This window comes from Rana temporaria, chromosome 10 (genome assembly GCF_905171775.1).
Source record: "Rana temporaria chromosome 10, aRanTem1.1, whole genome shotgun sequence".
Taxonomy (NCBI): Eukaryota; Metazoa; Chordata; class Amphibia; order Anura; family Ranidae; genus Rana; species Rana temporaria.
Window position 1 is genome coordinate 58,550,344 of NC_053498.1, and position 72,089 is coordinate 58,622,432.

Below are 72,089 nucleotides of genomic sequence, written 5' to 3' on the forward strand. Positions count from 1 at the left end.
CAAAAGGCTTGCCATCTGGTAAGCTGATATATGTTTCTGGTGGTGGGATAACACAGATTGTATGCATGTCACCAGGTGCATTGAAAATCTGACAAGCTAATGTTCCTACATGCAAATCGGCCTCTGATCATTTTACTGATACTATTTGCTGGATGATTGGTTGAAATCCATTACCACTCTCATTATCTATGGACTGTCCAATGTTACATAGTTATTTGTTTTGATATTGGGCGCGGCTTTTTTATATTGTTATATTTTTTCTGTTATCGCACGCTAGCCGCTGCCTGAGGACTGTGTTGTGGCAGCGCGGTTTTGTTGTTTTACAATTGTAGCAACATCAGCCAGCTGAATGTGTCGGCTGAGCCACCAAAGTCAGAGGCTTTAAACTGAGAACTAGGGGTCCTGTCTGATGGTGCACACTCGAGAATAAAAAAAAAAGGATCTATTAAAGTGCTGAGCACCCCCATTCTGCGGATGATGCATAGCAGAACTTCATTATAATTATGCACAGCATCAACCAGCTGAACGTGTTGGCTGAGCCACCAAAGTCAGAGGCTTTAAGCTGCGAACTAGTGGTCCCATCTGATGGTGCATACTCAAGCATAAAAGAAAATGGACAAAGATGGCAAGGAAAAAGGTGAGGGAACCATTTTCAGTATACAATGTTTTTGTTATCTCCATCTTGGCCAGTCCCAAGTCCGTGCTGAATAAGGAGAAGGGTCAATTCCCTTCCCCCTTCCTTTCCTCCCCTTCCAGCCTTGTAGCAACATGAGCCAGCTGAACAGAGCAGGTAAGTATAATGTGTTTTTTTTTTCTTCTTTTTTTTTTTTTCTATTCATACTTACCTTGGTAGATACAGCTTCAGACCAATGCTGCAGCTGTCCCCCTGCCATCTCTGCATTGAGAACCGAGACACCAAACATCGCCGATGGCTCAGTTTTCACAGATCCCCGAAAGGAGAGCTGCTGACTGTCAGTCAGCGTCGCTCCTCCACGCTCACTAGAGCACTGAGCTGTGGAGGGACAGGTAGAGGCCGTCTCAGCGGCTCGCTGAGACTGCCATCAATCAAGGCAGCTGGTGAATATAGACTTGGGAAGTCGGGATGACACGGTGCCTCGACTGATAAAAGTGACTTCAGACTGCTCTATCCGCTGAAAACGGGTCACAGGAGTGCAAACAAAATTGGTGTGACCCATAGGAGAAGTCCAGCCTAAAATACTCAGGCTGGACTTTTTCCTTTTTAAAGGGAATCTTTACTCAACTAATACACATCACTTACTCTGTTTACCGGTTTTCTACTTTATTTTTTAATCCACCACCTTCCTCCCAGATGACTACAGGAGTAGGTACACACAGTGGCCAATAGGCAGAGCTGGTATGGGTGATCAGGGGCTGGCTACCCGAAGAAGACACCAGGCTCTCTCTTGATGTCAAAGAAGTTTGCAAGGCAGGACAGGAGCGGCTGTACCTGAGCAGTGGATTGCAGCAGAACTCAGCTTAACCAGTAAAAAAAAGGAGCACAAAAAAAACCCCACAGAACCGCTGCTCCCCAGGCAAGCCAACATGAGCCCTTGTTCACACGACTTCGGGGGCAACTTGAAAGACATCTGTGTGGGTTCATACACAGATATCTATTGAACTGCACTTGCTCCGTCCTGAGCGCCAAAACAGAGTTTACTACCATTTTGTCTTGCGTTGCCGAGGCACCTTCATGTAGGAGAAGGGCGGATAGTTATGTGAAGGGGACGGATTTTTAAATTACGGGCAGTGCTGGGTCCAGAATTTTTTATTGATTGCCAAACATAGCTGCAAAGGAAATCTTTATCTACTATTCTTTCTGGACACTTGCGGGCCGTGTTTAGTCAATTGAAGTGCGGCTTTTTCTATTTTAGATAAAGATTTCTTTTACACACTTATTTGCCCATCGATAAAACTTCCACCCCCCCTACTGCTCATCATTTTAAAATCCGAGCCATCATGTTACTATCGGCCCCTCTCCTACATGAACATGCCTCGGCAATGCGAGACAACAGCTGTTCGTCAACTCTGCTCCATGTGGGGCATGCGCACTTCCACCCGGGCACTATTCGATAGGAAGGCACTTCTCAACAGAACACCGACAATAGGCTCTGCATGGACATGCAAGTTGACCTGTCAAATCAAACTGATGTGAACAGGGGCTCAATGCCCTGTTCATATGGGAGATGATGTAGTAGTGTGTCACACCTTTGCCGCTTCAGTCCCCATCAGCAAATAGCCATATGTACCAAATGTTTCATACAATCATTGTGCTTAATTGCTCCTCTTGATTCAAGGCTACAAATCAGATAAAAAACAATGCCCAAAGACAGTTTCAGATGGCAAAAAGACATGTTTAAATGCTGTGTCCCTTTTCTTCAACGTCCTGCTTTGGGTCACAACAGAAAGTAAGGAGATCCTCTCAGGCAGCTGTCAAATCAAGTGTTCACCTACTACAAGCATTTCCACTCTGTCTGTTCCAGTGATGGCTGAAAACTCTGGAGATTTTTCTCATGGGGTTCTATCTCTTGTCAAAGTTTATTTTTATATAAACATTAGATGCAATTTACTGAACTCTGATGTTGTAGACACAAAAGTTCAAAACACATTCCCCACTATACACTGGGTTCCAAGCACTGGTGTGTCTGGGGAGGGAACACTAATGACAGCAGCTGGCTGTGGACCATAGTGAGGAGTTGGGGACACCTGAAAGTGTTAGGGTCTTTTCACATGGACAGACTACAGCAGCAGATCCGCCTCAGCGGAGAATCTGTCCACTGATCTCCGCTGAGCAGGCAGATGACAGGTCTGTGTCTGCTCCACTTATGCAGAGCAGACACAGACTGCTCTCCTCTATGGGCGGTTGGATATCAACAGACCGTCTGTTCATTTACATCTGACTGTCTTCCGACGGATGGGAAACGAATCTCCCATCTATCTGTTTTTAGCAGATAGGATTGGATGTTGGCAGGTGTCAAAGGACACAGGTCTGACACCCGCAGCTTCAAAGTGGGAAATGGATGGTCTGATCGGGTCCACCCAAAAAAAAAGCCCTGACAGGCAGACCCTATTGGTCCGCCCATGTGAAATGGGCCTTGGATGTTGAAGACCCCCACCCCGGGGAGAGCTCTGCCCATCCAATCGAAGGAAGAAGCTCCTCCAGGACAGTGCAGAAAACCCTGTAGAACACAGGTTATTCCCCACTGAACTATAACTCCCGGCATGCCTAGAGAGTAAACAAGAATGTACAGCCCTCCCCTATTGAACTACAATTCCCTGTTGACGGAAGAATAGGACTGGGGGCGGGACCAACTCAGGCAATGGGTAGGGCCTCGAGCTGAAAGGAGTAAACAAGTGACGTCACCGAGGGGCAGATCGGTAATAAGGCGTGCTGAACTCGGAGAGCAAGCAGTAAGCAAAGAGCTGACCACAGAAGTGGTTCAGTGTGACTGCACTCCGTGAAATGTAACAGTGTGAGATTAATGTTTACACCAACCCGTACGGCTTGTAGGATTCAGAGGAGGGAGCGGACAGCCCCCATATCATCATATTATCATTATATCAGGCGGGAAATACAGTATATTTATAATTCTGTACAGCGAAAGGTAGGAGATATGATTTCAGCAGCGGGGCCAGTGTTCTGCCGAATAGGTTACCCCCCCCCCCCCCCCGGCGGATAAGAACCCTGTGTACTGCGCAGGTGCGGCGCTTGCGCAGTACGAACTTCAACTGAGCCTCCGAAAATTGCCGAAGGTGTAGAGCTTTAGGCAGTCCTTTTCTGTCTAATGGGCTAAAACCGTCAACTTTGGGACTAAAAGACACATGCTCCAATGAGCTTTAGGCAGTTCTCTTCTGTGCAAAGGGTTAAAAAGATATTGTAGACAGACCACTTTGGGACTACATTACATGAGAGTACAGTGTTTGCTGTACATCTCTTCTCTGCTGTCCCGTCTGTGTGCGTAGTCTTGGCTGTAAAGTGTGGGAAGAGGGTTACCCCTTTACAGAGGATATACAGCAGGACCTGTTCACCCAGAGTACAGTGAATTGTCTGGAGACGATGAGAGCAAATTGGGCAATAGCAGCACCCTGAATAATCAGGCTCCATACTGGGGGTTTTCCGGCCATAGTGCAAGTCCTGATGGATGCAAGCAGCCCATACTGCGGCATGAGGTAGTGAACAGTAAAATCTACCAGCCTGTCAAGTTTGGAGAAAGCAACCCCAAGGGCTCCGGCCACCCAAATAGAACCGACCAGCACTTGAAAGCTCCCTTGCGGGAAACGTAGCGGTAATTTGCAATACCGCTAGCGGAACTCCTGGTGCAACCTTGACGGTATAGATTTGGGATATTTGCCATTCAATATCTCTGAAACCATAAATCTTAGGAACTCCAAACTTGGTAGGGTGGGTCTCCCAACCCCTCTTAATGTGTCTCTCAATTTTGGTGTTGTCACTCTTTATGGTTCAGTAGCAGTGTTTTTTTCAAACATGTTGGGTGAGCCACCATTGTCAGAGGCTTTAAGCTGTTATCTAGCGTCCTGCCTGATGGTGCCCACTCGAGCATAAAAGAAAACGGGCAAAGAAGGCGAGAGAACCATTTTCGGGTATACAATGTTTTTGGTAACTCCAATGTGGCCGGTCCCAAATCCGTGCTGAGAAAGGAGGAGAGTCCTTAACTTTTTAGTGGATAGATAGAAGGACCTGTTCGCCCTGAGTATGGTGAATTGTCTGGAGACGAGAAGAAAAAGGACACATGCTCAAAGAATGAGCTTTAGGCAGTTCTTTTCTGTCTAAAGGGCTAAAACAGTCAACTTTGGGACTAAAAGACATGCTCAAATGAGCTTTAGGCAGTTCTCTTCTGTGCAAAGGGCTAAAAAGATATTGTAGACCGTCCACTTTGGGACTACATTACATGAGAGCACAGTGTTTGCTGTACGTTTCTTCTCTGCTGTCCCGTCTGTGTGCGTAGTGTCGGCTGTAAAGTGTGGGAAGAGGGTGTACCCCTTTACAGAGGATAGACAGCAGGACCTGTTTGCCCAGAGTATGGTGAATTGTCTGGAGACAAGAAGAGAGCAAATTGGGCAATAGCGGGACCCTGAATAGTCGGGCTCCATGCTGGGGGTTTTCATGGCCCTATCGCATGTCCCGATGAGTGCAAGCGGACTATACTGTGGCATGAGGTAGTGAACAGGAAAATCTACCAGCGTGCCAAGTTTGGAGATACCGGCCCCAAGGGCTCCGGAGATACGGCCACCCTTAGAGAACCGACCGTCACTTGAAAGCTCCCTTTCGGGAAATGTAGCAGTAATTTGTAATACCGCTAGCGGGACTTTGGTGCAACCTTGTCGGTATAGATTTTGGATTTTTGCTGGTCAATATCTCTGAAACCATAAATCTTAGGAACTCCAAACTTGGTAGGGTGGGTCTCTCAACCCCCTCCATGTGTCTTAGTTTGGTGTTGTCACTCTTTATGGTTCGGTAGCAGTGTTTTTGTTTTTAAACTAGCCACTAGCCAGTCAAGAGGCTTTAGGCTGCGAACTAGTGGTCCCGTCTGATGGTGCACGCTCGAGCATAGAAGAAAATGGTCTAGTAAAGTGCTTCGGGGTGGCATGGACAAAGATGGGCAAAAGAGATGGAGAGGGAATCGTTTTCAGTGTACAGTGTTTTTGGTAACTACCGTGACCAGTCCCAAATGCAGAGTGAGGCAGGAGGAAGGCTTAGAGCTGGGTCCTCTTTGTAGCAACATCAGTCAGCTGAGCCACCAAAGTCAGAGGCTTTAACACGTCTGATGGTGCACGCTCAAGTAAAAAAGGAAGAAAAGGATCTATTAAAGTGCTGAGCAACCCCATTCTGCAGAGGATGGATAGCAGCATGTCATTATAATTGTGCATAGCATCAACCAGCTGAGTGTGTTGGTTGGGCCACCAATGTCGGAGGGGTTGTAAAGGTTCGTTTTTTATTTTCTAAAAAGGTTCCTTTAAGCTAGTGCATTGTTGGTTCAGTTACCTTTTCCTTCAATTTCCCTTTTAAATGTTTTTTTCTTTGTCTGAATTTCTCACTTCCTGTTTCTCCTCAGTAAACTTCACACCATCATCTGAGCGGTGTTTAGTCAGCCAGAACAGCTTACTGAGGAACAGGAAGTGAGAAATTCAGACAAAGAAAACAAAGGAACAAAACATTTAGAGGGGAAACTGAAGGAAAAGGTAAGTGAACCAACAATGCACTAGCTTAACCACTTGACCACTGGGCACTTAAACCTCCTTAATAACCAGACACATTTTCAGCTTTTGGTGCTCTCACAATTTGAATGACAATTACTCAGTCATACAATATTGTACCCAAATTACATTTTCGTCCTTTTTTTCACACAAATAGAGCTTTCTTTTGGTGGTATTTAATCACCGTTGTGTTTTTTATTTTTTGCGCTATAAGAGAAAAAAGACTGAAAATTCTTTAAAAAAAAAAATGAATTTTTCTTTGTTTCTGTTATAAAATTTAGCAAATTTAGTATTTTTTCTTCATACAGTTTGGCCAAAATGTATACTGCTACATTTCTTTTGTAAAAATAAGTACAAATCGGTGCATATTTTTTGGTCTTTGTGAAAGTTATAGAGTTGCCAATATCTGAAAATTGATCACACCTGAAGTACTGACGGCCTATCTCATTTCTTGAGACCCTAACATGCCAGAAAAGTACAAATACCCCCCAAATTACCCCTTTTTGGAAAGAAGACATTCCAAGGTATTTAGAAAGAGGCATTGTGAGTTTTTTGAAGTTGTATTTTTTTCCCACAGTACTTTGCAATTTTAAGTTTTGTTTTTTTTTCACAACATTTTCATATTAGCAGGTTTTTTATCACACACAGCATATGCATACCACAAATTACACCCCAAAACACATTATGCTATTCCTCCTGAGTATGGCGATACCACATGTGTGAGACTTTTACACTACGTGGCCACATACAGAGGCCCAACATGCAGGGAGCACCTTCAGGCGTTCTGGAACACCCAAGCCAATTCTGACATTTCTCTCCTACATTTAAAAATCATCATTTATTTGCTAGAAAATTACATAGAACCCCAAAACATATTATATATGTTTTTTTTAGCAAAGACCTTAGAGAATACAATGGCGGTCGATGCAACTTTTTATCTCGCACTGTATTTGCACAGCAATTTTTAAAACGTGTTTTTAAAAAAAAAACAGTTTTGTGCTTAAAAAAAAACAAATCAGTAAAGTTAGCCCAATGTTTTTGCATAATGTGAAAGATGAAGTTACGCCGAGTAAATAGATACCCAACATGTCACCCTTCAAAATTGCACACGCTCGTGGAATGGCGCCAAACTTCGCTACTTAAAAATCCCCATAGACGACACTTTAAATATTTTTACTGGTTATATGTTTTTAGTTACAGAGGAGGTCTAGGGCCAAAATTATTGCTTTCGCTCTAACGTTCGCAGCGATACCTCACATGTGTGGCTTGAACACTGTTTTCATATGTGGGCGGTTCACTTTACTTTACTTTATTTTAGTTTGACACGTTTTTCAGCAAAAAAAAAAATGTTGATCACTTTTATTCCTATTACAAGAAATGTAAACATCCCTTGTAATAGGAATATGGCATGACAGGTCCTCTTTACAGTGAGATATGGGGTCAATAAGACCCCACATCTCACCTCTAGGCTGGGAAGCCTAAAAAAAAAAATTCTGGCTTCGATCGTAGCGTTGAGTCGGTAGAAGCAAGAGGGGGGGGGGGGCGTATTGCAGGGATTGCACAGTATGGGGCAGAGTATTGCAGGGTATTGGGCAGGGATGGCTGGATCTGTGACTGCATTTGTCACAGATCCAGCCCACAGCACTGCTTCTGTATCCGCTCTCTCCCCTCTCCTCTCACACGGTACCGTTCGGTACAGAGAGGGGGGGGAACCGGCATCATCGCATGACGCCGCTTTGTTTACAAGTGATCGCTCCGTCATTGGACGGAGCAATCACGTGGTAAACCAGCTGCTATCAGCGGCGATTTACCGTGATGCACCGGGTCCTCTAGACCCGGCGGTCACGGACACTCCCGTGTGCACGCCCCAGGGCGCGCACGGGAGTGCGACTCTGGGAGGACTTTAATTAACGGCCTCCGGGGAATTAAGCAACCGCCCTGTAGATGTACTTTGTCTATAGGGCGGTTGTCAAGTGGTTAAAGGAACCTATTTAGAAAATAAAAAAACAAACCTTTACAACCCTTTTAAGCTGAGAATTAGTGGTCCTGTTTGATGGTGCACGCTCGAGCATAAAAGATTCTCTTATGCGCAAATTTTTTCGTCGACTTCAATTTTCTTAATCCTCTATTTGATCTCTGCATGAATTTCATCTGTTCACTAATTTCCTCCAGTCTTTGGTATCCAACCTTTCCTTCATCTCCTCTACCTGTCCCAGAACCTGCCCAATATTTGACCGTGCTGCGGCAATGTCTGCTTTCAACGACATCTCCATTTTTGTGAGCATTTCAGTCAGTATTTCTTTAATTTGTGGGGTCCCCGCCTGGACTTTCATCTCAATCTTTTTCCATTAATGGCTCACCCCCTCCTTTCTTTTTCTGCTCCTCGCATTGGATTTTGAAACCTCCCGGGCAAATATTCCCCATACTTCTTGGTCGAGTGATAAGGTCGTTTAGTCTGCCTGCCTTGTTTTCCTCTTCGAGCGTTCTTTGTCTGGTGGTACCTGATCGCGATGAGATCCCTTGTCCATTCTCTGCCATGCTAGTCTCTGCTAACATGTAGCGCTGGATACCACCAGGACTGGGCCCCTTTCCCTGCTTTGTTTGCCCTACCCTCATTTTTGTCGATTAGTCACCAAATAAGAACACAGGCAATTTCTCAGATTTTAATATCAGCAATACTTAAGTAAAGAAGGGAAGATTCATATGAATATAAAATTCTTCAGCAAACCTTCCTACTTATCCAAGAGATGGGTAGGGTTTGACACCCCTACTTCTGGGTACTTTAGAACTCTTCCAGGAGCTCCCAATCACCACCTCTTCAGTGGGGGGCAAACAATATCTTACCAACAACCTTTTCACGGCAAAGCACAAAATAGGTAGCTCAATAATAGTTTACCAGCTCCTGATTACTCGTGAAGACCCCTAATCCCTTGTGTCAACATACAAGGAGAGTGTTTATACCTGTATTTATGCTTCTCCTTGATAGAGATAACAATAGAAAATAAAAAGTTTGTTCAATAATATTGGAGGTTAACGGTATCAAACGCATGTTGGATCTGTCAGATGAACTCAAACCCCTTTCAGCTTTCTACTCTGTATTCACCAGACTAGACACCTCTAAGGTTTCCTGGCTGTTTTCGGTGTGGCAGGCGAACATACCTACGCTCGACAACGATAATTGGGAAGAGGGTATCCAGCAATACCTCCCCCTCATGATTTCTGCCAGAGATGGATTCACCCAACTTTATACACTGGGCATACTACTCCCCGCAGCGGTTAACCAGAATCTACCCTGACAGGAGTTCAGTCTTCCCTAAATGCACCTCGGAGGTGGGCTACTCCTTTCATGTTGTCTGGTCCTGCCAGCAACTACAAGTTTTTTGGAGAGGGGTGGTTAACGATATCAACTCCATAAGTAAATTACGAGTTCCATGTAATCCGATACCATTACTACTGGGTATTGTTGACACACTAGAGGCCCCCCAATACAAAAAACTGTTTGTATTCTACGCAGCTTTTTATGCCAGGAAAGCGATCCTCCTAAAATGTACCTAGCCCTCCCCTCTGACGGTGCGTCAATGGAGAACCTTGGTAAATACAGCCTTGCCCCTGTATAAACTTATATGGGACGCAACTGCCCAATTTTTTTTTTTATAGTATATAGGCGTATGTGGATTTGTGAGAGGCAGCTTACTCTGGAGTAGGGCTCAGAGTCGGGATTTGAGTAACATGGGATTTGGTAAAAGTGATCTCTAATTGTGTGTATTTATTTATTTATTTATTTTTGTCAAGTGCTATGGACATGAAACTGTTACTACGTCAGTAACAACTCATGCAATCCATACATACAAAGAAACCAAAATAAATACGTTCAGAAATTAAATTATGTGTAATAAAATGGAATGTAACAGGAAAAAGGTGTTGAACACACTAACTAAAATGTAATTAATACTTGGTACTAAATCCTGTTGGTAATGATGGCTTCAAGATGCCTCCTGTATGGAGAAACTAGTCGCATACATTGCTCAGGTGTGATTTTGACCCATTCTTCAAATCTTGATCTTTAGTTCTATCCATAGATTTTTCTATTGGATTCAAGTCCGATGATTGGCTGGGCCATACTAGCAGATTTATTTTCTTTCTTTAAAGTCAATTAAGGGTTTGTGTTATTGTCTTGCTGAAATGTCCACCCTTGTTTCATCTCTATTATCCTGGTAGATGGCAGCAGATTTTTATCAAGAATGTCTTGGTGTATCTGACTAGACTATATTCTCCCAGTATTTCCCAGGCTTGTCTAAATGTTGTGCAGCAAACTTTAAACAAGCTTTTTCTTCTGCAATGAAGTCTTGCGTGGCGAGCATGCATACAGACCATGGCGGTTGAGTCCATTTCTTGTACCTGCTAATTCCAGGTCTTTCTGAAGCTCTGCACAAGTGGTCCTTGGGACAACTCTTCTGATAATTCTTTTCACTCCTCTGTTAGAAATCTTGCTAAGAGCACCTGGTCATTTAGTGGAATTATGTTCTTTCCACTTTCGGATTATGGCCCTAACAGTGCTCATTGGAACATACAGAAGTTTAGAAATCCTTCTGTAACCAAGTCATCAGTATGTTTTGCAACAATTAGATTTCTAAGGTCTTAAGAGAGCTCTTTGCTTTTACCCATCATAAGATGTTCTTGTGTGACACCTCGGTAATCAACACCTTTTTTAAAGCATCTACAAACTATGGAATAGATTTAGGGACTTTTTACTGATACTTGTATATATTTTTTTTACTAATAATGGCGGCGATCAGCGATTTTTAGCGGGACTGCGGTGGACAAATCTGACATTCAGTGACACTTTTTGGGGACCAGTAACACCAATAGTGATCAGTGCTAAAAAAAAAAAAATTGCACTGTTACTGTATAAATGACACTGGCAGGGAAGCGTTTAACATCAGGGGCAATCAAAGGGTTAAATGTGTTCCCTATGTGTGCTTTCTAACTGTAGGGGGGATTGCTTTCTGAAACAAGATCTCAATTTTACTTTCTGACAGACCAGCGGTCTGCCTTGTTTACATAGGCAGACCTTCAATTCTGCCTCTCTACGAAAAATCACTGGGTTCCCATCAGATGTGGCGCCTTTAACATCAGTTGATTGGCTCCCTTGGTGCATGCGCGTCCCAGACCCGAAGAAGAGAATCGCATACAGGTAAGTGATTTTGCGCTAAAAGGCACCCTGCCACAGTATATGTAAGTGGGGTGGTCCTTAAGTGGTTAAACAAGCTGAAGTTAGAAGCCGATTGGTTACTATGCACAGCTGCACCAGATTCTGTGTGCACCAATTTTATTAAACCCCCCCCCCCCTTATAATGTTTTAAGTGCAATTTTCTGTAAAATTGTATTTTTTTGTGTGTGTGCAAAACGAAAAAAAAAAAAGGCTTTGACAGCAAAAGGTTTAAGCTTACCAGTGAATGGGTTTGCATACACAAGATTCTTCACCTATTTTCAGAGAAAAAGTATTTTCTTAACAAAAAGACGGAGACAAGGGTACCACTGATATTTTTTTATATCTTCTCTCCATACACACATAACAATGAGGAGGAACGATCCAATTCATTATGCTATATGTAGAAGCAAAAGCTCTGAAGATGCAAAATCTACAACTGAGTCCTAAACCTGTACAGATCCGAGAGGCGCAGAGAGCGTTTAATACACTACAAGATATCCTATCTGCAGCTTTTATTGGCCCTTAATCTTCCATCAAACACACTTTTTATTGTTGAGTCATGGCTACATATTGCTCAATGCTTTGGGAACTAAGCCACTTAGTAACCCATAATGCCCAGCTTCCCAGATGACGATCTGAATTTTCAGGACAGATTATTTTCAGTAACTTCTGCTTTGGTCCCTGACCACAACACACTTTATCAATAAAGGATTCATACAAGCAATACAATTATATTCACGTACATTTCCAAGACTGCTTATGCACTGCGCAATAAGAGGACAGTTACAGAACAAAACTTAGATAATAAAATAAACTAGGGATATGTTTAATTTGGTACAGGCTGCACTTGCAATGACATGATTGAATTGCAGACATTCCTACTTTCACAAGTGACGTTATTAATGCTAGATTTTCTTTATTAAATCATTCCACTTCTAGTTTTGTGTATTAGCACCCCTTTCACACCAGGATTGTCTGCCATACAACCTTTACCTATGTAGATCGTTGCAGGCAATTGAAAAGGTCTAATTGTCATAAAAGGAAAACCTTTTGAACTTAAATAGGGAGTTGGCTGATTCAGGAGGTGAATCCTAAACATCAGCTTATTTGTAAACACTACACAAAGGCTTCACAATGGCTCCACAGCCAAATTTTGAAGGGAGTTTCTCTCTTCCCTAGATTAGCCATGATATATACAGCTTATATCACTCTATGATTTTTGGTATCCCACCACTGCCAACGTCAAAAATCCATATCCCAATCCTGCAACTCTGACTCCACGGGAGAGGCTTCAATGATGTTAGGTGATCAATAATACAGGAGACAAAAAAGGGGGTTTGCAGAGGTTGGATTTGAGCAGGTGTATATACATTGAGCATGTAGATGTACAGCTGAGGCAATTGTAGTTAGCGAGGGGGAGGGGGGGCAGCCAATGATGTAACACTGACAACAGGATGAGTGACGTGATGATCAGGCCAGAGTGACTTCTTTTTCCTCGGGGGTTTCCTCCAGCAGTTGCATAATCAGTTCATGAAGTGGCCTGCAGATCTTAGCATAGCCAATAGCCGTGAGGTGGAGGAAGTCGAACATGTCGTTTCTAGAGATAGTGCCATCTGAGTGAACAAAGCCAAAATCAAAGTCCAGCAGCTGCACTCCAGGAAGACGTGGGAGCCATGAGCGCAAGAGCTGGTTGACGCGTGAATTCTTCTCTCGCAGTGGATTTGGCTTCTCTCCACGTGGCAGTAATCCCTGTAAGGTAAAAACAAAGAGTCAGGCACATAATGTATTTTGAAAATGTAAAACTGTTGCATGACAAGATTGTTTCTTTCAGATCAGTTTTAGGTCCATTTGTAGACATTTCGAGCCCTTACATATTTATTTACTATTCCATGCCTACACAGTGCATTGAAAAAGTATTCACACCACTTGAAATGTTTCCATATTTTGTCATGTTAAAACCAAAAATGTAAATATATTTTATTGGGATTTTATGTGATAGACCAACACAAAAGTAGCACATAATTGTGAAGTGAAAGGAAAATTATTCTGTCCAGCACACAGGCTTGAAATTTGGTATCGATGGCAGATGAGGTAATTTCACCCTGGCCCGTTCAGAAAAGTATTTACTCGGCCATAACTTACATGTTGGAAGATTCAGAGATGGTTGTTTTCTCACAGAACTATTTAATACAGAGTTGTGGCAGGTAAAAAGCAATAGTTTTGACAGTGTTCAAGAAGCAGTGTGGTTACAAAGGAGATATTTCACAAAATGGCTCCTAGCAAGGGAAGGGTAGGAGGGGTTACAGGACAAGCAGGAAGGGAACGGTCTTGAAGAGGAAAAAATATTTAAAAGCGGCAACTATGAATACATAAAACTGGGTCCAGTCATGGGACATGACAAAAAAGATAAATGGTTTTCCAATTCTTTTACAAATAAATATGTGAAAAGTGTGGCGTGCATTTGTATTCAGCCCCCCCCCCCCCCGAGTCAATACTTTGTAGAACCACCTTTCACTGCAATTACAGCTGCAAGTCTTTTTGGGGATGTCTCTACCAGCTTTGCACTTTGCACATCTAGGATGTGAAATTTTTGCCCATTCTTCTTTGCAAAATAGCTCAAGCTCTGTCAGATTGGATGGAGAGTGTCTGTAAACTGCAATTTTCAAGTCTTGCCACAGATTCTGAATTGGATTTAGGTTTGGACTTTGACTGGGTCATTCTAACACATGAATATGCTTTCATCTAAACCATTCCATTGTAGCTCTGACTGTATGTTTAGGGTCGTTGTCCTGCTGGAAGGGGAACCTCTGCCTCCAGTCTCATGTCTTTTGCAGACTCTAACAGGTTTTCTTCTAAGATTTCCCTGTATTTGGCTCCATCAATCTTCCCATCAACTCTGACCAGCTTCTCTGTCCCCGCTGAAGAAAAGCATCCCCACTACCTGATGCTGCCACCACAGTGTTTCACGGTGACCAAAACGTCTCTAGGGTGATGTGAAGTGTAAGTTTTCAGCAACACATAGCGTTTTGCTTTTAGGCCAAAAAATAGGATTTTTAAAACAGCTTACCTGTAAAAGCAATAAGATTCCCATAAGAAGCGGGGGACCTCTGTGTCCCGTGGTGTACTCCAAGAAAAGGATTTTATAGGGTAATCTGTTTTAAAAATCCTGTTTTCTTTATCGTACACCAGGGATTGATCCGCAGTACTCCCTGAATGAAAGCCTGCACTAGGGAATGAGATGCCAGCGGTCTTTGAAAGAAGACTGATAGAGATTATATTTGACCCTTAATGGTACTAAGGGCTAATTTCATATCCACTCCTAGCTTCCAAAAGGCAAGAATCCTATTTATATCATCTTTGAGGATTCCATTTGTTGGAATCACACCATGAAACATATGCTTTCCAGACTGTAGTAAATAAGTCTGGAAGCTGGCTTTCTGGCATTAATAATTGTGGAAAGCACTGGACCTGCGATCCCTCTCTTCTTCAAAATGTGGGTCTTGGCAGCCAAACCGTCAAATTTTAGCATTTGTAAGGAAGGATAGAACACTGGACCTTGCGACCAAGTCGTGACGAAGTGGAAGCTTCTAATGCCGCGTACACACGATCGGTCCATCCGATGAGAACGGACTGATGGACCGTTTTCATCGGTTAACCGATGAAGCTGACCGATGGTCCGTCACGCCTACACACCATCGGTTAAATCAGGGCTTAAAATTTCAAGTCCTGAGCTACTAGCCAGGCCTCAAGAGTTACTCGCCACCAGTTGCCCCACCTAATTCATACACTGCCCTGCGCCTAATTGCACCCGTAAACACGCCCTCGTAGATTATCTCATGGAATGACAATGTTTCATGCTAAATCAAGTTACAAAATTAAATATTACCAACAACAACTTTAACAAAATGGGACAGGGCACTGGGGGCAGACCAGAGGGACAGGGCACTGGGGGCAGACCAGAGGGACAGGGCACTAGAACTGGGTCTCTTCCCCATTCTCTTGCTGTCTCCTCTGCAACTCCCATCCATCCTCTCTCTCTCCCATTCATCTCATCATCAGGAGCCTGTGTGTGCGGCTCCACGCTTGCATGTCCCCACTTCCCCCTTTTATTCAGGCTGGCAGAGAGGAGAGGAGCTGCAGCAAAGCGGGAGGGAGTACAATCCAGCGCTGAGATCCACACAACTGCACAGCCATTGACACCATAGCACAGCGCACACTGATAGCGCACAGCACACATTGAGACCAGTCTGTTCACAGTGCTCAGGCTAAACTGTTGGACACTTAAATAGAGAACAAGGAGAAGAAAACTGCACAAACTAGAAGGCTGCCGCTCTCATGTCAGGGCAACTTTCAGTAATTTTTGCAATCCGCCACCTCTCTCATTACTTTCTGCTCTCCAGCTACATTGGTCGGGGCCCGGGGGAGGGGGGCAGGCTCAGAGAGGTCATACTGTTAGGTCCCATGGCTTAATGAGAATTGTAAGGAGAGCACCTGTGTACTGCTCTGCCTGTGCGCGGCTCATCAGACTACTTTTCACGAGCATGAAACTTTCCTCTTCGGCCGCCAATCTCATCGGGACTCTAAGTGTAGGCACAGATTGGAGGGAGATTGGTCATGCAGCCCTGTCATCACTCGCCCCCAGCTTAAATCCACTCGCCAAATGCTAGTAGGCGAGTGGAAATCTTGAGGGCTGGGTTAAATAACCGATTGTGTCAGAACGCATACAACGTACGACGGCACTATAAAGGGGAAGGTCAAATCCAATGGCGCCACCCTTGGGACTGCTTTTGCTGATTCCGTGTTACCGCTTGTTAGTAAAAGTTTGGTTAGAGCCGATTCGCGCTTTTCAGTCTACGTGCTTTGCCGATTGTTTTCTCGGGTTCAGTTTGTGCTTGTGGGTTTGTATCTGTCTTTCAGTGCTTGCAGTCAGGTCGTATCTGTTTTGCAGTGCGTTCCTGTCCGCTCGATTTCTGTTTTTCAGTTCGTTCTTTACAGGCCTTGCTGTACTTGGTTGCTTTCTGTTTTAAGTGTTCTGCCATCATACAAGTGATGCAGAAGGTCTATATTAAGGTAAGTTGTCTCCTTTCACATCACAATCTATGTCTTTAATGTATGCTAATGTCTTGTATGTTTTGCATCATTCCCTAATTACCATGATTGTAATATGCTGTGAATGTCCCCTTTGTCCCCATGCATGTTGTAACCTTTGAATGATCAATTTTTGGCCTACATGCATATTTGCCTTCACTAAAATGCTATCCTAGGCCCAAACACACCTAGCCTAGTCTGTTTCCAACTTGTTTTTTGTCTGCTCCATTGTAGTTCTGCCCGCCCCCCCCCTTAAAATGTTTAATGGTCCATCAGAGGGGTGAGGAGTCTGATAAGTGGGCCTATTTTAATTTTGGCATGAAATTATCACTCCACTAATAAATGTTATACTGATGTTGGACAAGGATGTTTTTTGTATTGTGATTGCAATGTTTATGTGCCAAAGTACTAATTTTTATTTTTGTTTGACTCCACAGTTTCCTTCCACGCCACAGGAATGGCAGACTGTGGTTTCCCAATTGGCCCAGCGGTGGGACTTCCCTAACTGCGGAGGGGCAATAGATGGAAAACACGTCCGCATCGTGCCGCCACCCCCTTTTGGGGTCATACTATTTCAACTACAAAGGTTTTCATAGTATTGTGTTGATGGCGGTGGTGTCGGCACAGTACAAGTTTTTGTATGTGGACGTGGGGGAAGAACGGCCGGATGTCCGACGGCGGAGTATTTGCGCAGACGGAGTTTGCTTAACGTCTCCAGACTGGTGGCCTGGCCCTGCCACGGGATGAAGACAATGTGGAGGGACTCCCTTGCGTGTTTTTTGTCACGGATGAAGCTTTCGGGCCTGTACCACACCTCATGAGGCCGTTTCCCCAGAGGACCCTCACCCCGGAGAGGAGGGTTTTTAATTTCCGGCTGCCCAGAGCTAAGGATAATGGCCAGCCGATTCCGCCTGTTCCAGACAGCATTACACATGGCGGAATATAAACTGAACACTGTCATTTTTACCTGCTGCATTTTTCATAATTATTTGCGCAGGCATTCAGACACCTACCTTTCAAACATTGGGCCTGAGGCCAGACAATCATCAGAGAACCTTACTGGCCATACTGGATTGGCCCCCCGAACTGCTCGAGAGTCCTGTGATATATACGTGGAGTACTTCACGGGTAGGGGGGCCATTGCTATGCCAGACCATATTACTTTTCCAAAAAAAAAAAAAAAGACAGAGGCGCATGTCCCAGCTGAAGGAAGAGTATCTGCAGGTCATTAGGGAGGCAGCTTCCATCATGAGGGCCCCCCTTAACCCTGTTGAAGGCTACAGCACCTACCTTGCTGACCAGCTGCAAAAAATGGATGAGCGACAATGGGCCCTGGCAGAGGATATTTTTGTATCTGTGATTGAGGAGAAGAAGGGGCCTGCTGACTGAGAACACACAACTCAGTGACCCGGCCCAGTCTCCTCCTCCTTCTGCCACATTCTCACCACCTGTAAGGGGCCGTGGAAGGAAGGCTGCAAGGAAGACAAGAAACACACTGGCCCGGATTCAGATAGCAGTTACGACGGCGTATCTCCGGGTACGCCGTCGTAACTCTGAGTTGCGGAATCGTATCTATGCGACTGATTCATAGAATCGGTTACGCATAGATTTCCCTAAGATCCGACCGGCGTAAGTGTCTTAGGCTGCATATTTAAGCTGGTCGCTAGGTGGCGCTTCCGTAGATTTACGCGAGGAATATGCAAATTAGGTAGATACGCCGATTCAGAAACGTACGTCCGCCGCATTTTTTTTACGTCGTTTACGTTAGGCTTTTTCCGGCGTAAAGTTACCCCTGCTATATGAGGCGTATCCTATGTTAAGTATGGATGTCGTTCCCGCGTCAAATTTTACGTCGTTTGTGTAAGTCGTTCGTGAATAGGGCTGTACGTAAGTTACGTTCACGTCTAAAGCATTGCCGATTTGCGGCGTAATTTCGAGCATGCGCACTGGGATGCATGCGCCGTTCGTAGAAAACGTCAAATGCGTGGGGTCACAATTACTTTAAATAAAACACGCCCACATCATCCACATTTGAATTAGGCGGGCTTACGCCGGACCACATACGTTACGCCGCCATAACTTAGAGCGCAAGTTCTTTCTGAATACGGAACTTGTGCACTAATTTACGGTGGCGTAACGTATCTGAGATACGTTACGCCCGCCAAGAGATACACCATTGTATCTGAATCCGGGCCACTGACTTCAAGCTGACCTGCCAGAAAAGGGAGGTTGTTGTAGTACTACAGCTTGGGGTCATGTATGACATCTGCTGCTGCTGCTTCTGATTTCTGGGGCTTGGGGACAACATTGTGACCCCAATTAGAGGGACTCCACATGTTATTGATTTTGTTGTTTATCATGGTGGAATGTGCCTTTTGGGCTCCAAAGTCTGCATAGATTTGTCTGAGTGCTCAATTGTTGCCCTTCATGTTTAATTTTTTGATCCAGAATAAATGGAGATTTGATTTAAGGTAAATACTTGTCTATTGTGTTTTTCGGGTGAATAGCCATAAAACATTTCATAAATACAATGTGTAATTAACAAAGGACACAACCTCCTTGGGGGGGATACATTTTTTTGTGATAACTTGATAAAAAAAAAAAAACGAAATAAAGGATGTGGAGTGCAAAAAATGTATTTGGAGATCTGGCTTTTTTTTTTTTTTTTTTTTAAAGGGATTATTCATGAGATCACAGGCAAAAACTAAAGAAGTCAGTATGGGAGAATTCTGTCTAAATACCATCAGTAAAACAACGTCTTTATTCTAGCAATAGAACGAAGAAAAAAATGCGCTGCAATAAACGAGGCACTCATTTTAAAAATGTAGAATGTGCCATCTCCATAACGAACGCTAGTTTTATCAGAACGAGCGCTCCCTTCCCCTAATTTTGTCTGAGCATGCGTGGATTTTTAACCGATGGTCCTGCCTACCAACGATCGTTTTTGTCCTTTTGGATAGGAATCCATCGGTTAAATTGAAAACAAGTTGGCTTTTTTTTAACCGATGGTTAAATAACCAATGGAGCCCACACACGATCGGTTTTGACCAATGAAAACGGTCCATCAGACCATTCTCATTGGTTTAACCAATCGTGTGTACGCGGCATTAGGTGATCTTTATTATCTCGGCTTACCAAGGTCTTCTGGGCCAATTTGGGGCGACTAAGATTACAGGAATTCTTTCCTTGATCCTGCAAAGTAGCCTTTGTAAGAGAACGATCAGAGGAAACGCATAGATCAATGAGATTGGGGCGGGACCACCAGAGCATCCGATTTATAGGCCAGAGGATCTCTTGTCCTGGACACAAAATTGTCCAACTTCCTGTTGAATCTGGAAGCTAACAGATCTATATCCGGGGTCCCCCATCTCTGGCATATGGCCTGAAAAATCTCGGAGTGGAGAGACCACTCTCCTGGTGACAGCTGCTGGAGACTCAGATAGTCGGCTTGCCAGTTTTCTACCCCTGGGATGAGAATTGCAGAGAGACAAGGAATATGTTCTTCTGCCCAAGTCAAAATCCGATTTCACCTCCTAAGCACCCTGACTGCAGGTGCCTCCTTGGTGAGTGATGTAAGCTACTGCAGTAGCATTGTCGGATTGAATCCAAACTGGGTGGCCCTGTAACCTGCTTGTCCAGGTCTTGAGGGCTAAGTATACTGCCTGAATTTCCAGTATGTTGATGGGCAGGCTCCTTTCTGTCTTGGCCCAGGTTCCCTGGGCTGAACCTTTTTCCAATACTGCACCCCAGCCTATTATGCTGGCATCCGTAGACACTACCTTCCAAGTGACTGGGGGAAAGGATATTCCTTTCTGCAAGTTTTTGGTGTTTAACCACCAACTGAAGCTTTGGCGCACCTGTGGAGACAGGCGCATGGGTAAATCCAGCGCTTGGATCTTTTTGTTCCAGGCAGTTAGAATACTGCCCTGAAGTAGTCTTGAGTGAAATTGGGCATAAGGAACGGCCTCGAAGGAGGCTACCATCTTCCCCAATAGCCTCATGCAAAGGCGAATAGATGGTCTCATGTTTGCCTTGACCTTGTGGATCAGGTCCTTTTGTAACTTGATCTTTGGCTCTGGTAGGAGTACCCAGCTTTGGGCTGTGTCTATGATCATGCCCAAGTACTCTACCCTTCTTTGGGCTTGTAGAGAGGATTTTTGTAAGTTTACAATCCATCCTAAATGCTCCAGGTATTTTATAGTGGTGATCACAGTGTGATCTAACTTTGCCACGGACTGATCTATAACCAGTAGATCGTCTAGATAAGCTGTTATCGCTATGCCTTGTGCTCTGAGATTTGCCAACATAGGGGCTAGTACCTTTGTAAATACCCAAGGTGCGGTAGCCACACCAAAGGGTAGAGCCACAAACTGGAAGCGGTGATGTTCTACCGCAAATCTTAAAAATCTTTGGTGAGCGGGATTTATAGGCACATGCAAGTATGCGTCTTTGATGTCTATTGATGCAATGAATTCTCCGCCTTGTAGGGTGGCGACCACTGATCGAATAGTTTCCATTCGGAAATGGCGAATGTTCAGAAATTGATTTAGAGCTCTTGGATCTGTAACATGGGTGTTAGCTCTCGTGGTAGATGCATTTTTCCAGTGATTCAAGCCAGTCAGGAACTATATTTAAGGGCATGATAGCCCATTTTTATTAAAAGGAAACAAAATAAAAGTCCAAACAAAGGTTTCCCATGCAGGGGGTTCTTCTCCATCAAAGACACAGAACAGAAAATGCTAGCCCACCTAGCTCTCTGTAGCAGTACTTCTGCACTTTATCCTGGTCACCCAGACCAGCGGACTCCTCAAAGTAGACAGCTTCCCTTTAGCGTCTACAGCTCTGCCTCTTGCAGTCACCAACGTTTTGGCTGCCTCTTGCAGTCACCAACGTTTTGGCTGCCTCTTGCAGTCACCAACGTTCTGGCTGCCTCGTGCAGTCACCAACGTTCTGGCTGCCTCTTGCAGTCACCAACGTTCTGGCTGCCTCGTGCTGTCACCAACGTGCTGGCTGCCTCGTGCAGTCACCAACGTGCTGGCTGCCTCGTGCAGTCACCAACGTGCTGGCTGCCTCGTGCAGTCACCAACGTGCTGGCTGCCTCTTGCAGTCACCAACGTTCTGGCTGCCTCGTGCAGTCACCAACGTGCTGGCTGCCTCGTGCAGTCACCAACGTGCTGGCTGCCTCGTGCAGTCACCAACGTGCTGGCTGCCTCGTGCAGTCACCAACGTGCTGGCTGCCTCGTGCAGTCACCAACGTTCTGGCTGCCTCGTGCAGTCACCAACGTGCTGGCTGCCTCGTGCAGTCACCAACGTGCTGGCTGCCTCGTGCAGTCACCAACGTGCTGGCTGCCTCGTGCAGTCACCAACGTGCTGGCTGCCTCGTGCAGTCACCAACGTGCTGGCTGCCTCGTGCAGTCACCAACGTGCTGGCTGACTCCTGCAGCCTCTCTGACTTCTGGAGACCTCCTGTCTCTTAGTGTGGAGCTGTCTCCAACTGGGAGCCATGAGATCTTCCCACACTCTCATTATAAGAGCTGTGCTCACCTGTGCACACACCCTGCTGATCATCCACAAAATCTGGATACAGGGTTGGAGATCCTGTCCCACCCCAGACACTGTGGAATCTTTAAACTACAGAGCCCCATGTCAAAATACCAAAACCTGGAGAAAGCTGCAAAAGCAGTCTTCTCCAGTCCACATCTACGCTCTGTAGTCTTGCACCTCGCAAAATGTGCATACCCTGTGTCCAGCAAACTGTCCATTTTACCTTGACAGTAGCTCCTACTGTCACAGATCCAGAATGGGTCTGATGTCACCATTCGGCTTTGGGATTACAAAGAGGTTTGAATAAAACCCTGAACCTTGCTACTTTAAGGGTACTTCTGGGTATCACCCCTTGGGATAGAAAGTGATCCAATCCTTTGAATAAGGATGCTCTTTTTAAAAGGATCCTTGAAAAGCCTTAAGCTTCGGAACTAAGAAAATGGGATCTTTTGAAATTCCAGCTTGTACCCTAGGGATACTGTGGATACTACCCATCTGTCCTGGATTTCTGTCTGTCATGCCGCTAAAAACTGATGAAGCCGCCCCCCCACTAGGCAGAGTGGGGGCGCCTCTTCATGCAGAGGCTTTGGGGTTTTGTTAGCCCTTGAACCCCACTGCTTCTTGTTCTATTGGGCCTGGTTTTCTTTAGCTTTTGTGGCTGGCTGAAAATGCCGTCACCACTGGCTAGAGGTAGATTTACCAGGAGTCGGGGAGAGAGAACGTTTAAAAAAAGGTCTCTTGTTTTTCTTCTTCTCTGGTAATAGAGTGTTTTTTCCACTCAATATCTTTTGGATATATTTCTCCAAATCTTCCCCAAAGAGGTGTTCGCCATGCAAGGGGAAACTAGCCAAAAGCTTTTTGCATGGTGCCTCTGCAGACCAATGCCTTAGCCAACAAATGATGCGCATATGCACCAGTTGGAGTGTGAGACGCGATGTTTGCAGAATCAAATCTCTCATAGCGTCAACTGTAAAACATAAGAAGTTTCCCAGAGTTTGACTTGTTCTGGAGGCAGCTCCTTCAGCCATTGTTTTACCTGGTCCTTGAGGACCTGACACATGCCTACTGCTGCTACAGCAGGTTGGGGCGACTGACCCAGCCAGAAGGAAGGAAGACTTCAATAAAGATTTAGTTTCTTTTCCGAAGGGTCTTTAAACACCTGTACGTTATCCACTGGACAAGTCAGGTTCTTATTTACACAAGAAATGGCTGCATCTACCGAAGGCAGGCTCCACTTCTTGGGAAAACTCTTCCTCCATAGGGTAAAGAATATCAAACTCCTTTGGAGATGAGAAACGCTTGTCTGGGTGTAACCATTCTGCATAAATTAGCTTCTTTAATAAAAAATTTACTGGAAAAAAGCATGCACCCTGCAGGGATTTTAATGAGTCCAGGGAGGAGACAGGTGATTCAGTTAACTCCGAAGAGGGCAACTTGAATGTAGTACGCACTTGGGAAGCAGAAAAGAGTTCCTCTGAAATCCCTGATCCGTCCGACTCCTCAAACCTGTCCTCTGAAGGTGTTATCTCATCCTCATCCTTCTACTCTTCAGATCTTTCAGAAAAAGGGTCTAACACCATTGAAGGAGATCTGCTTCGCTTTTTGTCCTTTTGCGAGGACTTTGCGATTAGCTTAGCAATCTTTCCCTCCAGTTTTTCCCATGTCTGCGATAAAGGTGTACTCAGTGACATATGCAGGCCCAGGCGCCACTGGAGAAATAGCTACTCCCGATAGTGGCAATGGTTCCTCCTGTATTGATTAATCAAGATTTACAGGGGAGGAAGGTACCGAGCAGGCGTGGCTAGAGTCGCCTGTCTCAGGCGGCGGTGTTTTCTTGTCCTTTTTAGTCCCTGAACTCCTTCTAAGGGAAGTCATATTAACAAGCAACAAGCCGAGGTACCAATAAGCATATACTACTGTGCTCAGTTTAGCAATCTACATAAAGTATGCAAGTTAAACACACAGTTTCATGCAATAGAGTGGGTGTCTTTCTTGGTAGTGCCCTACCAACCACATAGAGCTTACATGCCCCTTCTGCTGCTGGGTCCCAAGGGAAGAGCTGGCGGCCTCCATGATCCTTTAAAGGCTCCTGTTTGAGCGCCATCTTTCGAATCCACGTGCCCGAGCCAATGCACGCTCAGATCCTCCCCCTCCCGTCGATAAAGCGCGCCGCCGTGCACGTGTCTAGGGCATTATGGCGGCTGTGAGGGATCGGGGAGAGCCTCTCCCTGCTTATACCATCCTGCTTCCTTGTCCCCTTTTTGGGATCTCAGCAGTCTCTAGGAGGAGAGAGGCTTTTGGCCGTGCTAATGCAGAGCTCTGCAGCCGAAGGAATGTGCCTTGTCTTGTGGATCTGACATTCTTGCAGAGTGAGGTGAGTAAACTTGGCTCTTTACTCCCTCTAGTGGCCAAAAAAGAGAAGACACCCGACTCAGTTTTGAAAAGGATCCTTAAGCTTGTTCTTAGGATTCCTTTTCTCTTACCTTATCCCCGCCACAGTTTTTTTTCTGCTGCAAAAAATTCAGACAGCACCAATCTTCACCCATCTTGGCGGGTTTTGTGTGCCAACCTTCAGGGATATGGGCTCCTATTTAATGGATACCTCTCACCTGGGCCTTGTAAAAGACTCTGACCAGGACTTTTAGCTGCTGTAGCGAAAGTGCTGGACCCCAGAGCCCAGTCCTCCGAAGAGAGACATTACAGGCGACGCCTCGTCCATGAGGCCCGGATCCCATCCAGATTCAGCGTAATTCTCATCGTTTTGGATGGATCCCCAAAGCATAGCTCCTTCACCCCCAGAGAGTCTTCTTAGCAGAGCTATCCTTAGCACATCCTCGCTCGTCCAACACCTTCTAGACCAGGGATCCTCAAACTACGGCCCTCCAGATGTTGTAAAACTACACATCCCATGAGGCATTGTAACACACTGACATTCACAGACATGACTAGGCATGATGGGAATTGTAGTTCATGAACAACTGGAGGGCCATAGTTTGAAGACCCATGTTCTAGACACTAGCAAAAAAACTGAGGTGCTTCCCTGATGTGAGGGGTTATAGGGAGGGGAACTGTATTCAATTGGTTGTGCCAGTGTCCAATCACTGCTGGTGACCCTTAACCCATTATGTAAAGATAAAGGCTCGGTGTCCCGTGGTGTACGATAAAGAAAGTAAAATTTTGGTCTCGTCTGACCAGAGCACATTAATGTTTGCGGTGTCCCCCACATGGCTTCTCGCAAACTGGACTTCTTTTGTGTTTCTTTCAACAATGGCTTTCTTCTTGCCACTCTTCCATAAAGGCCAGATTTGTGGAGTGCATGACTAAAAGATTCTCCCACCTGAGCTGTGGATCTCTGCATCTCCTCCAGAGTTACCATGGGCCTCTTGGCTTCTTCTGATTAATGTGCTCCTTGCCTGGCCTGTCAGTTTAGATAGATGGCCAGGTCTTGGTAGGTTTTCAGTTGTGCCATACTCTTTCCATTTTCGGATGATGGATTGAACGGTGCTCTGTGAGATGTTTAAAGCTTGGGATATTTTTTTTTATTTTTTTTTATAACCTAACCCTGCTTTAAAGGGGTTGTAAAGGAAAAAATATTTTTTCATAATAAGCACCATTTACCTGCAGTCATTCCTCTTTTTTTCACTTCCTCATTGTTCGTTTTTGCTCAGAAGTTGCTCTATTTCTTCTCTGTTCTGTTCACTTCCTGCTTGTCTGATTTTACTGACCACCGTGAAGGTAAGCTTTACTGCGGTGGTCAGTGACGTGCTCGCCCCTCCTTGGAACTACATCTGTGCGGCAGGACGCTCTCTACGTGTTAGAGACTTTAAGGAGGTATAAATTACTGGGCGTGCCGCAGTTCATACTGGGAAATTTAGTTCTTACATCAGGGGTGTCAAACTGGCGGCCCTCCAGCTGTTCCGAAACTACAAGTCCCATCATGCCTCTGCCTGTGAGAGTCATGCTTGTAACTGTTAGCCTTGCAATGCCTCATGGGACTTGCAGTTTTGCAACAGCTGGAGGGCCGCCAGTTTGACACCACTGTCTTACATGAACGAGCGATGCAAACCAGAAAGTGAATGAGAGAACAGAAACTAGAACGCCAGAGGTGATATGGAATTTAATAGGTATTTACTCGTTTTTTAACAGAATCATTACACTATTCTGTCTGTCTACCTTGCAGACATTAATTTTAGGCAAAAAAATGTTTTCCTTTACAACTCCTTCCATTTATTCCACAACTTTATTCCTGACCTGTCTGGTGTGTTCCTTGGCCTTCATGATGCGGTTTGTTCACTAAGGTTCTCTAAAAAAACTCTGAGGGCTTCACAGATGAGCTGTATTTATACAGAGATTAAATTACACACAGAGGGATTCTACTATTTAGGTGACTTCTGAAGGCAATTGTTTCCACTAGATTTTAGTTAGGGATATCAAGGGGGGGCCGAATACAAATGCACGCCACACTTTTCAGATATTTATTAGTAGAAAATGTGGGAAATCATTTATCACTTTCCTTCCACTTCGTGTTAGTCTATCACATAAAATCCCAATAAAATACATGTATGTTTTTGGTTGTTGCATGACAAAATGTGGAAAATTGCAAGGGGTATGAATACTTTTTCAAAGCCCTGTATGTTCCAAGGCTCAAGGAACATACAGGGGCTGTAAGCCATAATCATCACAATTATGACAAATCACGGCCTGAATTATCTTGCTTTGCATGTAATGAGTCCATCTCATATATTAGTTTCACCTTTTAAGTTGCATTAGTGAAATAAATGAACTTTTGCATATTCAAATTTTTCGAGTTTCACCTGTATACTGTAAGGCCTTGTACACACGATCAGTCTAAACCGATGAGAACGGACTGAAGGACCGTTCGTTAACCGATGAAGCTGACTGGTGGTCTTATGTGCCTACACACCATCAGTTAAAAAAACGATCGAGTCCAACGCGGTGACGTAAAACACAATGACGTGCTGAAAAAAAACGAAGTTCAATGCTTCCAAGAATGCGTCGACTTGATTCTGAGCATGCGCGGGTTTTGAACCTATGCTTTTACGTACTAACCATCGGTTTTGACCTATCGGTTAGGCGTCCATCAGTTCAATTTTAAAGCAAGTTCTAAATTTCTGGACCGAAGGATAACTGACTGATGGGGCCCACACACGGTCGGTTTGGACCGATGAAACTGAACTTCAGTCCGTTCTCATCGGTTTAGACTAATCGTGTGTACAGGGCCTAAGTATTGTTTGCAGCTGATGAGAAAAAGAGATGGAAGCACAACAGTTCAAGTGCTCAGAAGACTACAACACTGTAGAATTTGCACAAATTCAACAACCAATGTACCTAAAATCCAACTAATGCCACAAATCAATATTCAATCAGATTGACATTTGTACTTGTCTCCATTTTCAGTGTACTCTAAAGCCATACAATTTTTATTTAGATTTACCAAAACTATATAAAATGAGGTCAAACCATACCACTTTCAAATTGTATGCACTCAGGCATACCTTTGGGACTACATAGTTGAAGGTAAATCAAAAGGAAATTGAATTAGAAAATTGTATAATGTATGGCCAGCTTTACTAAACCCACAACAGTAAAAAAAAAGTCTGTATATGCAGTAAAGCATACTCGTTATACTTACTGTGGAACCTAAGGGATTCCACAATCCTCTGCATTGTGTAAAAATGCTGTTTGATCCTGTCTTCTGACCCTCCCCTTCTTTTAAAGTCCCCAATCGATCTGCTGATAGCACAGAGCCCTAGGAGGCACTCAGTTTGTTGTATATTGCTAGAGAGGTTTTTTTTTCTTTGGGAGGATACCTGTGATCAAGCACAGGGCCAATCAACTCTGTCCAGACAGAGGGTCAGGAGTCATGCAGCCTCGAGGACAGAGTAGAGTGAAAATTGCTCCTACAAGCTTTAACCAAATACTGATAGAAGTACTAAGACTGCTATATACTGCTGATGAGAATGGGTATTTAGTAGTTTATATTTACTAAAATAATTGCTTTTCCAAGTTCTGTGTACTGAACAGGTATAGCGAATGCAAGGTCCTGGATTTCGTAACACATTAAGACCTCTTTTTTTTTACATGGGTGGCAAGGAGAGAAAAGTAAAAAAAGAAATGCAAGGTTGGGTTTTACTGCTCCCTGGCTTGTCTAGGTGCAAGTAAACATGACCACCTGCCATGTTACTACAGACTACCATGGTTGCACTGCCAGTACTCCATTATACCACAGTTTGCTTCAGCAGGCAGTATTGCATCCAAAGACACACACAGAGAAGGAGAGCGCACAGCTACCCTAGTGTAATAACATTTTTAATGTTTAATCAAAGTAGAAATATTGCACCCACAAAAGGGAGGAAGATTCTCGCATTAACACCACCAATAATGCCTCCTCTCCCAGCCTGTGTAGCTGGATGTACTCCAGAAACTGATGGTCGATGTTAGGTGTATCTCAAAGCCTCCAAGCCTGGCTACAGCATCCCACAGGGCAGTGCGGAGAGCCGCGCATGCGTCCGGACTAGCCGGCGCTGTGTGACGTCACTCACAGCCATGGATGAAGGGGTGTAATGAGGAGACGGACTATCCACTCGCATTACACCCCCTTCATCCACTGCCGCGAGTGACATCACGCAGCGCCAGCTGGTGCGGGCACATGCGCAGCTCCCCGCACTGCCAAGTGGGACGCTGTAGCCAGGCTTGGAAATATACCTTACATCGCCCATCGGTTTCAGGAGTACATCCAGCTACAAAGGCTAGGAGAGGAGGCATTATTGGTGGTGTTAATGCGAGAATCTTCCTCCCTTTGTGATTTCAATATTTCTACTTTGATTAATCATTAAAAACATTATTACACTAGGGTAGCTGTGCGCTCTCCTTCTCTTTGTATGTTTCAGAATTTGTCCGCCATCCAGTGGATTTCAGAGAGAACTGCAACACCTAGATCAAGAGAAGCTCTACACAGACTGTCATACAATTAGAAGGTGGTGGTTTTGCTCTTATTGGTTTTGTATGTTAGTATTGCATCCAAGTGCTACCTATTCAATTAAATTGGGCAATTTTTAACCACTTGCACTACATGCAGTTGTGGTGAGGTGCTGTGGGCTTTCAAGGGTTAAAACAGACATCTAAGACGTGATAAATTGCATCTCAGCTGCCTGTCAAATGCCTCTGGAAAATGATCCCCAACGGATCTCTTTACAGAGGGATGGCAATGACAGCTGCAAGTGGAAAAAACCTTAAGAGCCCTTACACACTGTGACAGGAAGTCAGGTAAATCTGTGGGTGTTGTCACAAACGGGACATACATTTCTGCCTTGCTCAGACAATACACTAATCGTTATTAGGTGTCGGCTGCGAGAAATAGCCAGGAAAAGTTCGAGGGCATTGGAAGACTTCAGCTGTTCAGAATGAGGCAATTAAGGCCTCTATAAGTAGTCCAAAGGATTACCACTGAATTGCTGCATCATTCCTAAGGCTTTGTGAGTAGGAGAGCAGCGTACTGAAAGTCTTGTCAGGAGGAGTGATTTTTCTGTGTGATAAAAATCAAAAGATTATTGTTTTGTGCTGTACGACCAGCACTGTCTGCCCAGCGCTGGCTAGGGTTTATTTTATGTTTGATTTTGTTTATGCTGTTTGGATGCTTGCAATTGTTTTCCAGCAAGATGCCAGACTGCCAGTCTGTATAAATTCAGTGTGTGGTGAACCCATCCAATGGGTCACACACCCCGCTACCGAGCTAACCCCTTACAACACCTAATGCAGTTTCATGCAAATGGCCGCAGTTTGAGGCTGGGTTCACACTGCAGTGGGGAGCCACTCACAGCAGGGGTCCCGTTCACCATTCTAGGTCCGATTTCAGTCACGGTTATGTGCAGTTTTTGGTGTGAATGAGCCCTAAAAGGCCTGGTCAGACACACCTCCTTTCTTTCTGTGCAGTACAAGTGTGCGTGAGGACATCTGTATTGACTGAGTGAGGACTGTAGCTGTTTTACATCTATGCCTGCAGAAAGCACTGGGAAGCATGCACATATCCACCAAGAGAAAGAGGTATTTTATGGCATTTCCAATTGAAAATCAGTTAAAAAATAACATGCAGGGCGTATGAAGTGTGGGAATTAAACAAAACAAACACATACTCACCTAAATGGCTGCAGCGTGGATGTGAGCTGCAGCTGTACCCCACCGGCTCTACATTGAGAACTAAACAATAAAAAAATGCTAATTGCTCAGTTCTTGGGTTTGCCGACAGCGGGCTCTAGCCCACTGTCAGCTGAATCTGGTCATGGGAGTGTAGAACTAACCCACAGAAGTATGGACAAAGGAGCTTTGACCATTCTTCTCCTTTATAACATGTGATGTGAGACTTCAGTTGGGGTTTAGGACCTGTGTTAACAGGTTTTGGGGCTGTATCAACCGCATCAGTTTTACAGACTTTTAAGTAGGGTTGTCCCGATACCGATACTAGTATCGGGACGGATACCAAGCATTTCCCTGAGTACTTGTACTCGGGGAAAATGCTCCAATACTTTATCGATACCTGACTTTCCCTGTATCCTCCTCCAGTTCCCCCTATCCGTTCTGCTCTCTCCCTCCATGCTCCTGTGTCCCCCCCCCCCCTCGGTGCCGCTGCCGTTCTGCTCCCCGCCTCCGTGCCGCTGCCGTTCTGTTCTCCCCCCTCCGTGCCGCTGCCGTTCTGCTCTCCCCCCTCCGTGCCGCTGCCGTTCTGCTCTCCCCCCTCCGTGCCACTGCTGTCCTCTGTTCTGCTCCCCCTCTCCATGCTCCGTGTCCCCCCTCCGTGCTCTGTGTCCCCCTCCATGTCCTCCTCCGCCCCCTCTGTCAGGATGGAGAGCGGCGGTAGGAGCCGCTAAACCCAACTCCTACCTTTTCTGAATGAACAAAGTCAGTGATCACTGACTCTGTCCATTCATATGACTGAGCATCAGTTTATGAATGGATAGGAGCCTCTGTCGCCTGTCCATTCATTTCCAGTGCAGCTGAGAAAGGGACTGGGGAATCTGTGTCCCTTTTTCTTAGTCCCTTTTTCTGTCTCAAAGGTGAGATGTCAGGGGTCTGTTATGACCCCTGATATCTCACCAAAGCCCCACAACAAGGCTAAGAAAAAAATGGCAATAAATAATACGTATTAAAATAAAAAACACACTGACACATCCATTCCCCCCCCCCCAAGAAAGCATCGTAAAAAAACAACAAAAAATAGTGAAAAATTTAAATTGTAAAATAAAAAAAAATACTGACACATGACATAAAAAAAAAAAAAAAGTATCGGTACTTGTACTCGGTCTTAAAAAAGTGGTATTGGGACAACCCTACTTTTAAGTTTGTTTAGACTTTTCAAAGATCTATAGACTTGTATGAAAATGCAAAAACTGCTTGGAGCGGACATAGCCTTTTGAAACAGACTCTTGATGTGTAGGCCTGGCAACATCAGGAGGACATCTCTTAATTGTTTTCTACTTACAATGATAATTATTTTGGCTTGTGGCTGCAACGTGTTGATGAGTTTTATGATGGCTTCCACTCCTCCCGCCACTTCATCTGCAGAATTCTCATGGTTATTGGTGCCAATCCATAAAACAACAACCTATAGAATAAGGACAATTTATTTAGAATGCAAATTGTGTATGTTGACTTTTTTTTTTATTCCAGACTGGAACAAAAATATAACAAGTTCTCTTACTTTCGGTTTGATATTCTCTAGTTCTCCAGTTTGAAGTCTCCAAAGGACATGGCGTGTGGTGTCCCCACCAATGCCGAAGTTCAGTGCATGCAGTGGAGAGAACAGTTCCCTCCAAATCTGTTGGAAGATATAGGGAGATTAAATATTATTGTACGATTACAAAACCTGAAAATAAATATTGCTTTTAAACTCCATGATGAGACCAAAACAGGCAGATTGTGAACATTTATTTAGACTGCATCTACCTACTTTATAAGATATTAAAACGCATTGTGTAACTTATGGTAAAATTTCTACATTACAATTTTTTTTTGACTATGCCTTCAACCATCACGTTGGTTCTTTGCCACTGACAGTTGCTTGTTTGCGAGCCCCTGAACTCAAATAGCCTGCTACAGTATATCCAAAGCCTGGGTTTGCCCAAAATTTTGACTTTAAGGCCCCAAGTACACAGGACATGTTTTTCCTCCTATGGATACCTTTGCTCCAAGGGCGGAAAAAGCAGAGGTAAGACACACCTAAAGACACGTTTTGCAAATGCGTTTAGGTGTCTCAAACATCTGGCCGCTCACCCTCCATTGGCCAAAATATTAATTTATTCTGGCCATTGTAATGAAAGCTCATGCGCTAAATGCACTTATCATGCTTAGATGTGTTTACACATGCTTAGATGCATTGGGCCTTATTTTGTGGCAAAACGCTCATGTCCTTAAAGCCCTTTCACACACACAGCGGGCCGAGTTTTAACAGCGCTTTTCAGCTGCTAGCAGGGTGCTTTTAACCCCCACTAGTGGCTGAAGAAAGGGTTAAATGCTTTGCAGGCACTACAGCAGCTGTTCCCATTCATTTCAATGGGCAAGGACGTGTATACTCCACTCCAAAGATGCTACTTGCAGGACTTTTTCTAATGCCTCCAGTGTGAAAGTGGTCTAAATGCATTGCTACTGTTTTTTTCTGTCCGTAACCCACCTAGGTGTGCAAGGACACACAGGCTAACATAAAAGGGCATTTTTTTTTTTTTTAAAAAGCCATGTTTTTAACGCCTTGTTTGTCATTACAGAGTTCTTATTTAGAAGATAAGATGACAAGGAGAATTCAAATAAAATGCTTAAAGGGTACAAAAACTGGAAAAAAAATTCAGAAAAAATAAATAAAACAAAAGTGAATTTATTTTTCTACAGGAGCCTGCAATCAGTGGATCCCATGTGCAATGTTGGACTCCTGCAGACTCTTCCTTCATCTTTCTGCCCACACCTCTGTATGGGTTTTCGGGCAGAGAGCTGGAAGATATGCAGGATAAGAGAGATAAAGGGGTTAATATACAGAAACAGGATGCAGATGAGATGTACTAGAGAGGAAGTGGGATGGTGGTGATGGAATAAAATAAAAAAAGTGATCCCACAATAACATTTACCCTACCTTAAATCTGCTGCTTGCTGAACAAATGAACCCCCATTGTGAAAGAAAGGGGAAGGCTCTCAAATGTAAACAGTAGTACTATTTATAATTGTGTGTGCTGTGACTGGCCATCTCAGTGATTACAGGGCACAGAGCCACTCGGATTGGCTTTATGCATATTTTCTTAAGATCTGCGCTGTTCAATGTGCACACACACTATGTTTAAAAAAAAAACACTCCAGAACTCCACGGCCGCCACTCTGCTGTTTAACCAATTGAGTATCAGCCTGTATATACCTGTTCATTGCCAGGCAATTTTTCATCACATAGGGGACGAAAAGTCCTCTATGTGATGATTTTCTGGTACTGTATGTGCAGGTAAGAAATGTGGTGGGTATGACACAGGGCAGTATCTGCACACATAATATGCAGAAGAGAAGGAGACTATGAGAGCATACAGTCTGTATTATAAAGGTTAACATACATGCCAAGGGAATGAGAATGAAGGCGAATGCACATTGGCTGAGCAAAGTTAGCACATTTGCTCAGATGAATAAGTGTTGAGTGGTTAATGCACACACACAAAATATTTATTAGTGACAGGTTAATGCACATGCTTTTGAAGCAGATCACATACACTGCAGGCATGTCACTCAGGGGTTAATGTTTATAAGCTGGAGGACTGATGTATTAACGCATCTGATCACTGAGAGTTTAATGCACATACACTGCAGATTGGTCACTGAAGGGTTATTGTACATACTCTGTTGGTATCAAACTGGTTAGAATGTTCTGTGTATTGGAAGGACATCTCACTGCTAGTATGGATACTGGAAAGGGATGTGTGTTTGTGCTGTGACCAGTATACCAGGGAAAGGCTAATGTGTGTTCTAACACACACAATCCTGTACAGTGGGCAGAAAAGAGAACATTTACTTGTGCAGAGGTGGAAATGGCAGAGACTGCCGCTTAACCGAAGATCTTTCTGAGTGCTGAACGTTGAGACTGTGTGTCTGGGTTTAGTGTGCGTGTGTTCAATATGAAAAGAATGATCTGTGTGCTGGAGGTGGGATCTCATTGGGGAAAGACCAATCCTCTGACTTACTCAACTGTGTCTGTATTTACTTGTTTAGTCTTTAACAAAATAAATGAAAATTATATAAAATGTAGTACATTATAATATGTATTAAATATAAATCTTAAAAATAAGTAGCTTGGCATGTTTTAGAGGCAACCTACATACAAAAAGAAAGAACGCGTATTACCTCATACTGCTGCATTAACTGCACCATGGAGTCCCCTACAAACAAGACATCTGGTTCTTTGTCCTTGCAGTCCAATACAAACCTGTTGTGCTAAAAGAGTGAAAATAAATTGTTTCAATTAAACATTTTTCAGGAGGAATTACATTGCATTGTTATTCTCAAACAATAAAAAAATTATAAACCTACAGCTTTTTCATGCACCTGTCACAAGACAATTATGTAAGTTTCCATACCTGACCTGTTATTTTAAAGATATTAGTTTCCTGGATGTCATGTTGAGGCGTTGCCTTCAATGCTTACTGAAACACTGACATGTTAAAGCTCCGGCACCTATAGTTAGTTACCTAATCTTCAGTTCTGTCCCCAACACACTTATAGATCCAGCTGTTCGGCGCCCCTCTTATTTCAGATTAAAAGGCACTGCGCATTATTCGATCCACTGCCTGTGAGCACAGGGCATCAAGAGGGGAACCACCATAGCGTAGTATCTTTTATTAGTTTAAAAAAAATGCTGCCATTACACCCACATAGGTAAAGCAAAGAATTGCATGTAAACCCAGAAGTACCACACTGCGTGCTCTTCACGGGCCAAGCATGATGTCACTGGAAGTCCTGCCCTGGGAGCGCACGCAGCTTCTGTGTTTACATGCGATTCTTTGCTTTACCTATGCAAGTGTAATGCCAGCAATTTTTTTCAACGCATAAAATTAATAAAAGATGCTACGCTATAGTGGTTCTCCTAATAACTATTTGAGAGGCATAAAGTCCCTAGGAGGATTAATTACACTGAGGTGGCTCAAGGAGAGGAGTGGAGAGGGAGTGACATCTGGTGGCCAACACAGAACATTACCAGGGACGGTGAATACCACAAGTGCAATTTAAATTCATTGCTGTACAGCAGTACTTCTCAAAGCCAGTCCTCAAGGCGCCACAACAGGTCATGTTTTTAGGATTTCCCTCAGATGAAACGGCTGTGGTAATTACTAAAGCAGTGAAACTGATAAAATCACCTGTGCAAAACAATGGAAAGCCTGAAAACATGATCTGTTGGGGCACCTTGCGGACTGGACCCTATGCTATGCATAACATAGGGTCAATTGTACAGAGAAGATTTCATGTCATTTCAAACAGCACGTATGAACAAATTTGTAAAGAGCACGTTGCCTTGGATGTATGAACTGGTTAGAGGACTGCATTATATTATTTTGAGCACTCTTTGGAAACTTGAGCAGTCATTGAAAATTACAATTGCATTTGCATGATGGGAATTGAAGTTTGCAACGGCTGCAAAAGTGGCACTGGTCTCTCTGCCTCAGGATTCCTGGGCTTAGCTCCATTACCCTGTATTCATTGATGATGTCACAAGGTAAATGTAGCACAGACTATGCAAGTGTAGATTGAATAAAATACTAGTATTTACTCTAGCAGAGAGCAAGAAAAATTCAGGAGATTTTGAAACTACTAACCCAGCTTTAATAATTTAGTAGCACAGGATAAGCCTGTTTATTGTCGCAACATTTTAATACTCTGGAACCAAGTGTTGAAAATGAAGCATCTGCAAACAATAATGCCGCGTACAGACGGTCGTTTTTTGTGATGAAAAAAAACAACGTTTTAAATCGTGAAATAAAACGACGTTTTTGAAACATCATTTTCAAAAACGATGTTGCCTACACACCATCGTTTTTTCACAATGCTCTAGCAAAGCGAGGTTACGTTTCACCACTTTTTTCCATTGAAGCTCACTTCATAACTAGCTTCTGGGCATGCGCGGGTGTAACAACGTCGTTTTAAACGTCGTTTTTTGCTACACACGGTCAATTTCTGTGAAACAAAAACGACGTTTTGAAAAACGACACAAAAAATTCGAGCATGTTCGAATTTTTTTTTGGTCGTTTTTTTGAAGACATAAAACGACGTTTTGCCCACACACGATCATTTTAAATGACGTTTTTTAAAACGTCGTTTTTTTTCATCACAAAAAACGACCGTCTGTACGCGGCATAAGAGTGAGAAAAAAAAAATCCCCTGTATTACCTGAGAGAGCCACCGGTCATCCCCATGTACATCCTCAGCAGCATGAGGGACAGCAGCAGAGTTTGTGTCCCCCTGACTCATTATGCAGACAATCTGCCTGTAAAAACAAGAGATGTACATGAGTGATATGTGGTGATTAAAACAAAATACAACACAAACGAACAAAAAAAAAAATGTACATCTATTTGCCCAATGAAAGTGCATGTACATTCTTTTTGTGCAAAATAGCAAATGTTATTAGCCTATTTTCTGTGCTAGCTGAATGATTTTTTTATTGTTGTAAACAGAACAATATTGTATTTTGCCACCAGATGGTGAGTGAGTGAGTGAAAAATGTATATAGCGCTACACATGCGAACTGAATCGCCTCTGGGCGCTTGTTTGACCACTTCTCCTTTGAGCTCAAAAGAGATGGGTTTTGATCTTTCTCCTAAAGGCCAAGTGGTTCTCCTCCAACCGAATGGAGGTTGGTAAAGTGTTCCAAAGTCGAGGGCCTTGGACAGCAAATCTTCTTTCTCCTTTGGACTTGTATCTGGTTTTGGAGTACATTTTGGTTGGAGGATCGCAGAACGTGATTGGGGTTGTAGGCTTTTATTTTTTCGCATAGATAATTGGGGGCATTTCCCCAAATACATTTATGCGTTAGACAGAGTGCTTTGAAAGTGATTATGTCTTTCACTGGTAGCCAGTGAAGGCTTCTCAGTGATGGGGAGATTGATTCCCATGTTTTTTTCCCCGTCACAAGTCGCGCGGCCGTATTCTGAACGACTTGCAGACGAGTCCAAGGTAGAGGGCATTTGCATAGTCCAGCCTGGAGTTAACAATTGTTCCCACCACGACTGCTATGTCTTCTTTAGGAATAAATGGAATAAGTCTGCGTAGTAGGCGCAGCAGATGGTGCGATCCGCTGACTACTGACCCTATTTGTGCATCCATTGTCATGTAGGTGTCGAAGATGACTCCGAGACTTTTGACTTTGGTGCTAGGGGTGATGATTTTTCCCAGAATGGGCGGAGGTGTCAAAGTTGTTGCAGGTTGATTCTTCCGATTGGCATAAAAAAGGAGAAGTTCTGTTTTCGAACCGTTGAGTTTGAGATAACTCTTTGTCATCCAGTTCTCTATCAAAGAGAGGCATTTCTCTAGATCGAGATGATGATCCTTTTTGTTGCAGATGCGAAAATACAATTGTGTGTCATCCGCTTAAGAGTGGTAGAGCAGCTTTTGGCTGCTGATGATTTCAAAAAGAGGGCGGAGATAGATATTAAACAGCACCGGCGACAGCGGGGATCCTTGAGGGACACTGCGTTTTTCAGAGGTGAACGGTCCCAGTTTCACTATTTGTGATCAGTTTTCCAAAAAGGAGGAGAACCAGGATAAGTCACATTCCCCGACTCTGGCTACTTCAGCTAGCCGAGTCAGTAATAGTTTGTGGTCTACCGTGTCAAAAGCTGCGCTTAGGTCCAACAGTACTAGAAGACAAGGTTCTCCTTCGTCTGCGGCCTCAAGAGCATCATCCCATATTTTGAGCAATGCTATTTCCGTCCCGTACCCTGGACGAAAACCCGATTGATAAGGATCGAGCAAATTATGGGTGTCTAAATGCTGTTGCAGCTGTTGTACCACAACTTTCTCTATTACCTTGAAAAAGATGTTCAGGCCTGTTATGGGACGACGGTGTTCAGGGTCTTTGGGGTCAAGGGTGGGTTTCTTTAAGATGGATTTGATTATACCTTGGTTCAACAGGGTGGGCACTATGCCTTCCCTGAATGACTGGTTAATCAGCTGCTTGATGGGTGGTGCCAGAATATCGGCACATTCCTTCAGCAGTTTGATGGGGATAATATCGTTAGGCGCTGTGCTATTTCGCAGGGCGCTGATGATATTTTTTGTGGCCTCGAGGGAGATGGGTTTTAGAGTAAACATTGTTGATTGGGCCTGATTCCTGTGGGGATTGGGCAGGCGATTGAGGGGGGGGGTACAGTTTTGCTGAATTCTTTCAAGGATCCTTTCAATTTTGTTAACAAAATGATCCGATAATTAATTGCAAAATTCTTGGGTATCAGAATTGGGGGCTTCAAGACAGGCTGGGTTCATGGTCTGACTGACCAGCTTGAAGAGTTCATGGGGACGGTTTAGGGCATTGGTGATGATCTTGGAAAAATGTTTTTTTTGGCCTGGAAAATTTCTTTGTGGTATTTTTTTGTTGTTTCCTTGTAGATGGCGTGGTTTTCGTCTGTAGTGCTTCTTTTCCAAGCTGCTTCCGCTCTTCTGCGTTCTTGCTTAAGGAACGACAGCTGGTCGTTAAACCAGCTGGAGTTGTATTTCCGGATGCAGGTTTTACGTTTGGGCGCTACTAAGTCGGCTGACTGTAGTAGAGCTGTGTTAATGGCATCCAGGGTTTCAGTGGCTGATTGATGTGAATGGATTGTTTTTACTTTATTCCCCAATATTGTTTTGAAGAGTTCCGAATGGAGCTTCTTCTAAGATCTCGTCCAGTGCATTGTCACTGGTTTTGGCGTTTTTCTTAAAGGGGTATTTTTGGTAATCATGAATTTGATTACATGGTGGTCTGTCCATGGTAACGGCTCATTTTCCAGAATTTTTACTTCCAGATCTTGTCTGAAAATAAGATCGAGTGTGTGACCAGAAGCATGTGTGGGCCCACATACTAGTTGCTGCAGACCTAGTCCTTCCAAGTGGTGAATGCAGGCGATGGCCACGGGATGGTGCCAAGTATCTTTACTTAAAAGATAAGTATGGGTTTTTTTTGTTTTTGTTTTTTGCTATTCATACTTACCTCGGTGGATGGAGCATCAGGATGATGCCGCCGCTGTCCCCCGGCATCTCTGCACTGAGAACCGAACCACTGAACATCACCGATGGCTCGGTTCTCACTCCTCCCCGAGCAGAGCCATACTGACTATCAGTCAGCATGGCTTCTCCGTGCTCATTGGAGGGCCGAGCAGTGGAGGGGCGGGGAGAGGCTAATACTGCCATCAATCAGGTAGTGGTGTCAAATTTAATCGCTGCATCGCGATTCAGGTGTCCCCGATGCGGCACCGATGCATGCGTCCGTATTAATCAATGTTTGGCCCCGCCCCCGTCCCTCCCGGGAGAGCGCTCCGTTCACTCAGACGTTGCCTTGTTTGTATAAGGCACGCTCATGTGACTGTCTGGTCCGCCTCTCTCCTGGCGTCAGCCCCGTCCACTGACTATAACGATCAGATCAGTAGAAAGGCGGGAGGTGCACTGCTGACGCTGAGAGACGTGAGAGCATGGTGGAGAGAGGTGGGCCGGGCAGTCAGTCACATGAGCGCAGCACATTCAAACCCCCTGCTGATGCCGACGAGCTGGAATGGAGATCGGGGGATTGTGAGCAGGCAGATCGCCCATCTCATTACCGCCTGCAATGACACAAATCAGGGCTCGACAAATTACGGTCGCCAGGATGCTATTTCTAGTCGCCATGGCGACCTGGCGACCGTAATTTGTCGAGCCCTGATTTGTGTCATTGCAGGCGGTAATGAGATGGGCGATCTGCCTGCTCACCATCCCCCGATCTCCATGACATTATGAAAGATAATGTTATGCCGAGTAAATTCATATCCAACATGTCACGCTTCAAAATTGCGTCCGCTCGTGGAATGCCGACAAACTTTTACCCTTTAAAATCTTCATAGGCGACGTTTTAAAAAACTCTACAGGTTGCATGTTTTGAGTTACAGAGGAGGTCTAGGGCTACAATTATTGCTCTCACTCTACCAATCGTGGCGATACCTCACATGTGTGGTTTGAACACAGTTTACATATGCGGGCGCTGCTCACTTATGTGTTCGCTTCTGCGCGCAAGCTCGTCGGGACGGGGAGCGTCTTCTGTCTCCTAACTTTTTTAGCTGGCTCCTAGATTCTAAGCAAATTTGTCAAACCCTGACACAAGTAATGTGTAAGTCAGCTTAGATAAGATGACTAGCCCTATTTTTACAACCTTTGATAAGATGACTATTCTACAAGCCCTATTTTTTGTGGTGTGGCACCATCTATGTGATATTAAAAAGCAGAGCGGTCACTTAATGTATGATCCTCTAATAAATGCTATTGCTTCTACTCGTGTGCATCTTGTCGATAACAAGTGATGATTGGAGGGAACAATGAGGAAAATACATTTGCCTGATTTTCTTATAGTGTGCACCCCACTTTAGGCTGGATTGTCACCATTCAATGCATGTTTTTATGCATTTTATTGTGGATTTTTAAAATACACTAATGTGCATTTTCAGTGTGTTTTTATGTACTGCCATTGTCATTAATACGCCCTTTAAACATGCACAGATGACAATGAACCCTCAATAAAAATATCAGTACAGCGAGGACTTGGACTTTTAAATACACTACACTACTTTTCTATTACAATTGACACATTTCCTCAGTGTATTTAAAAGTCCAAGTCCTCGCTGTACTGATATTTTTATTGAGGGTTCATTGTCATCTGTGCATTTTTAAAAGGGCGTATTGATGACAATGGCAGTACATAAAAACACACTGAAAATGCACATTAGTGTATTTTAAAAATCCACAATAAAATGCATAAAAACATGCATTGAATGGTGACAATCCAGCCTAAAGTGGGGTGCACACTATAAGAAAATCAGGCAAATGTATTTTCCTCATTGTTCCCTCCAATCATCCTCTGTGTGCAGAACAGCATGCAAGTACAGAGAAGGAGGGGGGTGCTGTGATCCGGGGACACAGGGGGGGTACGGCAGGGGTTGACAAATTTGCTTGGAATCTAGGAGCCAGGTAAAAAAGTTAGGAGCCAGAAAACGCGCCCCGTCCCGACGAGCTTGCGCGCAGAAAGCGAACACATACGTGACCAGCGCCCCCATATGTAAACGGTGTTCAAACCACACACGTGAGGTATCGCCGCGATTGGTAGAGCGAGAGCAATAATTCTAGCCCTAGACCTCCTCTGTAACTCAAAACATGCAACCTGTAGATTTTTTTTAAACGTTGCCTATGAAGATTTTAAAGGGTAAAAGTTTGTCTGCATTCCACGAGCGGACGCAATTTTGAAGCGTGACATGTTGGGTATGAATTTACTCGGCGTAACATTATCTTTCATAATATAAAAAAAAAAAAAATGGGGATAACTTTACTATTGTCTTATTTTTTAATTCAAAAAAGTGTAATTTTTTCACCAAAAAAGTGCGCTTGTAAGACCGCTGCGCAAATACGGCATGACAGAAAGTATTGCAACGTTTGCCATTTTATTCTCTAGGGTGTTAGGATAAAAAATATATATAATGTTTGAGGGTTCTAATTAGAGGGAAGAAGATGGCAGTGAAAATAGTGAAAAATGACATTAGAATTGCTGTTTAAAGCGGGAGTTCACCCATTTAAAAAAAATAAAAAAATCTCCCCTTAGCTTCCTGCTCGTTCGGTCTAGGGGAATCGGCTATTTATATTAAAATAGGTGCAGTACTTACCCGTTTTCGAGCTGCATCTTCTTCCGTCGCTTCCGGGTATGGGTCTTCGGGAGCCGGCGTTCCTTCTTGAGTGACAGCCTTCCGAGAGGCTTCCGACGGTCGCATCCATCGCGTCACTCGTAGCCGAAAGAAGCCGAACGTCGGTGCGGCTCTATACTGCGCCTGCGCACCGACGTTCGGCTTCTTTCGGAAAATCGTGACGCGATGGATGCGACCGTCGGAAGCCTCTCGGAAACCTGTCAATCAAGAAGGACCGCCCATTCCCGAAGCCCATACCCGGAAGCGACGGAGAGGATGCGTCTCGTAAACGGGTAAGTACTGCACATATTTTTAAATAAATTGCCGATTCCCCTAGTAATAACGAGCAGGAAGCGAAGGGGGAAAAGTGCCCTCTAAGGGTGAACCCCCGCTTTAACTTGTAATGCTTAACTTGTAATACCAACGGCCACCACCAGATGGCGCCAGCTCACACATGTGGTGGTAATAACTTGTAATACCAACGGCTCACCACCAGATGGCCCCAGCTCAAAAAAAAAAAAAAAAATTTTTTTCCCCCCTTCCAAGCCAAGTCGCCAGGGCCCCATTTCTAGTCGCCATGGCGACCTGGCGCCCGGGATTTGTCGAGCCCTGGGGTACGGGCATGTAGTGGAATCTGATGTGTCACCTATAAGTCATTGTCACTGCAGGCAGGGACTGGTCTGTATGGAGGAGAAATATAGACCATCTCCTGTATTATGTCCGCAGTCTCTGATCATCTCCTGTAGCATGTATGCAGTCTCTGATCATCTCCTGTAGCATGTCTGCAGTCTCTGATCATCTCCTGTAGCATGTCTGCAGTCTCTGATCATCTCCTGTAGCATGTCTGCAGTCTCTGATCATCTCCTGTAGCATGTCTGCAGTCTCTGATCATCTCCTGTAGCATGTCTGCAGTCTCTGATCGTCTCCTCTAGCATGTCTGCAGTCTCTGATCATCTCCTCTAGCATGTCTGCAGTCTCTGATCATCTCCTTTAGTATTTTGGGGGGAGAGCCATGCGCACTTGCGCTGCAATCGTGATTAGGGGTGTAACGGATCGTCATTGATCCGTGATCCGCACGGATCAACCTTTTCGGATCGGCACACATGTGATCCGTATGATCCGTAGATTGTGAGCTCCCTCAGCCTCCTCTCACTGCAGTACACTGACTGACAGGAAAGGAGGAGGCGGGAAACGAAACACTAGCACTCGGCCAATCAGGATACTTAACAGAAGCGATGACCCAGAGCTGCCCTGCCTCCAAACCAATCAGCGGGCGCGTTACAAGCAAGGCAGCGTGTGTGTGTGTTTTGGCCAGAGCTGTGTGTGAAGGGAAAAGGAGATGTGCTGCGGAGCCCGGGGGGGGGGAGGAGGGGGAGGCCGAGTGTTTGTGATTGTATTCCTGGACGGGGGAGGATGTTATTCGGCATCCCCAGCACTGGACGAGGAGACCATCAGAGAGCAGAACACATACGGTAGTGAATACATTGTATGAGCCTGACACATCCCTCCCCTCCACACCGTGTTCCCTGTGATCACACACTCACACACACTATGGAGACACCATCATACCCCACAATAATCACTGACAGGTGGAGGAAGAGCCCTGCTGTGTGTGTCAGATCATATATTTCATCGTTATTTTCAATACAAAACTGATCTTATGTGCTTAAATACAGTATTTAGAAATCCAAACCTTGCATGCTTGCTAATGTGACAGAACACCTCTGATTTTCACATTTAACATTTAGTTAAATGTGAAAATCAGAGGTGTTCTGTCACATTAGCAAGCATGCAAGGTCAGCAGGTTTGCTGCGGCTTTTAAAATGTACCATGTAAACAGTCCGTCGGATTTACATATACTGTATTTAAGCACATAAGCTCCGTTTCGTGTTGAAAATAACTATGAAATATAAAACTCTGGTGGGTGTAACACGATTTGTCTTTTTTTTTTTGCTGATCCGAAAATGATCCGATCCGTGACTCCTGATCCGAGGATCGATCCGATCCGTGAGTTTTTTGATCCGTTACACCCCTAATCGTGATGCATCGCGGAATCGAATCGTGGACTTGATAATCGCATCGAATCGTGAGACCGGTGAAGATGCGCAGCCCTACAATCAGGGCAGCTGGCGGATCCCAACTTGGAAGTCGTGATGACGCGCTGCCCCGACTGATGGCAGTGATGTCAGCGGAGAGCTCATACGTGATCCAGCTTTTGTGGGCAGGGGGTGCATGCGCCTCGCCGGCTGTGCTGTGATTAGACACAGCACAAGCCGATCAGTGGGTCTCAGCTAATGATTGACCGCCGGCACCTGCTGATCAGTGAAATGGATGACGGGACAGAGCTCTGTGAATGTAAACAAAGCAGAGGTCTCTCCTGTCAGCAGTAATGTGCCAGTTTGTTTTCCTGCAAAGCAGGTGATAAAAACAGCACATCCCTTAGTAAAAACAGAACACAGTGAATGCACCAAGCACTGGCTGGGCACACATTTAACCCCTTGATCACTTGTTAACCCCTTCCCAGTCAGTGTCATTAGTACAGGAAGTGTGTATATTTTTAGCAATGATCACTGTATTCGTGTCTCTGGTCCCCACAGAGTGTCAGATTGCCTGTCATACTATCACAGTCCCGCTATAGAAGTCACTGATCACAGCCATTACTAGTATTGAAAAGATAGAGGGCTAGATTCAGATAGCCCTGCGTAATTTTGTGCGGGCGTACGTTACGCCGCCGTTAATTAGGGCGCAAGTTCCGTATTCTGAAAGAACTTGCGCCCTAAGTTACGGCGGCGTAACGTATGTGCTCCGGTGTAAGCCCGCCTAATTCAAATTTGGATGATGTGGGCGTGTTTTATCTAAATTTTGTGTGACCCCACGTATTTGACATTTTTTTTTACGAACGGCGCATGCGCCGTTCGTAAAAGAATCCCAGTGCGCATGCTCGAAATTCCCCCGCAAATCATCAATGCTTTAGACGTGAACGTAACTTACGTACAGCCCTATTCGCGAACGAGTTACGCAAACAATGTAAAAATTTCAAAATTTGACGCGGGAACGACGTCAATACTTAACATTGCGTACACCTCATATAGCAGGAGTAACCTTATGCCGGAAAAAGCCCAACGTAAACTACGTAAAAAAATGCGCCGGGCGATACGTACGTTTGAGAATCGGCGTATCTACCTAATTAGCATATTCATTGCGTAAATTGACGGAAGCGCCACCTAGCGGCCAGCGTAAAATTGCAACTAAGATACGACGGCGTAAGAGACTTACGCCGGTCGGATCTTAGTCAAATATATGCATAACTGATTCTAAGAATCAGGCGCATAGATATGACGCCGCAACTCAGAGATACGCCGTCGTATCTCCTTACTGAATCTGGCCCATACACTATATTACCAAAAGTATTGGGACGCCTGCCTTTACATGCACATGAACTTCATGTCTTAGTCCGTAGGGTTCATTATTGCGTTGGCCCACCCTTTGAATCTATAACAGCTTCAGCTCTTCTGGAAGGCTGTCCACAAGGTTCAGGAGTGTGTCTATGGGAATGTTTGACCATTCTTCCAATAGCGCATTTGTAAGGTTAGGCACTGATGTTGGACAAGAAGGCCTGGCTCACAGTCTACACTCTAATTCATCCCAAAGGTGTTCTATCAAGTTGAGGTCAGGACTTTGTGCATGCCAGTAATATTTCTCCACCCCAAACTCGCTCACCCATGTCTGTATGGACCTTGCTTGTGCACTGGTTCAAATCATTTGGTGGAGGGGCATTATGGTGTGGGGCTGTTTTTCAGGGGTTGGGCTTGGCCCCCTAGTTCCAGGGAAGAGAACTCTTAAGGCATCAGCATACCAAGACATTTTGGATAATTTCATGCTCCCAACTTTGTGGGAACAGTTTGGGAACGGCCCCTTCCTGTTCCAACATGACTGCTCACCGGTGCACAAAGCAAAGTCCATAAAGACATGGATGGGGTGGAAGAACTTGGTTGACCTGCACAGAGTCCTGACCTCAACCCGATAGAACACCTTTGGGATGAATTCGAGCGGAGACTGCGAGCCAGGCCTTCTCGCCCAACGTCAGTGCCTGACCTCACCAACGCGCTTCTGGAAGAATGGTCAAACATTCCCATAGACACATTTTGAATTCTTGTGGACAGCCTTCCCAGAAGAGTTGAAGCTGTTAGGCCCCTTTCACACTGGGCGCAGGAGGTATAGAGGCTTGATTTTTAGCGCCACCATTTACCGCGATATTCGGCTGCTAGCGGTGCAGTTTTAACCCCTGCTAGTGGCCGAAAAAGGGTAAATACAGCCCGCAATGCGCCTCTGCAGAGGCGCATTGCCGGCGGTATTACCGCAGTTTCCTATTGATTTCAATGGGAAGGAGCGGCAATCACATTGAGAATCCTGGGGCAGGAGTATTTCAGGCGGTATTTATGCGCTATTTTTTGTGCTAAAACGCCTGAAATATGCCTCAGTGTGAAAGGGGCTGAATAGATTCAAAAAGTGGGCCAATTCAATATTCAACCCTACGGATTTATGTGCGTGTAAAGGCAGGCCAGGCAATACTTTTAGTATAGTAGTATAGCGTATATCAGTTTGTAGACGCTATAACTTTCATGCAAGCCAATCAATATACGCTTATTGGATTTTTTTCCAAAAATACGGAGTAGAATATATATTGGCCTAAATTTATGAAGACATTTGATTTTTTTACTTTTTTATTGGATATGTTTTATAAGTAAAAAATACTGTTCTTATTTCAAAATTCTTCTTTTTTTGTTTATAGCGCAAGAAATAAAAAAAAGCTCTATTTGTCTGAAACAAATTGCATAAGATTTCATTTGTGTACACAGCGTTGAATGACCAAGTAATTGTCAGTTAAAGTAATGCAGTGGCAAAAAATAAATAAATGGCCTGGTCATGAAGGGGGTAAATCTTCCAGAGGGCAAGTAGTTCAAGTGATGCCAAGCCCCCATTCACACTGAAAGTGGCTTTGATATCACTCTACTTCAGTGCAGTTTCAAGGCTACCAGTCAGTGTGATTTAATTTGCGACTTGCAGACATCTGTGCAAAACCGCCAAAAATAGTGCAGGAACCTTTTTCAAATTGATGCAAGCCCGAGTCACACCGATTTGAACGGTTCCATAGGCACACATAGAACTCTCAAATCGCATGACAAGTCGCACCGGAGTGAAATAGAAAAAGATGTTATACTTACCTGCTCTGTGCAACGACATTGCACAGAGCAGCTCCTTACCCCCTCTATGGAGTCCCCTGTCGGCACTCTCTGCTACTCCTTTCCTCTGGGTGCCAAGGGGGCATGCTCCCGATCTGGGCTGTGTGCATCCATAGACACAAACAGAGATGTTAAGCCCCATCTCTGCACAAAATCTGACTGAGAGCATCAGGAGCCTACGAGTCGCACTGCTCAGAGTCTCCTGGGAGACCAGGAAGAGAGGAGATTGGAGCTGGGATAGTTCTGGATCGTGCGAGGACTCAAGTCTTTATGAGTGGGGGTAACGTCCTGAGCTGGCATCTTCTTATGAGTGCCGGTCGTTGTTCCTCTTCATTGACCGGTAGGGGGGTATGAGATCGGCCTTCCACTTTAATGCGGCTTCTGCAGCCCGAGCGGTCAGTCACCCGGCTACAATGCAGATATGCGGCCAGTCACCCGGCTACAATGCGGATATGCGACCAGTCACCCGGCTACAATGCAGATATGCGGCCAGTCACCCAGCTACAATGCAGATATGCGGCCAGTCACCCGGCTACAATGCAGATATGCGGCCAGTCACCCAGCTACAATGCAGATATGCGGCCAGTCACCAGGCTACAATGCAGATATGCGGCCAGTCACCCAGCTACAATGCAGATATGCGGCCAGTAACCCGGCTACAATGCAGATATGCGGCCAGTCACCCGGCTACAATGCAGACATGCGGCCAGTCACCCGGCTACAATGCAGATATGCGGCCAGTCACCCGGCTACAATGCAGACATGCGGCCAGTCACCCGGCTACAATGCAGACATGCGGCCAGTCACCCGGCTACAATGCGGATATGCAGCCAGTCACCAGGCTACAATGCAGATATGCGGCCAGTCACCCAGCTACAATGCAGATATGCGGCCAGTCACCCGGCTACAATGCAGATATGCGGCCAGTCACCCGGCTACAATGCAGATATGCGGCCAGTCACCCGGCTACAATGCAGATATGCGGCCAGTCACCCGGCTACAATGCAGATATGCGGCCAGTCACCCAGCTACAATGCGGATATGCGGCCAGTCACCCGACTACAATGCAGATATGCGGCCAGTCATCCGGCTACAATGCAGATATGCGGCCAGTCACCCGGCTACAATGCAGATATGCGGCCAGTCACCCGGCTACAATGCGGCCAGTCACCCGACTACAATGCAGATATGCGGCCAGTCACCCGGCTACAATGCGGATATGCAGCCAGTCACCAGGCTACAATGCAGATATGCGGCCAGTCACCCGGCTACAATGCAGATATGCGGCCAGTCACCAGGCTACAATGCGGATATGCGGCCAGTCACCCGGCTACAATGCAGATATGCGGCCAGTCACCCAGCTACAATGCAGATATGCGGCCAGTCACCCGGCTACAATGCAGATATGCGGCCAGTCACCCAGCTACAATGCAGATATGCGGCCAGTCACCCGACTACAATGCAGATATGCGGCCAGTCATCCGGCTACAATGCAGATATGCGGCCAGTCACCCGGCTACAATGCGGCCAGTCACCCGACTACAATGCAGATATGCGGCCAGTCACCCGGCTACAATGCGGATATGCAGCCAGTCACCAGGCTACAATGCAGATATGCGGCCAGTCACCCGGCTACAATGCAGATATGCGGCCAGTCACCAGGCTACAATGCGGATATGCGGCCAGTCACCCGGCTACAATGCAGATATGCGGCCAGTCACCCGACTACAATGCAGATATGCGGCCAGTCACCCAGCTACAATGCAGATATGCGGCCAGTCACCCGACTACAATGCAGATATGCGGCCAGTCACCAGACTACAATGCAGATATACGGCCAGTCACCCGGCTACAATGCAGATATGCGGCCAGTCACCCGACTACAATGCAGATATGCGGCCAGTCACCCGACTACAATGCAGATATGCGGCCAGTCACCAGACTACAATGCAGATATGCGGCCAGTCACCCGACTACAATGCAGATATGCGGCCAGTCACCAGACTACAATGCAGATATACGGCCAGTCACCCGGCTACAATGCAGATATGCGGCCAGTCACCAGGCTACAATGCGGATATGCAGCCAGTCACCAGGCTACAATGCAGATATGCGGCCAGTCACCCGGCTACAATGCAGATATGCGGCCAGTCACCCGGCTACAATGCGGATATGCAGCCAGTCACCAGGCTACAATGCAGATATGCGGCCAGTCACCCGGCTACAATGCAGATATGCGGCCAGTCACCAGGCTACAATGCGGATATGCGGCCAGTCACCCGGCTACAATGCAGATATGCAGGCAGTCACCCGGCTACAATGCGGATATGCGGCCAGTCACCCGGCTACAATGCAGATATGCGGCCAGTCACCCGGCTACAATGCGGATATGCGGCCAGTCACCTGGCTACAATGCAGATATGCGGCCAGTCACCCGACTACAATGCAGATATGCGGCCAGTCATCCGGCTACAATGCAGATATGCGGCCAGTTACCCGGCTACAATGCAGATATGCGGCCAGTCACCCAGCTACAATGCAGATATGCGGCCAGTCACCCGACTACAATGCAGATATGCGGCCAGTCTACCGGCTACAATGCAGATATGCGGCCAGTCACCCGGCTACAATGCAGATATGCGGCAAGTCACCCGGCTACAATGCAGATATGCGGCCAGTCACCCGGCTACAATGCGGCCAGTCACCCGACTACAATGCAGATATGCGGCCAGTCACCCGGCTACAATGCGGATATGCAGCCAGTCACCAGGCTACAATGCAGATATGCGGCCAGTCACCCGGCTACAATGCAGATATGCGGCCAGTCACCCGGCTACAATGCAGATATGCGGCCAGTCACCCGGCTACAATGCGGATATGCGGCCAGTCACCCGACTACAATGCAGATATGCGGCCAGTCACCCGACTACAATGCAGATATGCGGCCAATCACCCAGCTACAATGCAGATATGCGGCCAGTCACCCGACTACAATGCAGATATGCGGCCAGTCACCAGACTACAATGCAGATATGCGGCCAGTCACCCGACTACAATGCAGATATGCGGCCAGTCACCAGACTACAATGCAGATATGCGGCCAGTCACCCGACTACAATGCAGATATGCGGCCAGTCACCCGACTACAATGCAGATATGCGGCCAGTCACCAGACTACAATGCAGATATGCGGCCAGTCACCCGGCTACAATGCAGATATGCGTGGCTTTTAGAAGCCATTGAGGACCACTACAATTATAGACAATTACCATCAAAGGGGAGGAGGAAAGGTACAGGTGAATGCAGCCCCTATAGGGTGTACAGCACAGGGTGGGGATGGAGGAAGCCATTTTTTTTTCTTTAATGACAGGTTTCTTTTTATTCCAGGCTGTGGCCGGTTCTCTATCAGCTCAGCCTCCTCTCCACAGATCAGACCTCACATCTTCAATGAGGCCTCTGCTCAGCTGGAGCAGCACACAGCACTAACACCATAACAGTCCCCTCCCAGCCCGGTCCTCCCATCGGCACCACTCTACCACCAATCCCCTGACTTTACTCACTCGGTGCTCCGGTAACTCCACCCCTTCCGGTCTAAGAGCCCCCGGTGCTGCTCTTGCTGGCGCGACCGTCGCCTTTACGCAACTTCCGTTTGTTTCAGTCACGAAGCGCTAGACCAATGAGAGGCGGCGGACGTGACGTGTCGTGTCCCAGAGCGCCGGAAGTCCGGTATGGTGGCGGATAGAGAGTGTGACGGCGTACTGGTGGGGGTTGAGGCTGGCTGAGTCTCAGAAAGGCGAGGAGCCGGTTATCCCAGGCTGGAGGTGCTTCGTGTTATTCCGGTTATCTGCTTGCTCCCAGATAGGTCATCGTTCCCAGAGTCTCCGTCACCCGGACATTGAGTTTAATAGAAATGCTCCTAGGAGCGTGCCCCATTCCAGACAGGAAGACAAATGACCCTTGTAGCAGACTTTCACTCATATTTAGAAGTTGGCTGCATGTTACTCCTCGCCCTCCACCCCTTTCCAGGAAATATTATTATGGGAGGGGGAACCTCTCATGCTTCCTTCTTTCAGTCCTGGGTGAAAATGTCCCCCCACCTCCGGGACACAGACTCGCGCATCCGAGGAGAGTTCCGAGTTGTAGAGCCTCAATCCTCAATTACCCCCAACAGGTCGTGTTTTGGGAACTTCCCTTAGATAAAACAGCTCTTATCCATACCATGACATTGATTTGAAGGGGTTGTAAAGGTTCGTTTTTTATTTTCTAGTAATAAGTTCCTTAACCACTTTAGCCCCGGGCCTGTTTTTCAGAGTCGGTGTTTACGAGACAAAACCATTTTTTTTTGCTAGAAAATTACTTAAAACCCCCAAACATTATATATATTTTTTTTTTCTAACACCCTAGAGAATAAAATGGAAGTCATTGCAATACTTTTTGTCACACCGTATTTGCGCAGCGGTCTTACAAGCGCACTTTTTTTGGAAAAAATTCACTTTTTTAAATGAAAAAATAAGACAACAATAAATTTGGCCCAATTTTTTTATATATTGTGAAAGATAATGTTACGCCGAGTAAAATGATACCCAACATGTCACGCTTAAAAATTTCGCCCGCTCGTGGCATGGCGTCAAACTTTTACCCTTAAAAATCTTGATAGGCGACGTTTAAAAAATTCTACAGGTTGCATTTTTTGAGTTACAGAGTAGGCCTAGGGCTAAAATTAATGCTCTCGCTCTAACGATCGCGGCGATACCTCACTTGTGTGGTTTGAATACCGTTTTCATATGTCGGCGCTACTCGCGTATACGTTCGCTTCTACGCGCGAGCTCGTCGGGACGGGGCGCTTTAAAAAAATTTTTTTTTGCTTTTCGCATTTATTTTTATTTATTTTACAATTTTTAACACTGAAAAATAAAAAAATGTATCACTTTTATTGCTATTATAAGGAATGTAAACATCCCTTGTAATAGAAAAAAGCATGACAGGTCCTCTTAAATATGAGATCTGGGGTCAAAAAGACCTCAGATCTCATATTTAGGCTTAAATGCAAAAAAAAAAAAAAAAAAAAATTTGGAAATGTCATTTTTTCAAATGACAAAAAAAAAAAATGTTTCTTTAAGACGCTGGGCGGGACTGACGTTTTGACGTCACTTCCGCCCAGCGGAGCTATGGGGACGGGCGAAGGAGATTTTTCCTTCAGTCTCGTCCCCGCTCAGCTGCCGGATGGTCGCGATCTCCTCCGCCGCTACCGACGGCTCCGGTAAGCGGCGGAGGGCGCGGAACAGCGGCGGGAGGGGGGGGGGCCTCTCCCGCCACCGATAACGGCGATCTCGCGGCGGATTCGCCGCGGAGACCGCCATTATCGTTAACACGGCCGCCCACAGAAGAGATGAATATCTCGATTGTGGCAGCAGCTGCTACCGTTACCGAGATATTCATCTCTAAAGTGATGACGTATAACGGCGGTGGGCGGTCGGCAAGTAGTTAACCACTTCGTTACTGAGCCTGTTTTTCAGATTCAGTGTTTACGAGACTAAAACATTTTTTTTTGCTAGAATATTACTTAAAACTAGGGTTGTCCCGATACCACTTTTTTGAGACCGAGTACAAGTACCCGCCGATACCGAATACCGATACTTTTTTTAATGTCATGTGACAGTGGCAGTAATTTTTTTTTTTTTTACTATTTTTTTTTTTTTACAGTGATTTTTATTTATTTATTTTTTTAGGGTGGCGTGGGGGGTGAATTGTCAGTGTGTTTTTTTTTATTTATTTTTTTACATTTTATTTTTTTTTTATATTTATTGCAATTTTTTTATTTTAATTTTAATCAGCCCTGTTGGGAGGCTTTGGTGAGATTTCAGGGGTCTTAACAGACCTCTGGCATCTCCCCTTTAAGACAGAGAAAGGGACTAGGGAAACAGATTCCCCAGTCCCTTTCTCAGCAGCTTCAGCTGAAATGAATGGAGGGAAGCTCCTCCATTCATAAACTGAAGCATCGTAAACACAGGAGGTTACGATGCTCAGTTATATGAATGGACAGAGTCGGTAATCACCGACTCTGTTCATTCAGAAAAGGTAGGAGCCGGGCTTAGCAGCTCCTACCTCCGCTCTCCCCCCTGACAGATTGAGGGGGGAGAGCGGCACGGATGGGGACGGGATGGATGGAGAGAGACTACAGGGACGGACGGGGAGGAAAGAGCACTGCATGGACGGGGGGGGGAAGAGAGAACGGGACGGACGGGGAGGAAAGAGCACTGCATGGAAGGGGGCGGAAGAGAGAACGGGACGGACGGGGGAAGGGGAGGAAAGAGCACTGCATGGACGGGGAGAGAGAACGGGACGGACGGGGGAAGGGGATGAAAGAGCACTGCTTGGACGGGGAGAGAGAACGGGACGGACGGACGGGGGAAGGGGATGAAAGAGCACTGCTTGGACGGGGAGAGAGAACGGGACGGACGGACGGGGGAAGGGGAGGAAAGAGCACTGCATGGACGGGGGGATTAGAACGGGACGGGGGAAGGGGAGGAGAGAACGGCACGGATGGACGGGGGAAGGGGAGAAGAGAGAACGGCACGGACGGACGGGGGGAGGTGAGAGAGCAGCACGGACAGGGGAAGACAACACTGACCATGGGGGAGAGAAGATTTGCAACTCCCCTGCCTGCCCGCTCAAGTATCGGGTGAAGCATCGGGAACATTTCCCCGAGTACAAGTACTCGGGGAAATGCTCGGTATCGGTCCCGATACCGATACTAGTATCGGTATCGGGACATCCCTACTTAAAACCCCCAAACATTATATATATATTTTTTTCTAACACCCTAGAGAATAAAATGGCAGTCATTGCAATACTTTTTGTCACACCGTATTTGCGCAGCGGTCTTACAAGCGCACTTTTTTTGGAAAAAAACACTTTTTTGAAATAAAAAATAAGACAACAATACATTTTTCCCAATTTTTTTATATATTGTGAAAGATAATGTTACGCCAAGTAAAATGATACCCAACATGTCATGCTTAAAAATTGCGCCCGCTCGTGGCATGGCGTCAAACTTTCACCCTTAAAAATCTCGATAGGCGACGTTTAAAAAATTCTTCAGGTTGCATTTTTTGAGCTACAGAGTAGGCCTAGCGCTATAATTATTGCTCTCGCTCTAACGATCGCGGTGATACCTCACTTGTGTGATTTGAACACCGTTTTCATATGCGGGCGCTACTCGCGTAAGCGTTCGCTTCTGCGCGCGAGCTCGTCGGGACGGGTCGCTTTAAAAAATGTTTTTGTTTGTTTTCTTATTTATTTTTATTTATTTTATTACTTTTTACACTGAAAAAAAAAAAAAATTTGATCACTTTTATTCCTATTACAAGGAATGTAAACATCCCTTGTAATAGAAAAAAGCATGACAGGTCCTCTTAAATATGAGATCTGGGGTCAAAAAGACCTCAGATCTCATATTTAGACTAAAATGCAAGAAAAAAAAAAAATTTGGAAATGTCATTTTTTTCAAATGACAAAAAAAAAAATGTTGCTTTTAAGACGCTGGGCGAGACTGACGTTTTGACGTCACTTCCGCCCAGCAGAGCTATGGGGACGGGTGGGGACGATTTTTCCTTCACTCGTAACCCCGCTCAGCTCCCGAACGGTCCCGATCTCCTCCGCCACTACCGACGGCTCCGGTAAGCGACGGAGGGCGTGGGACAGCGGCGGGAGGGGGGGGGCCCTCTCCCGCCACCGATAACGGCGATCTCGCGGCGAAGACCACCGTTATCGTGTACAGGACCGTCGGCACTAAAGATGGATACCTCAGTTGTGGCAGCAGCTGCTGCCGTTACTGAGATATCCATCTTTAAACACAGGACATATTTTGACTATGGGCTGGAAACCAAGTGGTTAAAGCTAGTGCATGGTTGGTTCACTTACCCTTTCCTTCAATTTCCCTTCTAAATTTTTTTTTTCTTTGTCTGAATTTCTCACTCCCTGTTCCTCCTCAGTAAGCTGTTCTAAATGACTTTCCACCGCTCGGATGATGGTGGAAAGCTTACTGAGGAGGAACAGGAAGTGAGAAATTCAAACAAAGGAAAAAAAAAACATTTAGAAGGAATAGGTAAGTGAACCAACAATGCACTAGCTTAAAGGAACCTATTTAGAAAATAAAAGACAAACCTTTACAACCCCTTTAAAGCAGCTGTGCAAAGTAAAGGAAAACCTGAAAACATGGCTTGTTGGGGGTGATTTGAGGACTGAGTTTGAGAACCACTGATGTAGAGCACACTGTGTGTCATTAGGGGTCAGGTGCTAGGAGACGGCCAGCTTCCTGATGAAGATGATGTGAAGTACAGAGGATTTGGGCAGATCCCAGCAGGACAAGGATGGAATGAGTAGGTGGGTCAGTATGGGATTTCAGCTCATTAGAGACAAGGTAAGGAGTTAAGGTGGAACTATAATCACCTCCACTCCAGAGGTGCGATGTCCAGGAATTCCATGCCACCCACTAACTTCTTCAGTTGATCTTCTTATGGGCTCCAATCTTAAAGGGATTGTAAGGGTTAAAAAAGAACATGTTTAAATAACAAACATACCATTCTTGCCTCCACTGTGCAATTCGTTTTGCACAGAGTGGCCCGATCCTCGTCTTCTGGGGTCCCTCCACGGATGTCTCGGCTCCTCCCCACAAGAGCTAACCCCCTTCTGGGAAGTGCTCTCCCAAGGGGGTTAGCTTTCGGGCAGGCGCCTTTGTGATTTACTTATCAGCTATGGCCGCCGCTGTATCACTCGGCCCCGCCCCCCGGTGCGTCGCACAAAGCTTTACAACCCCTTTAAGCAGTTTTTGTATGTGTGGGAGTTTTATCTTGGCAGATGCATAAATTAGACACTGAGCTGCATGTGCTCAGATTATTGTACGGTGCAAAAGGGCAGGTAATGCTGAAGAGACATATCTTCTGTTTGGCCTATTTGCATTTTTTAAAATCAAAGTTTCACATTAAGCCCAGGTTCACACTGGGTGCGATTTCATTCGATTTGAGATGCGATTTCACATGTGAAATCGCATCTCAAATGCCGCCAATTGTCGGCAATGGCGCCGTCCTAATTGGTGCGGCGCTGCACCGATTTCAAAAAGTAGTTCTTGTACTACTTTTTGCGATTTCGGGCCGCGATTTACATAGACATCTGTGCAGAAACCTGCACAGATGTCTCTTAAATCGCGGCCGAAATCGGGACTGCCGGCGGGAGTGAAATCGTGCGAGTTCAGCTGAACTCGCACGGCTTCACTCCCGCAGCCCAGTGTGAACCAGGGCTTAAGGACAAGTTCACTTTTACAAAAAAATTAAAGCGGGGGTTCACCCTAAAAAAAAAAAAAATGTTTTGTCTACCATGCCATCCAGCATACTAGCGTCAGCTACAGTATGCCTTTATTAATTTTTTTTCCGCTGTACTCACAGTTTAATCCATTAGTTAAGTTTCAGACTCCCGCGGGGAGTAGGCGTTCCTATGAAGAGGGGAACATGATTGACGGCGGGCTATGGCGCGTCACGCTTCCCGAAAATAGCCGAAATAGGACTTGGCTCTTCACAGCGCCTGCGCAGTCAGCTTCTAGTCTGTGCGCAGGCGCCGTATAGCGCCGTGAAGAGCCAAGTCCTACTCCGGCTATTTTCGGGAAGCGTGACGTGCCATAGCCGGCCGTCAATCATGTTCCCCTCTTCATATGAACGCCTACTCCCCGCGGGAGTCTGAAACGAAACTAATGGATTAAACTGTGAGTACAGCGCAAAAAAATAAAATAAAGGCATACTGTAGCTGACGCTAGTATGCTGGATGGCACGGTAGAAAGTTGCTTTTTAGGGTGAACCTCCGCTTTAATAATGCGCTTTCTTCTTTTTTTTTTTTTTCAGGTAAAACAGGGGTGCCCAACCTTTCGAAGAGCGAGGGCCACTTAAGCAACTTGGTAACCAGTCGAGGGCCACAATGAGCGGAGCAGGCGGATGACAGGTCACGGCTACTTTATAGGCACTCCGATCCGCCCTGATGGAAGGAGAAAAATTCCCTGCTGTTTTTCGGATTGGAGGTAGGCAGGCGTAAACAGACATCTGTCTCTCTATACAGTAGAGATGAATTGAGGGTCCCATTTGGTCGGGCTGATCGTGTGAAAAGGGCCTAAGGCTGCTTTCACATTGATGCGCTGTGGTTTACCCACACTGCGGGTGCAGCATAGTGCACCTGTGTCTATCGTGTGGGTTAGCTGAACTTTGCCATAGACTCCACCTGTGGCAAAAGCTGACGCTGTAGAGGAAGCATCGATTTATGGGGCTCTGCCCTGCAGCCGCCGTCTTCCTCTACCACTAGCTTTATTCACAACACTGATGCTTTGGTATGGCGGGTCGCAACCTGCGATCTGGGCTTGCCAACCTACCATTCCAGAGCAGGAGGTTGCGGGCCACATCAGAGGGCTCCGCGGGCCACTGGTTGGCCACCCCTGAGGTAAAACATTTATTTTCTTAGGGACCTGTAAAGCATTGCATCCATGATCAGCAGATTGTCTAGCTTAATGTTTCACAACTTCAGTCCCCCCAACGGGTCATGTTTTCAAGCTTTCCATTATTGTGCACAGGTGATTTGATCAGTTTCCCTGCCTTAGTAATTACCACAGCCATTTCATCTGAGGGAAATTCTGAAACCACGACCTGTTGGGGTACTTGAGGACTGAAGTTGATAAACATTGGCGTAGTTGTCTGCCTGTATCCCCGATATGGGCAGACAGTTACACTTTGACAGGAAGCTTAATTACCTAGTGAGCTTGGCACCCCAGTAGTTCAGCCACAAAAGCTGTCAGGAACACTATGAATTGATGACATGACATGGCTGGGCAGGCGGAGCACCGCATAGACTTTTTATTATTTATTTTTTGTCAACAAGCGGGGGCAGAAGATCCCTGCTCGCTGTCAAAACCAGATGGGGGGGGGGTGCAGGGCCAGAGCATCTGTAACATGTTACATCTTCAATATGGGTGTAACACATTACAAAAGGTCAATGTATCCTTTAAAGCAGAGTTTAAGTCCATAATACCTTCACTCCAGCAGCATCCTTTTTCTCCCTGGCTTCTTGCAGGTGCCAGTTTTTAGGTGTCTTGAATGGCTGGCACAGGATGAACGAAATCCCATGCATGTGCAGGAGTTCAGTCATCCCAGCTCAGTGGATATTTTAATGAAGACTGCGGGCAGGCAAGTTTATTACAGAGAGACATTGCATATCTCTTCTGAATTAAAGAGCCTGCCTGCTTGGAATTTTTTTTCCATTTAGACTTTAGTACCAAATTAACCTTTGGGGGGTTCAAAAGATCTACAAGCCTGGCTGTAGGGAATAAGGTGAAATACTGACCCCATGAAAGGCCAGAGACTGCTACTGGACACCACATCATCTTGGATGAGATCTCAGCTGTTGCACAAGTAATACTCTATAGCAGTGGTCATCAACCCTGTCCTCAGGGCCCACTAACAGACCAGGTTTGCAAGATAACTGAAATACATCACAGGTGGTATTTGCTGATCAGTGATTGCAGTATTCTAGTCTGCTTCTCCCCAAGGTAATATAAAACCTGGCCTGTTAGTGGGCCCTGAGGACAGGGTTGATGACCACTGCTCTATAGAAGGGGTCTCCAAACTATGGCCCTCCAGGTGTTCAGAAACTGCAATTCCCATCATGCTTCGTCATGTCTGAATGTCAGCTTTTTTTTTTTTTTACAATTCCTCATGGGACGTGTAGTTACACAACAGCTGGAGGGAATCTTTGCTATTCCTTTTCACTCCCCCATGGCAGCTACACAAAAGGTTATGTAGGGAGGGGAAGGAGTTAGGTCAGCATGCACAGTAATTGGACACTCCTGGAAACGGGTACATACTATGAGAAAATTGGAAGAAAAATTCCATACGGGACACGATTGTTCGATTTTCATATAGTGTGTACATAACTTTCAACATCTGATTTAGACTTTTCAAACGAAAATTTCTGAAGGGTCAAACTCCCAAAAATTTCTTGTACAAGAACAGAACTAATGATTTTCGTTTAATGTGTCAAACCTTGGATATGAAAGACTGCGCGTGATCAGAAATGATAAACATAAAAAAAAAAAAAGCATTTGTCGTGCGAGAATTGTTGTACAATTGGTACCATCCTCAGTTTTGACCTGCTGCGAAACATTGAGGAAAACCGGACGATCGTTCGGCCAATTTTCTTATAGTGTAGACTGGGCTTAAGAGAGCTAATATTGTTTACATGGGGGTTGGATAAATGGTAACTGCAAGTTTCCAACTATATTTATAATGTGAAGAGCCCCCCAAGTGGTAAATATAACAAGTGGAACCACTGAGGAGGGAGCTTCTCGCAACACATTCAGAGGCGATGATGTGCAAAGAGGGAAGGGCTGTGCTAGGGCATTGACTCACTCATGACTGGTCATATATTCTGGCAAGTGCAAAGGCACATTGTAGGCGAATATAAAGTCATTTATAGAAAGAAAGGGCACTGGGGTTAATTTACTTAAACTGGTGAGTGCAAAATCTGGTGCAGTTCTGTATCAAAACCAATCAGCTTCCAGGTTTTATTGTCAAAGCTTAATTAAACAAGCTGAAGTTAGAAGCTGATTGGCTACCATGCACAGCTGCACCAGATTTTGCACTCTCCAGTTTTAGTAAACCAACCCCACTATGAGTAAGGCTTCTTTCACACTATGGATTGTATGTCCGTTTTATAATATCCGTATTACACGTATTAACGGACGTTTATTAACAGATACATACGGATAAATATTTTACCATTCTTCCTTTATTGAAAACGGATAATGTTTATCCGTATATATCCGTATACATCCGTTATATCATTCCTTTCTAACGTCCGTTAATAAAAACCATTTCACCCTTTCTTGAAGTCCAGCTCCAGTAGTCGTATGGATATTCAGGGGAACCTCGCCGTCAATTTAAAACAAAAATGACGTGCGGTTCCCGGTAAATATCCATAACCAGACCCTTCAGGTCTGGTATGGATATTCAGGGGAACCCCGCCGTCAATTTAAAACAAAAATGACGTGCGGTTCCCCCTAAATATCCATAACCAGACCCATTATCCGAGCACGTTGGCCTGGACGGCCGCAGAAAAGAGGGGGGGACAGAGTGCGGCCCCCCTCTCTCCTGAACCGCACCAGGCCACATGCCCTCAACATGGGGAGGATGTCCCCATGTTGATGGGGACAAGGGTCTCATCCCCACAACCCTTGCCCGGTGGTTGTGGGGGTCTGCGGGCGGGAGGTTTATCAGAATCTGGAAGACCCCTTTAACAAAGGGGACCCCCAGATCCTGACCCCCCCCTGTGTGAAATGGTAATGGGGTACACTGTACCTCTACCATTTCACGAAGGAAGTAAAAAGTATTGTAAAAAAAACACACTGACACAAAAGAATAAAGTCCTTTATTAAAAAAAAAAAAAACCAAACTCCAGCGCTGAAAAATCCACTCGTTTCCGGCTTCCTGCGTTGTCCTGATCCAGCGACGGGCGGGGTTCCCCATGCTCAGTAAAATTAACGTCCGTTAACATAACGGACATTTACGGAGACATTTACTAACGTCCGTGTGCCATAGACTTCAATGTTAAAATATAACGGACGTTAATATATCCGTTACTTGCAACGGACAAAAAATAGTGCAAGACCCGTCACATATTCCGTTATAACTAACGTCCGTATGTTATAACGGACTATTACGGATCTTTACGGTACATAAAAAAATCCCATAGACTTTAATGATATTTTATAAAGGACGTATAACTTCCGTTTTTTAACATTATCTGACGGATTTTAAAACGGATTATTAAAACGGATTTATTTTGTAGTGTGAAAAGGGCCTAAGAATTTAAAATACTTGGTCTTGCAATTTCATTTTAAGTTGAAGACGGTACTCCAAACTAAAACAAGCGTTTAAAAGATGCTTATGTGTACTTACAGCTAGTAGCAGTTGGTTATATTAACTGGGTTTGTTCTGTAATGTTGTAGATGTTTTACAGCTTATCCAAGCTTATGCTTCATATCTGAGTGTCAGGAACATACCCCCTCATTGTTATCCATACAGATAACACAGTCACCTTAAAGCAGAGGTCCGGTTTTAAAAAATAAAATTTAAAGTCAGCAGCTACTAACACTGTAGCTGCTGACTTTTAATAAGGCGACTTACCTGTCCAGGATGCCCGCGATGACAGCAGCCGAAGCCGAGCAAACGCTCGTGTCTCGGCTGCCTCGCCGCCATCCTTGGTGAGGGAATCAGTAAGTGAAGCCTTGTGGCTTCACCGCCCGATTCCCTACTGCGCGCGCCGTGCGACGTTAACGGATGATGTCTCCTGGGACACACACAAGGTCCCAGAAGATACCGCTCCCCCATTCCACAGGAGGCAGCCAAGAAGCAGAAGACGAACCGCGGATCAGGAAGTGGCAGATTAGGACGATCTGCCTAGCAACAGGCACTTCAGGTATGTATAAAAAAATAAAATACATTTTTTTTTTTGCAGCATTTTAGATTTTTATTTTGTTTTCTTGGTGGAGCTCCGCGTGTGTCAAGGCAGATGTCCAAGAATAAGATGATGGAAGGGTCAAAAAGTTGTGGAACCACCCTGTTGTAATTAATGCATCCAATCCCATGGTATGGAGATTGTTTGCAAAAGGTGCTGGAAATGTCAAAATGACAGGGTAGAGATGATTAAATGGCATTTTATGTGGCAGACAGATGGTATTGAAGGCCTGACTCTCTATTTAGCGAAGGTTGTTCCGGTTTGACATTAATGGCCTCTTGCAAGCCAGTTGTACTTTCTGTCCAAAATGTTTACCTCACTGTCCTTAATATCAATTTACAGAGATCTATTCATGTTTAAAGATTGGCATGCATCTGCATACAATAAAGGAATATAGTATAGGATCAGTGTGTGTCTCATTTGTTCTTTAACCATAGAAAGCTCTCAAACCCATGGGTTGTCATAGGAATATGTAAGGAAATAGAACAGAAGACAATCCTGCAAGCTCTGGAGATAAATTGATGGGGGCTTTTACTTGTTCCTCTTTATCCTGTTACTATCTTTCGGGCTATCGAGCTAGTTGCTGCCAAGTGGAGGGATGCACATAACATTTTTAGCTAATGGGGAAAAGGGACATTGTCAATGGTGGAAGATGTTTGAAGACAAACGGAGAAGACAGAATAATGGAGATGGGAAAAAAACAAATCTTTAGTGAAAGTGTAAAAAAAAAATATATGTATGTGCGACACATGTATGTAAATACACCCATTGTGGGTGCTTATGTATCAAAATGTCACTTGCGATACATATTACCATGCATGCCATGAGTGAAAGCAGAAAATTCTAGGCCTGTTATTCAACGGTTAACTCTAAACTGATGACCTGTAGGGGCTATAGAAAATATAGGTTGCGGGCACATTTAACCATTTGACCTCCGGAAGGTTTTGCCCCATTCAGCTCCTTGTGCTACTTTAGCTGCCAATTGCGCGGTCATGCAACGCTGTACACAAATAAAATGTATATCATTTTTTTTCACACAAATAGTTTCTTTTGGTGGTGTTTGATTACCCCTGTTTTTTTTTTTTATATAAACAAAAAAGATTATGTGGGGGGGGGGGGAAACAACTGTTTTCTACTTTCTGATTATAAAGTCTATGTTTTCTAATTTAAAAAAATCATTTATTTATATATGTTTAGGGCCGAAACAACTAATCAATTAATTTCATAATCGATTACTATAAACATAATCTATTAATCGGCCAGTAACATAATGGGGTTAAAAAAAAAAATATCCCTTTATAGTACAAAGAGCAAATTGCTACTGTAAATATTACTTTCACTGTACCACAGTAAAAAAAAATAACCCCTTACAGTAGTGATTATTTGCTTTTTGTTTTTTTACTATTTTTTGTTTTTTTTACTCCCCATTATGTTACTAAACATCTCAGGCCGGGGTCACAACTCTGTTTTTTGGTGCTTTTTGCAGAAACACACTACAGTTCGTTTACATTGTTTCCTATGGGACATGTTCACATCTATGCTTTTTTCAGATGTTGCATATTTGTAAAGGGCAAGGACTTTTTTTAATGCAAACCTGTGCTATTTTGTTTTTTTGGTTCAATATACTTCAATGGAGAAGCTGCAGAAAAGCATGTAATGTGTTTTTGCGGCAATTTGTGTTTTTTTAATCTACCCAAAAAATGCAAATCGCAGCAAAATTACTTTTTTTTTTTAAGGTTATTAATTGATCGAAACAATCGGCCAACTAAACTATTATGAAAATAATCGTTAGTTGCCGCCCTATATATGTTTAGTCCAACATGTATTCTGTTACACGTCTTTGGTAAAAATAAAAAAAAACAATTCGTGTATATTAATTGGTTTGTGCGAAAGTTATAGCTTCTACTAACTGTGGTGTATGTACTGGAATTTACGCAGTTATTGGCACTATGCTGTAATGGTGGTGATCAGTGACTTATAGACCCCTTTCACGCGGGCGACTAGAATTCAGGTTTTAGCTGTGGATAGATAGTTATCTATCGCAGCTAAACTCAGACAATGCTTTCCTATGGCCCCATTCACACACTACGTTTAGCAACTGCCTAGGTGTGATCGCAGTCAAAGCTAAGCGTCTTCTATCAGTTGCTGGGTTCTCCTATAGATTCTGGGGGAACGTTTTCTTCCTCAAACATTCCACACATTCTCTTTATTCCACCGCTAATATATACTCTGCATTGACCTTGTATAGCGCTTTTCTCTTTAATGACTCCAAGTATTGGAGATGGCGTTGGCCGGGAATCGAACCCGGGTCAGCTGCTTGGAAGGCAGCTATGCTAACCACTGCACCACCAACGCAAAAGTAGCATGTAGTGTGGGAGGAAACCCACGCAAGCACAGGGAGAACATGTAAACTCCATGCAGATAGTTTCCAGGTCAGAATCTGAAACAAGGACCCCAGTGCTGCAAGGCTAACCCCTAAGCTTCTGTGCTGCCCATTTATGGCCTCTGTTCTCTAAGGCCCGCCCCCGCTGAGCGGGGTAAATCATTCATGTTCACTCAAAGTGCCTTCAGAAGAAATCCAAACTTATCCTAAACTACAATCTATAACACTCCTGTAATAAAACACACCCAAATAACAAAGAGGGGTACAGTGGTCCCCAAATTGGCAACACAATGGAGCTAAATATTCCATTCACTCTTAGGCCTCATTCACACGGGGGGTATTATTCCATACCCCATGGGAGGGCCATGTTTACCAGAATGGGGATGCACAGGTGTTCCCAGCATCCCGTGTAGGCAGTCCCAATGCTGTCAACTGGGGTGCAGTGACTGTACCCAATGTGACATCTGTGTGGGTGCCGATGCACGGCCCCCGAACACACCCAGGGTGCGTCCGCGCAACTACACCCACATGGATGTCCTTTTTTGGGGTTAATGCAGCCCCCACACAGGGTACAGATTCATACACCCCGTGTGAGTGAGGCCTTGGACTTCTCCATGAAGGACCTCACTGACTGGAAGAGTTCTCATTTCTCCAGCAGAGAAAGCTGGAAAGACTTCTCTGACCTCTGAAGACAAAAAGAGTTCCTACCTCCACTCATCGCCAGTCCAACACACTCCTCAAAAACATACCGGCCTCCAACCTCCCCTTATAGCATTGTCCAACACACGCCTCAAAAACATACCGGCCTTCAACCTCCCCTTTATAGCCGGTCCAACACATGCCTCAAAAACATACCGGCCTTCAACCTCCCCTTTATAGCCAGTCCAACACACACCTCAAAAACAAACCGGCCTTCACCCTCCCCTTTATAGCCGGTCCAACACACACCTCAAAAACATACCGGCCTCCAACCTCCCCTCATGGCCAGTCCAACACACGCCTCAAAAGCCTACCGACCTCCAAACTTCACAACATAATCAATTACTTTTTGTTGATCGACAATACATAAATCAAACCTATCAGCCTGTAAAAACGTGCTTGAGATGTTGGTGGTAAACAGCCTGCTAGGCCCGGGGGAATCAAACGTTACCTCATATCCAAAAGTTGCCAGGAGTGTAACTGTAGACATTATGCTTTAAGGTTAATCAATAATCTCACATTCTAAATGGAAAGGTAGAACAAGGGCAGGGGGAGTTTGAAAAAGGCAGAGAGGGAGGAAAGTAGGGGGGGGTGGAAGGTTGGAGGAAGAAGGGGGTGAGGGGGAATGAGATTTAACCCTTTCAGTCCCATGGCTGAAATAAAGATCTCTATTCTTATGATAACATCTTTTCAGTTTCTCGTTATTACACCCCAATTATTTCTCTATTTTTAACCCTTTCACTACGAAATCATATATTAACTGCCAAACCAATAGTCCCCCCCCCCCCCCCCCCCCATTTGTTACATTATAAATAAAAGAAAATCCTGTTTATTTTTAGTGTTGGATGGAGTGGAGAGGGATTATTAGAACCTGTCAGGCTTTTTTCTTTGAAAAAAAAAATTGTCAGTTATTTAAAAAAAAAATTATTTTGCGGATTCATCATGGGTTGTTTTTGAAATCTCTTCATGACTCAAAAATAACTGATGATTTTTCTTAACCACTTGCTTACCGAGCACTTAAATCCCCCCTCCTGCCCAGACCAATTTTCAGCTTTATAACTCTTTGAATGACAATTGCGCAGTCATACAATGCTGTACCCAAATTACATTTTTTTTATCATTTTTTTTTTTTCTTCCCACAAATAGAACTTTCTTTTGGTGGCATATGATCACGTCTGCAGTTATTTATTTTTTGTTAAATAAAAAAATACAAAACTGTTTTATATTTAGTGGGAATGCTTCAGCAGTCCCACTATTAGGCTTCATTTCCACTGGAGTTTTTACAGCCACTGTTGTTAGCCTTTTTTACAGCTTAAAAACGCCTGTCCATGTTTATTTTGTAAAAAAAAAAAAATTTTTTTGTGAGCTGCAGCTTTAACAATGCCACGGTCGCGTTTTTGAGCGTTTTCGCGCGTTTTTGAGCGTTTTTTAACGTCTGGCGTTTTTACAGCTCTACTCTGGAGCTTCAGAACGCCCTGGTCCTGCGTTTTTTTTTACAGCTCAAAAACGCCTATGCCATTTGCAGCTCAAAAACGCCTATGTGGGCATGATGCAATAGAATAACATTTACAGGCGTTTTTAAGCTGTAAAAAACGCTCAGAAAAGTGGCTGTAAAAACGCCAGTGGAAATGAAGCCTAAGTATTTTTTTATTTTTATTTATCTTTAATTTTTATTGAAGTTTTATTCCGTACGTTTTTTTTGGCTCTGCGTAACTTCTGCATACTTTCAGATATTAAAACCATTCAACCTTTTAAAATGTTCAGCTCTTTCAGCTAATGATGGGACTTTTTTTTCTTCTATTTATACTTTTTAAAATATTACGCTTTTTTAACACTTTTTTTAACATTGAAGTCAATGAGAGCATGTGATGGGGGCAGTATTTTGATGGGGGGCAGTATTTTGATGGGGGGCAGTATTTTGATGGGGGCAGTATTTTGATGGGGGGCAGTTTTTTGATGGTGGTATTAAGATGGGGGGAAATATGATGGAGGCATTTTGATGGGGGCAGGTTTGATGGTAGAAATTTTATGGGGCTCCTGCAAAAGGTAATTACTTTTAAAAAGATGCTAATTAGTGGGAATGCTGATTCTCACTTCAACTTTTTCTTACGGATTTAAGCTATTCATCCAGTTAGCAATTCAGCATTCCCACGCATTTTCTGCTGGAAATGCATTTTCTAGTTATAGATTCCATATTTACCCACTTCTTTTCAGTATTATTTTTAGCCCATTCTATTGTTCATGATAAGACTATCGCATAGTAGTAATTTCTCATATCAGGTGCCCCCAATCCCCCTTGTGCCTTTTCCTTTGTCAGTAGTGTCAATTGAATACGTGTTTTTTTTACCTCTCCAAATAAATTTTGTGAATATTAAATAACTTTTAAAAATATGCCTGTGGTAGTGGAATCGGGAGCATTTGCATTTTATATACTATTTTGGGTAAAATTACCATTTTGAAGATATTTATTCTACCGCTCCAAGATAGTTGCCCCGGTGCTATTCTATTAAGTTCTGCCCTAATATCATTTAACAATAGGATAAAGTTGACTTTATATAGTGTCTCGTAGTTGTTGTTATCGTAATTCTAAGATACTTTAGTTCTTTTTTTCCTCCAGCGAAATGGGAAATCTTCTTGATATACATTCATTTCTGCTTTAGGAATATTAATACTAAGTATCTCCGACTTAGCTGGGTTATATTATATAAAGATTTTATCCAGTTAGTCATTCTGGGTCCCATGTCTATAGCCTCGAGTGTACTCTGCATGAAGCCCCAGTCTACCCTGTCCAATGCTTTTTCAGCATCGATTGACAGGAGTAGACCTGGGGCCCCCACTTTCTTTGATTTTCTCAATGGCCAAAAGGGTTCTAATTCCATTATCCCTCTCCTCCCTTCCTGGAATGAATCCAACTTGGTCTACATGGACCACATCTTTCATTAGTGTTTTCATCCTACTGGCAAGTACCTTTTGAGAATCACTTGGTATCGATGTTCAGAAGTGAAATCAGTCTATAGCTAGAGCATAATGTATTCTCCTTACCTTCTTTTGGGATTATAGATATTGTGGCTTCTAGAGCCTCTTTCCGCATCTCCTACTTCGTACCCACCCCTTTAAAATAGAAGCACAGTTTCAGTGTTAAAATGACTACACATTTTTTTATTGTACAGTTTCGTCAGACCGTCTGGTCCGGGACTTTTCCCATTTGGCAGTTCTTGTATGATTTTTATTATTTCCTCCTCTGTTATGGGGGCCTCTAAAAAAAATTACATTTTGTCTTTTGGGATTTTATCTAGGTCGATCTCCTCCAGGAATGCTTTTATTTTCTCTTCTTTTTTTTTACCTCTACTTTTGAATTTATTGAATAAAGCTTCCCGTAAAATTCTTGGAACATTTTTGCTATTTCTGGTGTTTTGTGTCTTAATCCCCCAGTGCTTGTTTGTATTTTCTCTATGTAATTAACAGTTCTTTTAATTTTTAATAGTTTCGCTAAATAATTCCTGACTTATTGCCCCATAGATATCTTTCTTAATTTGGCTAAAAACCGTTCGGGTTTCCTATTCTATTACCTCTCTCATCTCCTACCTTTTAATACTAAGGTTCAATAGGAGTTCTTTCTCTCGTTTTCTTATGTTGCTGTTCTAATTCATATATATATATTCTTTTGTTAATGATATTTTTTTCTCCTTAGTTCTTTTCTTTTTTTTCCGCTCCCTTCCTAATCAACATTCCCCTAATATAAGCCTTGTGGGCTTTCCAAACTATGGCCTCTGACATACCTTCTGTACTATTCTCCTTAAAGAATTGCTCTAATTCATTCTTTATTCTCTGTATTATTTATTTGTCCTGTAAAAGTTCTTCATTCAGCCTCCAGCTATTATTCCTATTTTTTCCTCTCCTATCTTCATTTGGAGTGTAATTGGTGCATGGTCTGAGATTATTCCGATGTTTGTGCTTTCCACTTTCCAATATCCGATGCTCTACTAGGAAAAAATTGATTCTTGAGTACATCCCATGCACAGGTGAGTGGGGAGTGGAATGTGTAATCCTTTTGTTTTAAATGTTGTGTTCGCCAAATGTCCACTAATTGGTGTTGATGCTTTTTTTTTTTTTAATTTATTCCTCGGGAATATTCCAATCCCCTTTGCATGCGACATACTATCCATCTTCGGGTCCAAGCTAAGGTTAAAATCCCCTGCCATAATTGCCCCCCCCTTTCTTAAATTCCATAAATTCGGCCATGAGCCCTATTAAATATTGGATTGACTTTTTATTTGGTCCATATACATTTGCCAATGAGATCCCAGCTCCATTCAATTTTTCCCTTAAAAATATGTAGCGCCCTTCTGGGTCCGCTTTATTCTCTTCCAATGTAAACCAGGTTCCCTTGGCAAACCCTATGGCCACTCCTTTAGCATGACTTATGGGTGAATCCCCATAATACCATAGGGGGGTAATCATTTGAAATTATTCTACGATTTATGCTCGAGAGAAAGTGGGTCTCTTGTAGGAGTATTACACCGGCCTTCATGGAAATTAGTTCACAAATTATATTTGCACTTCTGAAGGGGCTGAAAAGGTTCATAGATATCAGCAGCTCACATAGAATAGATGCAAGCAAAAAAAAAAACATCTCTTTTAACTTCCTCTTCATACTCTCATATAAAAAATGGAAATTTAAAATTTGTTCAAGACATTTTAAAGAAACAGATTATGAAATAAGTGGTACCCAAATGCTTCTAAAGAGTACAGCGTACCAAGGTATCATTTTCAGTTCTGTTGCTACTGAACCAATTGTGGTTATTGATCTATCTGCTAAATGGAGAGCAAAACCAAACCCTGGTACTATTTCTTTGAATGCTCTTAGAATCCCGCTGAAGAATTAAGGAAATACATCAAGGCATCCAGTGTCAACGAAAAAAAGTTAACCCCAAAAAGATCCAGGTATCCATAGGCAAGTCTACAGTGTCTGTTGCTACACAGTGCTCTCTGGTTAAATTACCTTGATTGACCCTAATACCAACATTGGAAACAAGTTAGAATTAGTGATTCAGGAACCAGCCAATGAAGGTATTCTACAATCATCTTTTTCTGAAACTTTCACACTGGAAAAAAGCAGAGAACTAGAACGTGTAGATGTCAGGGCACAGACCTTTCACGGTCACATTCCCCAGCTGGTTCTGGGTAGAATCGAACCTGGGACTTCTTCATTTTCAGGTCCGGCTCTTTGTCTCTGAGCCACTGCTCAGTTCTATTCTGTGTGCTGTCCATTGGAGCCTGGTTCTGAAACCTGTACTTCTGTGGACCAATCAGTGGCCAGTGCGGCCTATTTAAGCCAGCCCCTTCCCCTTTGCTAATTGCTGGTTCGTTGTCAGCTTTACCTTGTTTGAAACACCTTGAAGAAACCTGAACCTTTACCTGTTTGACCCGGATCTGGACTTGACTACTCTTTTGCCTTCTCCTGCACTTGACCCCTGGATTGTTTATTGGACCTGCTGCCGTCTCCACTCCCTTTGACCATTGGCTTACTGACTTGGACTCTCTGCCTTCCGGAACCTCTGACCATTTGGCTTGCTTCTTGGATCTCCTGTTGTCCTGACCTGAACAGGCTCTCAGCCTTCTGGACTTTGTTTTTGCACCTGCATCTCTGCTATATCTACCACAGCTCCCCTGGTGTCTTCGCATCACATCTCCAGTGATTCTCGTCTTACCATCTTCCGCTGCTGGTAGCCGGTGCCTCTTTGTGCCCCTCCTCGCTGTTACCACCTCCAGGGGGTGAGGTGCACAGAGTCGCAAAGGTAGCCGCCCTCGGCATCTCGGCCTCGGTGAGTACTTACCTTAACGGTCCTGACAGTACGAACCAGCCATTATGTCTGAGGCCGACAGGGCATGCTCACCCCTTGAAAACCTGTGTCAACAGGTGTCTGTTTTGACGGTTGCCGTTCAAAAATTGCAAGAAGGTAAACCTTTACATAATGGACTAACTAATAATATGGAGTCCGCAGACTTGTACAAGATGCTCACCTCCCTGGCTCTGCAAGTCTCCAGCCTGAACCATACTATTCAGGAACGACAACAAGAAGTCCAAAAATTTAAAGGGACAACACGCCCAGCCCCGGAACCAGCATGTTATGAACCTTTTGTTGTCATGCCAGAAAAATTTGATGGTAGCCGTGCATCCTTCTTGTGCTTTAAAACCGACTGTGAGCTATTGTTCACCCTTAAACCTAGGACCTATGCCACGGACTATATTAAGGTTAGAGCCTCCGTCAACTTGCTAACAGGGCAGGTCAAATCGTGGGCTCACCTGCTGCTTCAGGAAAAAAGTCCAGTCTTGGACAGCTGGGAGACGTTCATGTCTGCTCTGGACTCATATATCCCTGCTTCCAAGAGGACCAGCACTCCCAGGTCTGCTCTTAATTCACAAGGCCTACGGGTACCCAAGGATAGGAAGCCCCAGTACGGTTATGACCTCCAGCCAGCCCAGTGTGTGCCAAATTATGAGACTCCGTATGTGCCCAGCCTGGAAGTTTCCCCATCACAAGGTCTTGACATTTCTGCGGATGCACACACGCCTACCTTGGAGGAGGAAGAACCCATGCAGATCAGGGCCATCCGGTCCAGCCTATCTGAGGTAGAAAGAGAGAGGCTATGGACTTTGCTTTTATTGTGGTGCTAGCGGGCACCTTATATCGCTCTGCCCAACTCGCCCACCTCGGCCAAAGCTTCTTCAGCTGGGTTCTATTGGGAGTTTTTTCTATGCCTCAGAATCTGTACCTACCTCTCCAGTGTCCCCAGTTCCGGCTCCAGTGTCTTCAGTTCCAGTGTCTTCAGTTCCAGTGTCTTCAGTTCCTGTGTCCCCCAGTTCCAGTGTCTTCAGTTCCTGTGTCCCCAGTTCCAGTGTCCCCAGTTCCAGTGTCTTCAGTTCCTGTGTCCCCAGTTCCAGTGTCTTCATTTCCTGTGTCTTCAGTTCCTGTGTCCCCAGTTCCAGTGTCTTCAGTTCCTGTGTCCCCAGTTCCAGTGTCTGCAGTTCCTGTGTCCCCAGTTCCAGTGTCCCCAGTTCCAGTGTCCCCAGTTCCAGTGTCTTCAGTTCCAGTGTCTTCAGTTCCAGTGTCTTCAGTTCCTGTGTCTTCAGTTCCTGTGTCCCCAGTTCCTGTGTCTTCAGTTCCTGTGTCCCCAGTTCCAGTGTCTTCAGTTCCTGTGTCCCCAGTTCCAGTGTCTTC

At 44.7% G+C, this 72,089-nt stretch overlaps 1 protein-coding gene and 1 non-coding gene across 2 annotated transcripts; both read right to left on the minus strand.

Annotated features, from left to right (window-relative positions):
- Positions 1-11,767: 11,767 nt before the first annotated feature.
- PAFAH1B2 (platelet activating factor acetylhydrolase 1b catalytic subunit 2) lies at positions 11,768-50,905 on the minus strand. The gene is made up of 6 exons (XM_040327663.1): positions 50,798-50,905; positions 36,494-36,590; positions 34,457-34,546; positions 31,794-31,910; positions 31,575-31,697; positions 11,768-13,195 (listed from the first exon to the last, which is right to left on the minus strand). Exons 2-6 carry the CDS (start codon positions 36,572-36,574, stop codon positions 12,917-12,919), a joined length of 690 nt encoding a protein of 229 aa, XP_040183597.1. The 5' UTR covers positions 36,575-36,590; positions 50,798-50,905; the 3' UTR covers positions 11,768-12,916.
- Positions 50,906-64,067: 13,162 nt separating this feature from the next.
- TRNAG-UCC lies at positions 64,068-64,139 on the minus strand. The gene has a single exon. It is a non-coding gene; the product is annotated as a tRNA-Gly (tRNA).
- Between the last annotated feature and the right edge of the window lie 7,950 nt (positions 64,140-72,089).

Coding starts and splice junctions, on each gene's coding strand:
- PAFAH1B2 (XM_040327663.1), bottom strand. CDS start 36,574: ATGAGTCAGGGGGACACAAACTCTGCTGCTGTCCCTCATGCTGCTGAG. Junction 34,547..36,493: donor ATGACCGGTGGCTCTCTCAG/GTAATACAGGGG, acceptor TCACTCTTTTAG/CACAACAGGTTTGTATTGGA. Junction 31,698..31,793: donor TAGAGAATATCAAACCGAAA/GTAAGAGAACTT, acceptor CTTATTCTATAG/GTTGTTGTTTTATGGATTGG.